Below are 72089 nucleotides of genomic sequence, written 5' to 3'. Positions count from 1 at the left end.
CAGAAAGACTATATTGGTCGTTACATCACCTATCTTTTATCAAATTGTTTGTTACATAATTCGAATAAGAAAATAATTCATACAAGATATTTAATAATAGGATATGTTCTGTTTCATTAATACATTCTTTTAGATTGTCTTGTATTTCCTTGCATTACTTCCCTTATTACAACAGAAAAGGGAGAAAAAAATTATATCTCTTAGACAACAAACTTTTGTTGGAAAATATCAAAACTAATGATATCAAAGTGAAATCAATGCAAAACCCTGCAAAACTTTGGAATAAATTCGTAAATATTGTTTGGTACCTGGAAAGTTAAAAATAATTCATCTCTGCATTCAATAATCTTCCTTTTGTTATTTAGTTTATGGTCAATTGATAATTGGATGCCCCAAAAAACCTTCTGCGGACATGCTTATGAATTACAACATATAAATAGGAGAATAAAATACGTTCTCAAAATATAAACACAAAGTTTTGCATCTAATGCTTTCAGAAAAGAAAAAAAAAGAGTACTTTGCTAACCATAGTGAAAGAGTAGATGCAGAACACCAGAGGTACTCGAATTACATGAATATTAAGACAATTAACATTGATGATCTTATATATAATTACGTTACATATGTCAAATAAAGAAAGGATTCTATATAAGGTAAAATACAAATTTTACCTTCTACAAAAACTGCCATACGTGATATTTGGGGGGGGGGGGGGGGGGGGAGGGGGGGGGGATTAGGTTTACATTACAAAGAAGGAAAGATTTTACTAACCAAATTTTAGTTTGGTTAAAAGTCTAAATATTTAGAAAATAATTAAATAATTATTTTAAAATGTTAGCAAAATATTAAATGACTATTTTGTCTATTATAGAATCTTTTAATGAAGGGCGAAAAGTTCAATCAACATGTCAAAAGCCCTTCGTGCTTTTAATATAGTATAAATTAAAAGTAGTAACGAATGAAAATGAATCCTAATTAAACTTTTATTGCTTTCGTGGCTTGCATCTAAGTGTGTATTGATAAATACTGGACGAAAACTCAGTGGAGGGGATCCCATCCCATTAAAATCATATGAATACAAGTGAGGGAAACGGGTTATATGTATAGTACAACCCTAAAGTATCGGCTCCCTAATATCACGTTGTTCACTATGATCATTATCTGCATGTTCCGTACGTAACCCATGTTGATTTGTACCGCCATAGAGGATCACAGATACTCCGATGTCAGCTGGACTAGGGGACCTATACTTTCTAGGCATTGATGCCTAACCGAACACTTGACTTCGGATAAGGCTGTCTGATCATCCTTGTGCGATGAATTCGGGGTGAGATGACGGTGGATTCGGAGCAGGCTTCCTAGGTAATCCCTTTATTTTCGTCTGAAATAAACCTTGCTAACTTAAAGCTGACTGGACTAACACTGCCACGTGCCGGCTTCTGAGTTGTCCATGTATCATATCCTTAATTATGTCATGAATACATAAATAATTGCAAAGTCTTGCATTTCTTCCTTCCTAGGTTTTTGTATGACTTAACTTTTGTGCACCGACTGCGCAAAAAATATTTATATAATCAAATCATATATTAGGTAACTATAAATAAATTCTCATACCCATTAATTGGTTGTATGGTAAAGATATAACCAATTTATTATCATAAATTCTAATTTGATTATAATAGGGTGAAAATTTTTGCTTTAAAAATCAAACTCCCCTCTCAACTTTGAACAATAGTCATTCTCCCCCTTTTATCCGAATTAACTTTTTAAAATTCCTATTTTACCATTACATTATCAACTTGTCTTTTTTTTCTTTTTTTCATGATATTTTTTTATCTCCTTAATCTATGTAACAAATTTTCAATAAGAAAATAAATATTATTTTCAAGGCGGAAAAAGAAATACTAATTGAGTACGTAACTTAATATCGTTCTATAATGAAATAAATGAAAAGAATAAGAACTTTTTTTATAAATAATTATCAAAACTCCAATATATGTACTTATACAAGTAAAAATACAACGACAACATATCCGGTATAATCCCACAAGTGAGGTCTAGGGAGGGTAGAGTGTACACAGACCTTACCTCTACTTACCTTGAGAGGTAGAGAGGATGTTTCCGACGGACCCTCGGCTCAAGAAAAGCAACTCCAAATAAAAATAAATTTATAAATATATTTCAATGGATGTAAACAAAATAATGAATAAAAATAGAGGTATATTCTATAAGAAATTCCAAAAAGATTAGCTATTTATATTGCAAATAAATTTAAATTATTATTTAAAAATATTCAATTAATGACAACCAAACTCGTTTATATACTGACAATAGAGAATAGAGAGAAGTGAAATTATATGTATATATATATATATATATATATATATATATATATATATATATATATATATTTATGTGTGTGTGTACATGCATGTGCATACATAATATATACTCAATACATGTGAAATTAAAATATCAATCATAAAGTAACATTAGATTATGTGATAAATTTATAAAAGGATTATTTTACTTTTAATATGAACTTAAATAAAAATTTATAATTACATAGATTAAAAGAATAAATTTTATATAATATAAAAAGACATACATAGATGGAGGATTAAAAATGTCAAGGGTAAATCGATATTGCATAAGATAAAAGGGGGAGAATGTCTATTGTTCATAGTTGAGGGGGTGGGGGTGGGGTTGATTTTTAAAGTAAAGTTGGGGGTGAAAATAATTTTCACCCGATTATAATATAAAAAAAAATCTTTACATTATTAATGTAAATGTATATAGCTTAAAACCTTTCATTTAGTACAATACCCCTTCAAGTGGTGAACTAAGTAACCAGTGGTTTGTAAAAACTTTCTCATTTTATCCTTGTATTGAGTGTGAATATTACTAATGATTATGCTGATTAATCGTAAAATGAATCTACTAATAATATGGTGCATAAAATTAAACAAAGAATTTAGCTTCTATTCATTGGTAGTCTAGAAAATTCTTTTGTACGCTATTAATAATTTAAGAGATAATAAGTAATTGTTGATAGTAAATGAGATCGGTAATATGAAAAATAAGAGAAGTAGCTGCTGAAGTGCTTTTTGCTAAATAATAAAGTTAAACATTAAACTTCACTAAACTAGGATGGACCTGCAAAATACCAATTGGGCTCTGGTCCTGAAAACTCAGCAATTTTTTAAGTTTCAGATGAATATATGTCATTTTTTGTTAACAAAAAAGAATCTTACACTAGTTTTTGGCTGCATAGTAATTTACTCCAAAAAGAAAATTGTTCTTCTTCTTTTTCGGCAATGTGGCAAAGTGATATAGTAAATTATCTTCTAAGTATAAAAGCAAGTCATGACCAAAAGTCTTAGAATAACATTGATGTTTTTTAAGCAGTATGCCTTTTGCTAGTTGGTCTAAATGCTATAACTCATCCTAATAATTGAACTTTTATTAGGGGAAGGAAAAGAAATGACGAACAGCCTCGTAACCCGACTTATCTATGAGCAAGGTGGAACTATGGTCTTTTTTTCTTCTTCTTTTTTTTATTTTTTATGATGGGGTTTGACAAGACCCCTACCAGTATATATATTTACCCAAAAATATACACGGAAGAGGACATAAACCTTTGCCTCCAAGGATACATGTAAATTGAGGGTCCTTACACTATTAAAATTCTGTCAAAAGAGTAATTCATGATAGAAGAGGACTCCTCTTTTGTTATAAAAATCTGAGAGCAGTTAACTATGTAGAAAAGTATAAACCAACCAAGCATCAAGTCGAAAGTCATTGACAAAACTGAATTGGCCCGTCTTGATCTTGGTTCTGAAATGGATGTAACCTCTTTGATCATTCTTCAAAGACGTTTTAGCCTTCATAGGAAGAGTTATAGCTTGTGTGAAGAATCTATCAAATTTTTTCTCACCGATATTAGCCATTGCGTCTGCCACACAATTACCTTCCCTGAAGAAATGATACACCTGACTTTGGCTTTGAGTCACCAGGATTCTAATCTCCTCAATATATTCCTTGAGGTACGATGAAAGATGATCTAAGTTATAGGTGGAACCATGGTCGACGAAAGATGATCTATTGGAACCCCTTTAAGTCAAATATTACATTTTACAATGTTAGATGACTTTAATTTTTAATATTTGTACTCTTCCTGTGCACTTTAATTTTGAAAATAGAACTTTCTGACGGCAAATTCAGATTAATTGAACTTAAGTGGATGGAAATTTGGAACACACACAAAAGACAACCTTTCCCTCTAAATCCATTTCTTCCCCTTTTATAAAATATACTAGGGAAACAGGTCAAATATACTCCTCTATTTTAGTTTATTGGTTAATTCTGTCCTCCGTTAGCCAAAATAGTTAAATATACCCCTCTATTAGCCAAAGTTAACAGATACACTCCTGAATGGATGAAAAATTCCAAATCAGTCAAAATCACCCATACCCCATCACTTATCCCCGACCCGACTCACAAAATTATTCCCCCCCCCCACACATAAGTAATTGCATATCTATCCTAACTTTTGTTCAGTTTTTAGGTCGGCTTTTGGTTCATGTTGTAGTAACAGGTATGGGACAGTTTTGGTTCAGTCTTTGTTTAGGTTTTGATTCATATGTTAAACTGTTTTTTATTCAGGTTACAATATAGCAAAAAACAAAGCTTAATGGAAGCAAATTGTCCATATAGACTTACACCAACTGGTTTAGATTATGCTTAGTTGTTGTATACTTATGTTTACAAGAGTCTAAGATACTGGGGTTCTTGTTTGTTTAAGGCTGAGACATGAAAATCTGAACTCTTTGACATTAATTTATAAGGGGAGCGGCCAAGCCCTCTCTATGTCATTCATGCCTCACCAGTGAACTGCAACCTAGCAACAGTAATTGCACTCATCTCCTTGCTACCACCAGATAGAGACAAGAAAACGAGAAAGCTTTTTGGGACAAATAAGCAATTACTGACGGGAGGGGGGTGCGCGAATAATTTTGTGTGTCGGATCGGGTATCTGTGTACTTTGGCTAAAAGAGGGTATATTTAACTGCTTTGGCTAACGGAGGACAAAAATAGCCAATAAATTAAAGTAGAGGGGTATATTTGAACCTTTTCCCAATATACTATGCTTTAAATTGCTGACGTGATAGTCTGGCGACGAAAATTCTACGAGCCTCATGGGACAAAGACATGCTAACCATTTTTCAAATTTCTAATTTAACCATAAAAATATTGTTAAAAGGAATAATAAAGCACAGGAAGACTTCGACGGAATTAGTTTTCCATTTGCCTTTTAAAAGGGATAATAGTACTTTTTTTGCAGGGTCAGTAGTTGTTATTTAGCACGTCCATGGGAACATGTTAATAAAACACCAAATAAAAGGCAACTGGTACAGTTGGTTTTTTTTTTTTTTTTGGTAACTAATACTCCCTCCATCCCAAAAAAATTGTCTTAGTTTAACTTAGCATAAAGTTTAAGAAATAAAGGAAGACTTTTGAAATGTGTGGTCCAAAACAAGCCTTAGATATTTGTGTGGTTGTATATCAGCTCATAAGTTAAACTGTTTCTAAATATAGAAAGGTGCCAACTTTTTGGGACAGAATAAAAAGAAAAGGAAGACAATCATTTTGGGTCGGAGGGAGTAGCTTGTATTCATAACCAAGGGAATAATTACAAAACAGTCAAGCTTAAACACAGCTTGCTAAGTCTCACAGGGATCACCCCTAACTATTTACTCACTAGAAATTAGAAACTAACTACTACAAACTTCAACTAACCAGGACTGTAGTATTCAGTAACGAGCTCTGGAACCTCTTAGCAGTATAAGCCATCAGAATCTGCAGTGCATCAGCCTATGTTTCACTGTTGGAGGAGCTCTAACATTGCAGATACAGGCAATTTCTTTGACCACCTACTCTCCTTGCTTATCTGTTTTCTCAAAGATTCTTGTATTTCTTTCCCAACCAAATAGCAGCTATAAACTCAAGATAAACCATTTTGAACAATTAAGCCTGCATAGTCTTTCCTTTAGTGATCCGTAGAATAGTTTGATATTGAAGTAGCCAAGTTGACACCACTGGCCACTGGATTTGCAACCACTGCATGAGTCTCTTCCACACTAGTTGAGCATATGTACATTCAAAAGACAAATGATCTCTAATATCATTGGCATTGTGACATAATTGACAGATAAGGTCTAGTTGGATTTTCCATTTTCTCAATCTGTCTGAAGTAAGCAGCCTGTTTTGAATTTGAAACCACATGAGGAAAATGGTCTTAGGCGTAGCTGCATTTTGAAATAGTAAATTTCTCCATGGAACTCTGGGATGATCTCCAATCAGTTGAAGATACAAGTGTTTGGTCAAGACTCTTATAGTGTTACAGTTTGCTGGACAGCTTGCAAATACTATCTAGTTCCTAATATCTTTCTCACCATCCAACTAGCTTGTTGAGGAATGCTAATATCCTCCTTTCAAATTGAAAATGAAAATAAAAGAATATTAACAATATTTACAATCACTATTTAATAATATTAGTATTAGAATTGGTATTAGATTTATCATTTTTTTCAATACTCACAATCCTTATTAGTTAATAATCCTAGTGATTGGATTTCTATGCTTAGTCTGATAGGAAATAAGATATTCAAATAGTCTTTTCCCTCTGAAATAATAAACATGAATCCATTTTATCCAGAGCTTATCCTGCTTATGTGCCAAGTCCCAGTAGTTTTTTGTGACAGCAACCTTGTTCCATGCTTTCAAATTAATCAAGCTCATCCCCTCAGCTGCCTTTGGAAGGCACATCCTGTCCCATGACACTAAGGCTCTTTTGGTAATTTTGTTAGCTCCAAACTAGATGAAGCTTCGACAATAAGCATCGATAGCCTTCATTACTTGGCAGGTAAAACAAACAGTTGGGCCCAATAGGACTGGACACCAAATATAACTGATTTCACCAATTGGATCCATCCTGCATAGGATAATTGTTTAGCTATCCATGATGAGATTCTTGCGACCACATTCTCAATTAATGGTTGCCATTGTAAGATACTCAGCTTCTTGTTTGTGAGTGGTACTCCCTGATACTTGAAAGGTAAATCTCCAAGTCCATATCCTAGATAGTTGCTGATTCTTTAAGATTCACCTCAGTCCAAACCTCCTATGTAAACTGAGCTTTTAGACAAGTTAGGTTGCAATCCAGATGCCCTTGAAAACCTAAGAAACTTGTCTTGTAATTTGGTAATGGTTATGAGATCAGCCTTTACAAATAATAACAAATCATCTGCAAAACATAGGTGAGTGATACCTAGTTTTTCATGTCTTGGGTGAAAATTGAAAGATTTGTCCTCTTTTAGTTTAGTCAAGCTCCTATGAGGTATTCCATTGCAATAGCAAAGAGATAAGGAGAGATAGGATCTCCTTGTCTCAGTCCTTTGGCAGCCTCAAAGAGTGGATATGGTTCTCCATTAATGAGAATAGAGTAGTTGACTTCCATTAATGAGAATAGAGTAGTTGACAGTAGTGACGCAACTAAGATTCCAATCTAGAAACCTCTTGGGAAATCCTAAACCCTTCATGACTTGTTGCAGGTATGACCACTCAACAGAGTCATAGGCCTTTTTTAGATCAACCTTCATCATACATCTAGGTGAGATGTGTTTCCTAGAGAATGACTTTACCAGCTCATGGTATAGTATAACACTATCAACTATCTTCCTGCCAGGAATGAACCCAGATTGAATATGAGAGATAATAGCAGGCATCACTTTTTGCAATATGTTAGCCAAAGCCTTTGCTATCAATTTATATAGAACAGTGCAATATGCAATGGGTCTGTACTCTTTAACAGTAGCTGGATTTGGTACATTAGGTAGCAAAATTATGGTTGTACATTTTACAGCTTTTAACAGTTTCCCTGTGCTAATAAACTCTAATACAACTTCATTCACCTCTTTGCTGATCACAAGCCATGCTTTTTAAATAAAAATAAAAAATATTGAACCCATCCACCCCAGGTGCTTTGTCATCCCCAATATCATATAGTGCAACATATATTTCCTGAGTGGTGACTTCTGAGCACAAGTTTATTTGTTGGTGATGATTAAGGCTAGGCGCTTTTCTCATCGTAAGAAGGTTCACAGCTTCTAAGTGATGGGCAGCAATACCCATAAGAGACTTGTAGAAGGATGTGATCTCATGTTGGATATTAGATGGTTCATGCAAAGTAGGACCTGCAAGGCTAGTTAGAACAGTTATTTGCTTTTTCTATTTCATTTCCTTAATCACAACTGAAAAATATTTGTTATTGGCATCCCCCAGCTTTATCTAGGTGGCCTTGGATTTCTGTTGAAGAACCTTTTCTTCAATGAGGAACCATTTTTCCAGTTGTTGTAAGGTGTCATGCTCTAAGTCTGCTAGTTGATCATTATATCTTTGTGCCATTCTAACCTGAACACTCTTCAGTTCTGCTCTAGTAGTATTGATTTTTTCTGTGATCCCTTTGTATTCTTCATTGTTCAGTTTCTTGAAAGCTGGTCTTAGCTCTTTCAGCCTTTGCCAAACCATTCTCATTTTGTCATTGTTGTTTTTGGTTCCTCCATCCCTCAACAATTATGGTTAAGAAACTTGAGTGTTCTGCCTATATATTGAAGAACTTTGTCACGACCCTAATTACCGATCGTGTGGGCACCTATCTTATTATTACTACTAGGCGAACCCTTACCCGTTAGCCCATTAATTACTATCCAATTTTAACTTCTTTAATCATTTATACTTAAACAATCAATGAACATGTGAATGAATAAATAGTCTATCAAGTCATAAATAATAAATAATATAAGTGCAGAAGTCTTAACTATTACACCCCCAAAATCTGAAAGTCATTGTACAAGGACTCTAACCAACAAAGTCAAAAGAATGAAGTATATCTCAAATACAATAACAAATAATGTATGGAATGTAAGTAGACATCTGGAAAGATAGATCTTTAGGTGGCATGGCATGGGTAGAAGCTCACCCTCGGATCTGATCGAGCAAACTAGCTTCAAGCTAGAGATGTAGTCTGGATGAAATCTTTAGAACACAATCTGCACTCAAAAAGGGTGCAGCAAGGTAGTATCAGTACAAACACTATGTACCGGTAAGCATCATAGGCCGACTAAGATTAGTTCACATATATAAGCATCATAGGCCGACTAAGATTAGTTCACATATATAAGCATAAAATCAACAAGATAAACAGATAGGCACTTAATACTCAAGTCTAAGTCACCGAATATCCCATAACAGAGTCACAACCTAAGATGAAGCTTCTAAAATCACAAGCCTGTCAAGTCTCAATAATCTCGCCTGATAATCACAAGTCCAAGTTCCGACCCTAGGTAGAGTCACTAATCCACAATTTAACTCAGTTAATGGTCGTATCTATATCATAATAGCCATTCAACAAACCATACCAAAATCAGAACTAAACGAACATATAACAATGCAGAATAAGTTGTAATGATATGCAATGCAAAATATGATGAAGTGCATGCAATGCACTGGCCAATCACCCGAACTGTACATACATGCTAACTGGTGTCATTGCCCAGTAGTCGTGACCTGCAGGGGACCCATAGTGTCTATGTACCACTCGTTTTGGAATCACTCCTCGAACTCGAGCCACACTCAAGGCCACATCCTCATCGCCGGTCAAATGTGCCTTTTCATATATATGTATATATCATGTACCACTTGTTCCGGAACGAACCTCGGACCACGAGCTCACAACTAGGCCATATCCTCACCCCCGATCAAATGTGCTTTTCGTATATATATACTTACTTTCAATGATCAATTATCAAGTACCATGTATCAAATAGTATCACAAGTTCAATAAGAAGATTATATTTACTTCTTCAGCGATTTCACATCACAATATATGTCTCAACGTATTCCAGTTCATTAGTAATACGGATATGAGCAATTAGCAATATCAATGTCAAACACAAGGCATCATGCTACAAGTCTTTCATGAAATGTTTTCGAACCATTTCCATCATGTATGAGTGTATAAATGCATAAATAAGTGTAAACATGGTAAATTAATGAAAACTAATAAAGCAACAGTGAAGGTACAAGTCACAAAGCCACAAGTCATATTAAGACTTAGATCAACGCAACCATGAAATAAATCATACCAACTGTCTCAACCAACATAAGAGTCTATGTCCCTCATTACTTCCACATGTAGCAAGTGCGCCTCATAACTAAGTCCTGTATCACCAAGATGCTCCACTTTTCTATATATTATCATCAACAGTAAATCATACATCAAGTTTTCATCTGAGTACTATCATAAGGATATATCCCAATCTAAGTCTAAACTCATTAACCTTCCTTTATCCGAAGATGTGTTTCACAATAAGAGCAAACTGAGTGCAACACGTATTACAACACAACAATTTAGATGACAAGTCTAATCACAATAACAGGGCACAATCCACCATCAACAACAATCAACCTAATAGAAATCCATTCTGAATCACTACAGTATGAATATAACTACACCTTCACAATGCTTAAATAATGGCGACAAGCCCACATAATCAGAAGTCATACCAACCTAGCTAATATCCAACCAAAACACCATGTCCGAAGACCTAATCATTCTTTCTCCCGTCAATTCTACACAATACATACATTTCGCTAATCAAAGTCTAACTAAAGTAAGCTCTAACCTACCTAGAATGCATAACAGTAGCCACGAACTACTCCACACGAGTCTTCTATTTCTGAAGCGTCTCAGAACAGTCAAGGTCTAACAATATGATGCTAAGTAAGCACCAAACCATGTATTTAAGCAAGAACAACAATTTGGGGAAAAAGACCCATTTAGTTATACCCTTTCCAATGGATGAAACTATCTTTTAATGGTGAATTTATCATAACTTCTATCTCTACAATCATTAACCTTCAATTCATGGGTTTCTAATCAATTTTACCTCTTTTAAATAGATTTTAGGACAAAGCCTCCACTTTATTAGAACCCTAAGTCTCAACATGCAATTTTAACTATGAGTAGTCAAATTCCCTTCCTAGAAAGTGATAATCTATACTCCTAGATGATTAATCAACAACCCATCAATTATTTAAGAGTTTACTAATTATAGGGTTCTAGAATTTTCACCCACCATTGATGGACCTTAAACTAATCATGGAAATTGAAGAAGAAAGGAAAAAGGAACAAATGAAGGTGGAGACTTACCCTCCAAGATGCTTTCACCAATGAATGGAATGAAGTTTGCCTCTTTCTCTCTTAAAAACTGACTTTGGGGTCTTGTGGTTAATGGTTCGGAGTTAAAATATAAAAATAGGTTATTCTGCCCCCGTCGGTCACTGCAGCAGTCCCACTATAGCAGCCCTGAGTCCGTTACAGCAGACTTGTTGGAATAGTCCACACAAAAATGGTCATAACTTCCTCATATGGAGGCGAAATGTGACGATTTTTTTTTTTTTTTCTATAGCTTCTAATTATGATATGGATCTAATGGTTCAATCCTCACACAAAACAAAGATCGTTTGATCGATATGGAGCCCTTTCTAACCAAGGACCTACAGTAAAAACATCAAACACAAGCGCGACAAAACCCAAACCCATCTGAAACTCTTCGGAACCTCACCAAAACTTGTGAACAAGTTCAAAATCATCATATTAACTTGTTGGAACTTCCAAAACATTGAAACGGGGTCATCCTAACCCAACATTTACCGTGGCTACTCTAACTCATTAACTTAAGTAGCTTCTCCATCAATGACACAATTTACACTCGAACCTTACGGGAACCAACTCAATGACGTCATTAAGTCATAGATCATACTAACGGGACTCGGGGAAAGGTCAACAAGGTTAAATGGGTAAAAAAACTATAATGACCAGGCGGGTCGTTACAAACTTGAAGGGGACTTTGATGTTCAGATTATCTAACTTCATGGACAATATCATAGGGTATGAACTGAGATATGGGGTTGTTTAAACTCCATAACAAGATGCCAAAATTGAGTAATCCAATCTGCATTCCCCATAACTCTATCAATTCTACAGTTAATTCTATCAATTCCCTTCTGCTTATTTGTCTATGCGTAATACTCTCTTTTCTAAGACACCTTTGTCAAAGTAAGCTTTTGTAAACATTCCTGGAAGTCATGCACCTCAGCAATAGAGATAGGTGCACCATATTGCCTATCTTGAGAGAAAAGAACTGCATTAAAATCTCCCCACAATAACCAAGGGGTGGTCATTTGTTAAGAAATTACATTCAGCTATACCGATAATCCTTTCCTTTGCTCTATAGTATTGAAAGCATAGACAACAGTCATACAACAAGTAAAACCTGTATGTCTATAAAGCAGTTTGACATGAATAAGTAGAGTTGTTCTTTCCACTAGGGTGACCTGATAATAAGTGTCATCCCAGATTAACCATACCCTGACATTACTAGCATGATCAAAATTTGTAATATTATTCCTTGTGGGAGCCACTTTCCTAAAAAAAAACTACTTTACTTTCCTTTACTCTTGTATCCACTATGCCTGCTAGTTTGGTTCTCTGTTCTTTCAGGTAAAGTCTCAATTCCTTCTGCTTATAGACTTTGTTAAGCCCCCTGATGTTCCACACTAGCCAACTCATTCGAATATTTGAAATCCTCCCTCTTCTCTTGAGGGAAGAAGACTAGCAGTCACTTGTTCACTCACAATATTCTGTTTCCCAGTAGCACTGACAAGCTTAAGAGACTTTGAAATAAAACGTCATTTATATTTAAAGGTTTTAATATAATGTTACCATTAACGTGCAAAATTAATAATAATGTCACTCTGTTTGAAATCTTCTACTCTACATGCACAAGAATAAATAACCTTAGTGATAAATAGATAAGTTTGTAACTGTAATCAAAACTTTTTCTTTTGTCTAAGTTGAAATCAAAATTATGTTTACCTGCTAAACATGAATTTGTGAAAGCTTATTGATCCAGTAGCTTTCCGTTAGATAGGAATAGATTTGATAAATACTGATAACTCTCGGAGAGAGTATTAGAACGTAAAGATCCATTATATAATGAATTATTGGTTCTAAGCCATCTCTGACGACTAATCAACAATTCAAAGTGTTTTTCTTGTGTATTCTTAATAAATCAACGTTTATATATAGATGTAGGAGGGCCTATTTAGGAAGTAAGAAGCCCTTTTGACATCTCTTCATCTGTAAATAATTCTCGATGTGAAAACACAGAGCAGGGTATAACGACCCGTTTTGTCGTTACAGTGATTATTCTATTTTTGCCTTCGTTGACCTATTCCCGAGTCTCGTTAGAACTATTTTGACCTGAAGAGATAGTTGGCATGACTTCCTAGGCATCGTTGTAGGCCTTAGAATGTTTTCTAGAAAAATTGGGCTTTAAGCGAAAATGAGTTGACTCAAAGTTGACTTTTGAGTAAACGGACCTTTTTCGGGAATCCGTCAATTCCAAGAGGTCCGGAGGCGAGTCGGAGGGTTTTCAAGTGATTTCTTCCTCAAGGTAACATTCCTACCTTATTATGATTCCATTAACCTCTCATGATCATCTAACATAATCTAGAATTCATAGAATCTAATGGGTCTTCAATAGGTTCTTGAGTTAAGCTCTAAATCATTTTTGGTTCCAAGAATCTTCCTGAATAGTAAGATTAATGTTGAATATGCTTGAGTATGTTAGGAACAAACTATCTAGATTCATATTTTTTCCATAAAAAGCTAAGATAAAAAGAGGGGGTTTTATGGGTTTTCTTTGTAATGAGTTCTTGGCTTTTGAATCTTATATTATTGTTTGGGTTAGCTTCATTAAGCATGAAAGTGATGATTATAAACTATATAAACATGTTTCCTTCCATTTTTAGAGGTAAAATTGTGGGATTAAAGTTAGGGTTCTTAGACCCAAATTTGGGGTTTTTTATATTAATGGTGATTTTGAGAATTTATTAAGTATTCCTATGACTAAAGTAATGGGTTTTGACCCTTTGGTATTGAATTTGGTATTTTGGTCATAAAATTCCCGTTTTTCTTTTGAGAGCCGTTTTCCCTAAATTAAAGGTTGGAATTTGACCCGAATAGAATATAACCAATATGGGTGTTGTTCTTCTCGTATTCTTACATAGAATATCTATTTTATTAGAGTTTGATTGTGTGGAGACTCACCGTCCGTGATTTGCTGTTCGGCGTTCTAGGTAGGTTACGGTTTAACCTTGTGGTGAGACTTTGACTAGCGAAGCGTATATGTAGATAATATTGTCGGAGATTTCATGTAAACCTTAGGGTATGAAGTTTGGGTTGGATGTTGCCTTAGGGTTTGGTATTGCTTGTGACTTGTTTGATCGGGCTTGTGGCCTGTAGACTCTATAGGACCTTATTTGGTATGTTGTGTATAAATTGGTGGATTGTTTGTGAATTGGGAGTCAAACGGAAGGACGAAATTACTTGATATTGATACTAGTACTTAGTGTACGCCTTGTTATTGGTATAGCAATTTTGGGATATTTGGCCCTTATTGTCATGGAAATTGGATATTCATTGTGATTACTGTGTGGATCATTACTGATTATATTGGTGCACTTTGTGTGGCACGGATGTGTATCATTTGTGATATTGGTGCGCTAAGTTTGGCACGGCTTGAAACTTAAGATCATTCACGATTTATAGTTGCATTGTCCCACATTCATACTCATATTCATGGCATATTGATTATTGAGTCACCCTAGGCTTTGTGATATGGAATGATCGAGATGGAAATAATGATACTATATTGCTAGGCTTTGTGATTGGTACTGATTTTAGAAATGAGAACGAAACATTGATGAATGTGATATTGGGAGACTTGAATATTAGTAAAATTGAGAGTCGTGACTCCTTGTGGTTTATCTAGTTGCCTTGATGATGATATTACTTGTGCTGTTACACCTCGAAAAATTTCCCGTTGATACAGTGAATAGACTAATGAAGAGCATGAGCATACGGTATTTCAATAAGTAAGGAATGACATTTGATGACCCTAATTAAGATTTCAAAGACGTTCGAGATAGGGGAAGAAAGTTTTCCAAGAGAAGGCAAGGCATACCATAGGTATCAAAAAGGAATTACGAGTAACAAGTTAACGATAATTTAATGATGTTTTGGAGAAGAGTTATAACATCCCTTAGATTGTTAATGAGGTGTTAAACAAGTATCAATAAGGTTCCATAAGGATTGGAGATCACACCAAGTGACAAGAACAGGATCAGAGAGAAGATAGGTTCCACGATCAATTATACGGTCCGTATAATGTTATACTGTCTGTATAATGGTCCGCAGAATTGTCACAGTGAAGTCCCTCACTGGTGAGATTATACGATCACTTATACGGATCGTATAAAGTTATACGGCCCGTATAATGTGTCTTATTATGGTCACAGAGGCGAGATGTTGAAGAGATGATTTTACGATCACTTATACGGACCGTATAAAATTACACGGCCCGTATAATGCACCATATAATGGGCACAGAATCGAGTGGTTAAAGGGGTGATTTCAAGGTCACTTATACGGACCGTATAAGTGTCCGTATAATTTCCCGACAGATCAGATTTCCACGTTATTAAAAAAGGATCAAGTTATTATTTCATTTCATTTTTCATCCAAAACTTCAAGAACTCTCTAGAAACCCTCTCCACTCTTCATCCATAAGAACACAAGAGAAATTTATGATCAACTTCATCAAACTAAGAAAACCAAGTGCAAGAAACTCATTGGAGATCATCTAAGCCAAGAAATTTCATTGGAGATGAACTAGGATTTTGGCTCAAGTGAAGTATTTTCATCCAAAGCTTATTCATATAACATCTAAGGTAAGTTTTATGATCTTTCCATGTTATTTAACGTATTTGAAAGTTGAAACACTTGCATTGTATAAGGAGATAGAAAATGGGTCATGAATGTGGGAATAATGTCATTTTTTAGTAATAGCTTGGGTTGAGTAATGATTCTTGATATGTTATGAATATAATCATGTTATAAATGATATTGAGAATATGGGATAGACATTGTATATGAGCGAAGAAAATAGTGTGCTATGACCATGGGTATGGATGATTGGAAGTGAATTAAGAAGTGAGGATAATGTATGTGAATAAAGAGTATTGTTATGATATTGTGAATGTTTTTATTGATGTTTGGGAGTTGATGTATGATATGGAGGAAGTCGTATAAATAAAGGAGATGTTGTCCAATTTTCTCTAGCTTTAGTCATGTATGCTAAGTTACTGATTTTCTAATGATAGTATAACTCTAATGAAGGTAGAAACGTGAGCATTGAAGGAGAACGTGCAAGTGATAAAATAGTTGAACGGAAAGGTATGTAAGGCTAGCCCTTTTTTCGTAAGGCATGGTTCTTTGGCCAAATATCTAATCTTTTATAAGCCTATGATATCCTCCAAATGATGCTATCTTCAAAAGCTACTAAGCTCATGATTCTCGATATGTTACGGTTGTACTAAATTCCTCATATGACGAGTAATCTTATAAGGATAGATGTAATGAATGACGATAATAGTGATAACGATAATGATGACGACGATAATGGTGATGATGATAATGATGACGATGATAATAGTGATGACGCTAAAAATGTTTATGGGCTTTTATGTAGATGTGCCTAAGTATAGCTATTATGGAACCCCGAGATTATATGGCTGGGTAGAATATACATATATATATATATATATATATATATATATATATATATATATATATATAATGCGTGTGCACCACTGCAGTTGGGTATGGATAACCCTGACCCTTGGTAGGGCGGGGTATATATAACAGCGAGCATAGCCATGGTCGGGCACCGAACTTTCGTGGTCGGGTATGTTATGTAAATGATATGAATATGAATATGAATATGGATACGATATGTAAATGAGTACAATTATGAATACGAATACGAATATGGATGTATGTACAAAATTACGCATTAGAAAGGGAAAGTCCCTATGAGAAGAAAGTAAGTGCTTATGACGATGATACTACCATCTCTCATCCTAGTCTATTTCTATGTTGTCTATTATGCTTTCATAATGATATTGATCATGCTTTACATACTCAGTACATTATTCGTACTGACGTCCTTTTGTTTGTGGACGCTACGTCATGCCCGCAAGTGGCCAGGGAGACAGACTTGATCCATAGCCTTATTAATCAGATACTACACAGCGGAGCTCATTTCCCTCGGAGCTAAAGCTTTTGGTACTTATTCTTTTGTGTATATATTTATGGGCATAGCGGGGTCCTGTTCCGCCTATATGATATGACATACTCTCGTTAGAGGCTCATAGACATGTGTATATGGTTAGATGTATCTGGCCTAGTCGGCCTATATTTTGGATATCATTTTGTTAGCCTCGTTGGCTTATGTACATTAGTATGGGTATAGTTGCTAATAATGATATAAAAGTATTGTTGTCCAATGGGATTAGCATGATTGATGGATAGAAAGTATGATTTAGCTACGTGGCTCACCTAGATGTAAATGTGAAAGTATGATAAGAGGTGCTCGGGAGGGATAGCACTGGGCGCTGATGTGCCGTGAAATTACGGGATATTCGATGCTAATTCCTTAAGCTTTTGTGACTCTTCAAGCACTTTTGTTGTTACTTTTCGTTTATTTATGTCGTTTTGTAGGATAAGATGTCCGAAGAGCATAACGGAGCAAAAAGGAGCAAAACTGGCTGAAATGTGGCATATGCTAGCAGTACATGCTAGTAGCATGTTGTGCATGCAAGCAGCATTTGCTGCAGCATGTGTTGATAGAGATATTTTCACAACGTGCAACAGTTTGGTGCAACATGCGACACAAGATGCAAGTAGCATGTTGTGCACGCAGGGTATTTTTGTCCAGATTTTGTTCCCATTTTGGCACTTCTATAAATAGAATGCTAGAGTTTGTAAAACTCATCTTTGGCTATTTCATACAATTTTTGGAGACTAGATTCCTACACCACACTTTGGGGTTAAAAATTTGAAGATTTGGTTGAGCATTTCTTAAACCTTTAATTCATTTATTCAATTTCTTGCTTTGTATTGTATATCTAAGTGTGTAGTATTTATTTTCTTCACTTGAATCTTGTTTATGGAAATATTCTATGATTAAAGTGTTGGATGAAACTCTTGTTTTGCTTATGTATTGAATGAACTTTATTGTTATTGAAGTGGGTCTTTGTTGATTTAATTAATCTTGTTCTTTAATGTTTCTTAAGGGATGAGATAACCCCAAGACTCGCCCATTTACTTTGATTGAGCTCGGAAGAGGAAATCTAAGTTGGGAAAGATTAATTAACAAGAATTTGGGTCATTAAACCCATCTAATAACTTGAGCTCGGAAGAGGATAGTTATTTGAGGTTAAATTGATTGTGTCTAATATCACACTCTAAGGCTTGAAAAAGCTTAGAGTGAAATTCATTGATTTGGTTGGAAGACTTTCAATGAGATTTTAGAAATCATTATCTATCAACACAAACCGGCTCTTAGTTGTAAAATCATAAACTACATTGGATCGTTACTTAAGAGTTTCTTGTATCCATGCTTGTGGTCATTGATCATTTTACTTACTTTCTATGTTAGTTTAAATTTCCGCATTAGTTATAATTTTCTCAAAAACTAAAAAATTTATCTATCGTTTGGCTTAGCTTGGTAAGTAAAAGTTCCTTACTTTCTTAATCACCTAGTATATTGTTCCCTATGGGATCGACCCCCACTCATAGTTGGATAAATTATATTGCATACGACCGTGTACACTTTCTCTTTGAGGAGTGGATTTGGACGTTATCAATTTTAGCGCCGTTGCCGGGGAACAATTTGGCGTATTTGGGTTAGTTTGGGATTTTAGCTTACTTGCTTTTGGTCTAAACTTGTGAATATTTGTGAAAATGTGTTTGTGATTTATTTTTTTGTGTTTTGTGTTTAGTATTTATTTTATTTTTACTTTTGTCTCTATGGCATCTTGGAATGAAAATGGGTTTGATGTTTGCAATCTATATTTTGATGACCCGTGTCCATATTGTGGAGGACCCCACTTTTGGCAAAATTGTGAAAATGCTCCCGGGAGAGAGATGTGTACACCGTCTCAATCCTATGATGGGAATATTTGTAATAGATATGGTGGTCAAGGTGGACATTGGGGTGATTGTCCCAATTATTTTGCTTCCCCGCCCCCAAGTTGTTCTAACGAAAATGCTAGTTGTGCTTTTGAGTTTGACAGGGACAATGACATGGCAAGTGAAGGACAAAGTGCTGGATTTGAAGGCATCATAGCAATGCTCCAAACATACTTAGATTGAGAAGCTAAAATGGAGGAAGAATGAAAGCCCGTCCAACAATCCATTTTAGAAAATGGAGAAGCTATGAAAATAATGAATGATTCATTTGAGGATGTCAATTCCTCAATTGTCATGGAAGTGTCTACTCCTAAAAATGAATTGGTTGAAGAAGAGATTTCAAATTTGAAAGATGAGCCCGACAATTCTTGTGACCACAACGAAAGTTGTGAAAATGAGAAGGTGGTTCAACTTAAAGAAGAGCAAAATATTGATGAAGAAATCTCCAATTCTCAAAAAGAAGAAGTTGAGGAAATTTTGAAAAGCATAATGGGAAGAAATAAAAACTATGGGCAAGTCTTGACCAAATTATGGGAAGAAGTTCAACATGGAGATGATGAAACTATCCAAAAGGTATATCTCACCATGGATGGATTTTTACAAGAGTTGGACGACTCTCACAATGAAGAAAAGCTTGACAAGATCGAAATTTTGAGCCAAGATTGGCTAATGAATCAAGTTCAACAACTTGAAGCCTATGGGAATCACCGTGAAGGCATTTCACGGATGATGGAAGAATTTCTAAAAATGCATGTTGAGCAAAGTCAAGAAGTGGAGCTACTTGAAATTGCTATCCAAAAATTGGAGGCCGAATTGAATGCAAAGATTGAGGCATGTGATGCTCAATATCAAAGGGCCATGGATTGTAGTTTTGAGTTGATTTCCAATGAAGAAGAGGTCAAGATTGATTTTCATGAGCTAATGGTAAATTGCGAGCCTTCCAACCCAAAAACAGCGAATGATGCCGAAGTTGAAGAAATGATACTAGAGTTGCATAAAAAAGTTAATAAAATAATTTTTGAAGACTCTAGTTCATTTTTGGGTAAGGATGTCAAAATTCGTGCAAATTTGGAATTTAAGCGCGTTGGACCTCATTCTAGCCATTTTTCAGCATTGTGCTTGGTGGATGATATGGAAGTTGAACCAACCAAGCCTATGGAGAATTTTGGAGATGAAGATCAAAGCGTTTGCATTTTGAAGTTTGCTATGCCAAGAAGACAAAATGGCATGCCTCACTTACGGGTCAAGAGGTGCAAAATGCGACACCCAAAAGTTGGCCTCTTTGCTTTCCTACAACCGCCTCACGAGCATCATCGGAATCTTGATTCAAAGTTAGGGCGCAAATTCATATCCTCCAAATAGAGAGAAAAGTGATAACAGTAACCGTCGTACCGCGACGATAACTTAAACGCTTGGTGGGAGGCAACCCATCGTTTTAAAAATTTTAAATCGTCTTTGAAATTTTATTTTTAGAATATTTTATTTTATCGTTTTTGACTAACCTGCAAAGTTTCATAATTTTTGGAATTGTTTTGAGCAGGTCGGGGTTTCAAAGCAGCCACAAACCAATAGTTGCTGTTGAAATAGATCCCAACAGCCACACCAAGTTTTTAGGTGACATCACCTGCGATTCCCAGGTCATTCCTGCATTTCACAGGTGATGACAGTAAAAAAACAAAAATCAGGTGACATCACCTGCGAACCGCAGGTCAAGACTGCGAGTCGCAGGTGCTGACAAAAAAAAATAGTTGCCCTCAAACTATTTTATGTTTTGTTTTGATTATGTGCAGTGAGGATACTGCAATGTTTGTAGTTGGGGGTGGCATGTGGTAGCACATTATATTTCGGTTATGCATAAATTGTGCCCTTGCCGGGATTTTGTCTTATATACGGATATTGTGTGCCCTTGCCGAGTTTGTTTTGTGACTGTTGGTGTGGTTGTGAATAGACGTTGTTACAAATGGAACTTGCTCAAATTTTTGAAGATTTTGTTTTGTTGGCATGTTGTGGATTAGTCACTTTTATTATTTTATTTTCTTTCTTAGCTTCTTTAATTAGTCTTGTAGTTTAGGTGTTGGTGACCCTTTGAGGAAAAATTGTGAAAACTCTTGGCTTGTTTGGTACTAATAGAGTTAGTCTCTTGCATGTGAAGCGTTTAATTGAGCATACCCCTCCAAATGGGATTTTAAGTGAAAAGAGAAGCAAGACGCATAGAAGGAATGATTTTTGTGACAACTTTTTGGCTCATTTTGTGACTCTTTACCTACTAGATGAGTTTTACTTGGGATGATGAGATATTGCTCTATTTGTTCTTGCTTAGGAAGTAAAATTGATCCATCTTGACTAGTTCATATGCCATGTGTGGTGAGTGTTTGTTGAATAATTTTTGTGTTTACTTTTATCATCTAAAACTTGCCCGGTTAGTCTTTCAATGCTAATTTTGATTATGTTGGTTGGAGAGATGACCTTGGGCTATATTTGTGATTTTTGAAAAAGCCTCTTTAGTCTTTCCAGCCTACCGTTGCATAAATAATATCACTAGTAACCCCATTTGAGCCTATTACCTTTTCTTTGATTGCCACATTACAAGTCTTTACCCTTTTTGATGAAAAGTCTCTCTTTTGAACCTTTCCCTCCTTGAACATGAAACTGTGAATTTGAGGCCAAAAGCCTAAGTTGAGGGTGTTAGTGTTGCTTGAGAAGTGGTGAAGGTTGGTGATGTGGAAAAGTCAAAAGAAAGGAAGAAAATTTGAAAAATACAAAAAGGTTGCAAACTTTTTGTGCCCAAAAAAAAATTAGAAATCAAGAAAATGGTTGCACAAAAAGAAGTTGGAATAATTGGGGAAACTAGTATGCAAAGGAATGAGTGATGTTTTGAAATGAAGAAGAAAGTGGACAAAAGGTATTGTGTAGTGTTCAAGGAGGGCGTAGTCACTTGTATCCCAAATACTTATCTTACCCTTCCCTAAGCCTACATTACAAGCTTAAAAAGTCCCTATGTAATCTCCAACCAAATGTTCTTGAGTTAGTGATGATTGAAAATAAGGGCAAGCTTATGGTATGATATTTGTTAGGACTAGAATTTCTTTGTTGAGTGTGAGTGACTTTGTGTATATGTCCCTTGTGTTGTTGCTGTTGTGAATATAGTGATTTTGGGACTTTCTTTCTTGTGAGGGCATATGGATTACGATAGATTGGTGATGTTCAAAAATTCTAAGTTGAGCAAATGAGCATATCTAGTAAGCTAGTGGTTTTGAGTCACTTATTGAGGCTTGAGTGTTGTCGCTTGATTGTTTTGAAACTCCATTGCATTCTTGAAATTATATTTTGAAATAAGGGAGTTATTTGGTTGAAGTTTCACATGCTTGTAGCCTAATTATTTGTGCCAATCAAAGTCATGTTTTGTGCTTAAAGTGGATCCTCATTGAGATTTTGGCTTTGATTTGCTTGAGGACAAGCAAAGATTTTAAGTTGGGGGTGTTGATGCACCATGAAATTACGGGATATTCGATGCTAATTCCTTAAGCTTTTGTGACTCTTCAAGCATTTTTGTTGTTACTTTTCGTTTATTTATGTCGTTTTGTAGGATAAGATGTCCGAAGAGCATAACGGAGCAAAAAGGAGCAAAACTGGCTGAAATGTGGCATATGCTAGCAGTACATGCTAGTAGCATGTTTTGCATGCGAGCAGCATTTGCTGCAGCATGTGTTGATAGAGATATTTGCACAACGTGCTACAGTTTGGTGCAACATGCGACACAAGATGCGAGTAGCATGTTGTGCACGCAGGGTATTTTTGTCCAGATTTTGTTCCCATTTTGGCACTTCTATAAATAGAATGCTAGGGTTTGTAAAACTCATTTTTGGCCATTTCATACAAGTTTTAGAGACTAGGTTCCTACACCACACTTTGGGGTTAAAAATTTGAAGATTTGGTTGAGCATTTCTTAAACCTTTAATTCATTTCTTCAATTCCTTTCTTTGTATTGTATATCTAAGTGTGTAGTATTTATTTTCTTCACTTGAATCTTGTTTATGGAAATATTCTATGATTAAAGTGTTGGATGAAACTCTTGTTTTGCTTATGTATTGAATGAACTTTATTGTTATTGAAGTGGGTCTTTGTTGATTTAATTAATCTTGTTCTTTAATGTTTCTTAAGGGGTGAGATAACCCCAAGACTCGCCCATTTACTTTAATTGAGCTCGGAAGAGGAAATCTAAGTTGGGAAAGATTAATTAACAAGAATTTGGGTCATTAAACCCATCTAATAACTTGAGCTCGGAAGAGGATAGTTACTTGAGGTTAAATTGATTGTGCCTAATATCACACTCTAAGGCTTGAAAAAGCTTAGAGTGAAATTCATTGATTTGGTTGGAAGACTTTCAATGAGATTTTAGAAATTATTATCTATCAACACAAACCGGCTCTTAGGTGTAAAATCATAAAATACATTGGATCGTTACTTGAGAATTTCTTGTATCCATGCTTGTGGCCATTGATCATTTTACTTGCTTTCTAGGTTAGTTTACATTTCCGCATTAGTTATAATTTTCTCAAAAAACCAAAATATTATCTATCATTTGGCTTAGCTTGGTAAGTGAAAGTTCCTTACTTTCTTAATCACCTAGTATATTGTTCCCTGTGGGATCGACCCCGACTCATAGTTGGCTAAATTATATTGCATACGATCGTAAACCCTTTCTCTTTGAGGAGTGGATTTGGACGTTATCAGGCGCCCATCGCGGCTCTCCGATTGGGTCGTGACAAAAGTGGTATCAGAGCAGTTCTGTCCTAGGGTGGCCGGGTAGAATACAAGTATATATATATATATATATATATATATATAATGCGTGCACCACTGCAGTTGGGTATGGATAACCCTAAGCCTTGGTAGGGCCAAGTATGTGTAACCCTGAGCCTTGATAGGGCCGGGTATATATGATCACCGAACCTAGCCATGGTCGGGTATGCGAAACACCGAACCTTCGTGGTCAGGTATGCTATGTAAATGATATGTCTATGAATATGAATATGACTATGGATATGATATGTAAATGAGTATGATTATTAATACGGATACGGATACGAATGCATGTACACAATTACGCATTAGAAAGGAAAAGTCCCTATGAGAAGCAATTAAGTGCTTATGACGATGATACTACCATCTCTCATCCTATGCTATTTCTATCTTATCTATTATGCTTTCATAATGATATTGATCGTGCTTTACATACTCAGTACATTCTTCGTACTGACGTCCTTTTGTTTGTGGACGCTGCGTCATGCCCGCAGGTGGCCAGGGAGACAGACTTAATCCATAGCCTTATTAATCAGAGACTACATAGCAGAGCTCCATTTCCCTCGGAGCTAAAGCTTTTGGTACTTATTCTTTTATATATATATTTATGGGCATAATGGGGTCCTGTCCCACCTATATGATATGACATACTCTCCTTAGAGGCTCGTAGATATGTGTATATGGTTAGATGTGTCTGGCCTAGTCGACCTATATTTTGGATATCATTTTGTTAGCCTCGTCGGCTTATGTACATTAATATGGGCATGGTTGCTAATGATAATATAAATGTATTGTTGTCCAATGGGATTAGCATGATTGATGGATAGAAAGTATCATTTAGCTATGTGTCTCACCTAGATGTAAATGTGAAAGTATGATAAGAGGTGCCCGGGTGGGATAGCACCGGGCGCCCGTTGCGGCCCTCCGATTTGGTCGTGACATGTGTGCCCCTTCATGGCACGATTGGTTGATATGATTCATTGATATTGTAGTTGCATCATATTCATACATTATTGCATTGGATACTGAGTCATCTCTGGGTTGTGTGCGGAGTGACCGATATTCTTCGGGGACATATTTGATATTGAGTCATCGCTAGGCTCTGTGCGGAGTGACTGATTTGGAACACTGATATTATAAGACTTCCGGATATTTGGTCATCTAAGCTGTGTGGGGAGAGACGGTGCTTGGACTTTGTGGGTCCCCCATGGGTTGTGCTGTCGAGGCGTGGATTTATTCCGCCATCGGAGTACAACGGTACAGGCATTGCATTGCATCACATTGCATACATACCTCATATTGCATTGCTTTGATTATGCTTCCTGGTTGATTATGACGTCTTTATGGTGTTGGTTATACTTCTTGGTTGTTGGTGAATTAGACTACGTTGGTTGGATCGTACTAGTAGACTTGTTTGATATATGGGAAAGGTTGGAACAATTGAGATTAGTTGCTATAATAGAAGGTTGGATATGAACGGTGATTACATGGAAAAGCATGACTTGTATTCTGTTGTTTACTTGTTTTCTTTCACCCTATTGTCTTTATACATGTCAACTAGACTTAGTCGGCCTATGATACCTACCAGTACCATTGTTTTGTACTGACCTAAGCTTACTGTATTCTTTTATGGATGCAGAGTATTAGACAGGTTCACTCTTTTTCCTCGTGATTGATCGGCGAGGATGCTGTAGAGTCATTCTAGCGTGAGCACGACGACGGCCGCAACCCGGATGTTCTCTTCCTTACTTACTTGTCTTACTCTTATTTCGAGACAATTGTATTATGAGACTTTTTCATCTTCAAACTTGTAGTATTTAGTTAGTGCTCTTGTATGACCAGACTAGATACTGGGGTGGTTTATGATTACTCCCGCATTTATTGTATATTCAAATAACAATCTTCATTGCTTTATTTTGCTTCCGCTATATATACACGGAGTTTGTGAACGTCAAATTAAGGGTTCGCATACCGAGGTGGGATAGTAGGTGCTCGCGCGACATTGTGAAATTAGGTCGTGACACAGGGTGGCATTCCCCGAACCATGGCCTGGGCGAAAAACGGCACTCAGTGCCTTACTGCATGTGACCAAGCGAACCACGTGGCTTGTTGAATCATTATGACATAACATGTGCGGTATTATAACGTGAAAATATGATGAGCCTTTGTAAATCATAATAATTCATAAATATTTAATAAAAATACTTGTGAAAACATGGATGCTGAAAATACCATACTGAGCCAAAATAGCTATCCGACTCTGAATGTCTGACATAACATGACTGACTAGCTAATCTATGAGACCCCTATCATGAGTCTGAACTGGAAGACATACTTCCTGGGACAAGGCCCCCAGCACACCTTTAATGCATAACTAAGTAGAAGATAAATGACTGACTAAACCCCGAAGGAGATGGGGCTCACCGATAAGCAGATACGAGTGAATCGTACAAAGCAGGCTCGTCGTTCTGTAAATTTGAATTTGCATCATGAAATGGAGGCCCCCGAGCACTAAAAAGGGGATGTCAGCACATTGAATGTACAGGTATGCAAAGAAACTAAATGAAACAACATAAGACACGGAATAGCATGATAAGAAGTGAAACTGAAAGCCTGGACATGAACATGAGCATGAATATATATATATATATATATATATATATATATATGTGTGTGTGTGTGTGTGTGTGTGTGTGTGTGTGTGTGTGTGTGTGTCTGTGTGTGTGTATGTATAACGTGAGTAAAAATATCTGTGGGAGAGCATTAGTATAACCGACATGTAACCACCACGTTCGCACATGGCGGCTAATCTCTCCCCGATCTGCTAAGCCATCTTGTACCTTGCCGGGGTACAAGACATGAACATGACATGAATGGATCCAAATCCCTCAATGGGAAAAACATGAAGAAATTGTCCTAACTGGGCGGAGTAATCCTTATCCTACGGTGGCAAACGTAGTTTCAGGCTTTCTGAGCCTTCTCGGTAATTTGTGCAACTCCCAAAAAGCAAGACAGTAATTATATAATATAATTGCATGAAAATTTATAAAACATGTAGTATATTTCTTGAAAATATCATACAACAATAATAACATACCCAGCGAAATCCCATAATGTGGGGTCTGGAGAGGGTAAAGTATACGCAGACCTTACCCCTATCTCGGAAGATAGGGAGGTTGTTTGCAAAAGACCCTCAGCTCAAGAAAAAACACAACGAGAAAGGTTAGATAAGCACAAGCACTTCAAAGCAAAATGCAAATGAAACTAAAGAAAAAGAATAAATCAAAATAGAGCAGTAGCTACCACAGACAAATAAGATAATCGAAGTCCAAGAAACAGCATATAGTAGCAAGAAACAAAGGACAATAGACTATAGATCGAAACAGTGACTACCTACTAGACTTCTACCCTAATCTAAGTCCTCCAAAACTTTCTATCTAAGGTCATGTCCTTTGTAAGCTGAACCTGCGCCATGTCCAGTCTCAGCACCTCTTCCCAATACTTTTTCGGCCTACCCCTACCTCTTTTGAAACCATCCATAGCTAACCTCTCACACCTCCGCACTAGGGCATCCGTGCCTCTCCTCCTCACATGTTCAAACTATCTCAGCCTCGCTTCCCTCATCTTGTCCTCCACTGATACTACTCCAACCTTATCCCGGATATCTTCATTCCTAATTCTATTTTGCTTGGTGTGCCCACAAATCCATCGCAACATTCTCATTTCCGCAACTTTCATCTTTTGGATGTGAGAGCTCTTGATTGCCTAACACTCTGCCCCGTACAACAAGGTCGGTCTCACAACCACTTTGTAGAACCTGCCTTTAAGTTTTGGTGGAACCTTCTTATCACGCAGCACTCCTGAAGCAAGCCTCCATTTCATCCATCCTGCGCCAATACGATGTGAGACATCATCATCAAAATCCCCATTTTCTTATATAATAGACCCAAGATATTTAAAACTTCTTTTCTTTGGGATGGCCTGGGTACCAAGCCTCACTTCCACGCCAGGCTCATGTGTCACGTCACTGAACTTGCACTCCATGTACTCTATCTTGGTCCTAGTCAACTTAACCCTTTAGACTTAGAGTTTTTCTCTAAACCTCTAGCTTAGCGTTCACTCCGCTGTGTGTCTCGTCGATCAGGACTATGTCATCCACAAATAACATACACCATGGTACCTCACCTTGAATTCGCCGCGTTAGACAATCCATCACTAAAGTAAATAAAAATGGGCTAAGAGCTGATCCCTGGTGCAACCCCATCTCCACTGGGAGGTGCTCCGAGTCTCCTCCCACTGTCCTTACCCTAGTCTTGGCTCCCTCATACATGTTCTTGATCGCCTAATGTACACTACAGATAAACCACTGGCCTCCAAGCGTCTCTATAAAACCTCTCTTAGCACTTTATCGTAAGCCTTTTCTAGGTCGATGAAAACCATGTACAGGTCCTTCTTCCTCTCCCTATATTTCTCCACCAGCCTCCTCACAAGATGGATGGCTTCTGTAGTCGAGCGCCCCGACATGAATCCGAACTGGTTCTCTGAAATGGACACCCTTTCCCACACTTTTATAGTCTGGCTTAGCAGCTTGATCCCTCTATAGTTGTTGCAACTTTGAATATCACCCTTGTTCTTATACAAAGGAAACATCATACTCAACTTCCATTCCTCAGGCATCTTCGCCGTCCTAAAAATAACATTAAACAATCCAGTCAACCACTCCAAACCTGCCTTGCCCGCACTCTTCCAAAACTCCCCAGGGATCTCCTCAGGATCAGTAGCTCTTCCCCTGCATATCCTGTGAACAGCACCCTTAACCTCCTCTACCTTTATACTCCTACAATACCCAAAGTCGCGACGCCTCTCAAAGTACTCCAAATCTCCCAACACAATGTCTCCATCCCTTTCTTTTCTTGAAAATATCACAATAGTCATAATTTGCATGTAAGAACCCATAGGATGCAAAGCATAGGTTTTTCATAGATTAGGATAGATCCCATAAGGAATTATCAAGAACTTCAATGAAGAATTACTAACAATTTCATACATATTATAAATCATGGGACATGGGCCTAGGGTTATCATGATCATGGTTAAAAATTCTAGTTTTCGTAAAGCTTTATACTTTATGAAAGAAGAAGCGTGGGGAAGAACAATGATGTTCCCACACGTATACAGAAACCCTACATACCTTAGTCGCTCCAAAACTTGAATTAAAGACTTGAACTTTGAAGAAGAACTCCAAAAGATAGAATTTTGATCTTTATATGGGTTTTCTTCAAAACCCTAGGTTAGGAATCATGAATTCTTGATTAGTAATCATGGGTACATGTTAGAATTAACTTGGAATGGCTTACCTTAGAGTATCTTGAGTTTGGGAGAGAAGAATTTTGTCCTTAGGGTTTGGGAGAATGAAAGATGGGAACAAAATAAGACCATACCCATTTTAAACGAGTTTTCTGCCAAAAGGGGGAAATGTACGTCCTAGGATTTGCGAATCATACTTGGAAGTACGTCCAACACTCCTTGGGTGTACATTGGGTGAAATTTCCAGTGAAGATTCAGCTCTGCCAGCCTTCAGTAAAATGGTCATAACTCTTTGTACGGATGTCTATTTGACCTCCATAATATACTGTTGGAAAGGTATTTCAAATATCTACAAATTCCAAGGAGGAAGTTTTCTCAAATTCCTAATGTATATTTACGAAATCGAGCTGGAAGTCAGACCTACCATAAACTTAGCTGATTCTATCGAATCTTGAGCACCTCTCTACTAGCGAATTTACAACAATCATATCTCCTTGATCCGAACTCCAATTGGACTGATCCTTATATGCATGGAAAGGTATTTCTATATACTACAACATTCATTAAGGAACCTTTTCAAAATTCTCAACGAATCAAGGGGTTATGGGTTCCCGAAGTAGGCTTGTTAACCACTTTCACAACACGCACAAACTTTCAAATTTTCCGCTAGAACTCTAACAATACAAGTCTAACCTTTGTTGTAAGATACGGGATGTTACAATATCTCCCCCTTGGGATCATTCGTCCTCGAATGATGGGCCGTGGCTAAGAATGTGGTTAGACTTGGCTTGAATACTTAAACATAAGGGGACATGACATGAAATATGGGGGCTGGAATACCATGACATGGTTTTGTGGAAACATGAACTCTGGGACATGAGACACAAGTACCGAATACATGAACATGAATTATGAGACATGGATCATTTGTTCTCGAATAGTGATCATGGCTAGAACGGGGACTAACTCTAGAACTCTATAGAAATTTTGGCAGAGTTTCTTTTGTAATTAGGAATATCCCAACATTTCTCCAACACCTGTCAGCTAACCAACATGCAACACAAGCCTCACAAGGCATCATAATACATATGACATGCATGATATAGCAGGGTAACTGAAACAGGATCTTGACTAACATGAACACCTAATTGGCATGAATACGTGAATACTAACCATCATCAATGCTTGTCTGATATGGACACATGGATATTGAACTTAATGAATACGTGAATAATATACATGGAATTTGGAGAGGAATTTGTAAGCACGAAAGACATTAGTACTGGAACATGAGCATGAACTTGGCATGATTACCGGAACGTGAGGAGTATGATATGGAACATGATTACTGTATTGACATAAATATATAGATACTGACTGACATGAATACATGAGTGTCGAACTGTCATGAGATCTGAATGCAAGAAAATATGGGTTTCATAACATGAAATCTGAGTGTTGTAAACACGAATTTTGAAATAGGAGATTTGTATGCTGAGCAGAGATGGGGTCTGAACACTTAGAGATTCGATCATAGATGTTCACATATCACCATGTTATACATATAAGATAAAGGTAGGACTTAGGAGTACGTCTTGGGCTTTGAATACAAGTGCAACTCGATGTGAATGAGACGGACATGATTCAAACAACATGAATATGATCCTAACACAATGCTCTAGTATAGGCATGACAAGAATACGTCGAATATGAGTAGAATACTTCTGAAATAATTACCACAGGGTACATGAAAAGATAACTATTTGAATATAGGAACGCACCTTACTTCGGATTATCTTGTTAGCTATTAATCATAATTACGAATACCATGGCTCATCTTGATCATCCTTGTGAGTGAATTATAGAGGATTGAGAGAAAAGGAATTATAGGTACTAATCACATGATATACTTTGCTTTAGAGCACAGACATGACATGGTGCATTGGACATGGAGGACTTAACGTGGAACATGCATACATGGGAACGTGATTCATATAGCATGAAACGTGAATAGCATGACATGGGGCATGGGACCATGAGCAACCTAACATTTACATGAGTACATCATAGATGCATATCGTGGCGTCTGGACCTGATTTCATGAGTATTGAGCTAATAATAAGGCATAAGTGTGTGACTTTCGTGGAGTACAATTGTAGGTTCAATCTTGGGTACTCAGAAACGTAAGGCATGGATAAAGTATTACCTTTAGAACTTAGATATACTAAAATGATGGGACATGGTTCAACATAGTTTGCTCTTATCAATGTGGGTCGACACCCTCGTTAAAATGAGAATCATGAAGGAAGGGATCATAAGCATGAATACTTCACTCATCAAACACCTACGACATGAGTAGAAAGTCACTTTGAACATAAATATGTCATAGGTACTTCGGAAAAGATAAGGGCATCTTTTGTGCCAAGCTACGAGATGGTTTAAAACATTAGCCTAAGAAACATAAGCACGAATTACATAGAATCATGGGTAGGACATCCATCTTGATTCACCTTCAGTATTATCTAACAACATCATTGTTATGATACCGCTATAAGTAGGACGCATAAAGAAATGGATTGCGGCACGAGTACGTGGTAACATGGATAACATAATCATAGGGGTCAAGATCATCATCAGATTCGACAAGCACTTAGATGCTAGAACATGGACATGAGTATAAAAGCATAATAGATATGTGAGACATGGATACGGTTTTAGCTCTTAGGCATGAGCACAACCCGATGTGCAAAACATGAAAGAGCATTTTTTTTGCATGGATTACTATCATTATGGAGTCTTGGTTCTTGAATCATAAGCATGGAGTGTAAAATGATAACTTGGGTATGAAATAGTACGTAGGCATATGTAGAGTACGCCTAAGCATAAATACCACATGGTACAAGAATTATTTCAGAATTGGAAACGTAACGTTACTCCAAACTTTTCTTTCTCAACACTTATAGATATAAGGAACACATGATATACCTTGGTACCTTATCTTGACATCTCCTCTTAGTTCAAAAGATGACGTTTAAAGCCTGCAGATCTCTTAAGTTAGTGATAAGTGGTCATCAAATCATTCCGCTGATTTTCTCTAAATTTTATTCTATCTCTAAGATTATCCCATAAACTTGTCTTTTTATCTCTTACCTACCTCCTCTATTACCCATCAAAATAATATTCTTGTGGCAACTTACTAACACCATGCCCTCTAATTCGGCCTAAGCCACGTAAACAAGTTAGAACGGTTTCGAGAGACTCGACATTATCTGATCATTTCTTTCAATCGAAAGCTACCTTCTTTTAGCTACGTAAACAATCATACTAAAGTTGGTCTACATCCTCGAAGGAAAAATATTTAAATACCCTACCCTAAACTTACTTAATATTCTCCATTAAACACCTATTAGCACCATATTCTCTGATTTTGTCCTGAACAATAAAGTGAAACGTAGATTATTTCTAACTTCCCTCATCATCTGACCCTATTCTGTAGTCGTATACTATCTCTTCTGTCCTATAGACATGGATCACACTTGGGGAACTTTCGTTAGTCTTAAATGATATATTGGAATACTTAACCCCGAACTTTCTATACACTTTAAAATCATATCACACTAGACACATTTGGGGGTAAACACTTAATCACCTAACCTTAGAAGGAACTGTCACATCTTATCATCTTGTAGTAGTACCTACTCCTTGTAGAAACTTACTAATGTCATACTCCCTATGTCTGATCTGAATAAGCTTAAATAATTTAAACTATCCCCAGAAATTCAATATCGTCTACTTGCGGTTAACTTTGTAATATGTTACCTTGTAGGGTCTTAAATTTGAACTATCATCCTTATACTATAGCTCCATGGTCAAAGAATCCAAATAAACTTATTCTATAAGGTATATAACCTACGTGTACTACTATATCGAAACTTGTTTTTAAAAGGGTACTATTACCTGAAAAACACACCATGCACCAATTGGTAAGTCTTGGGTCTCGAATTTTCCTTCTCACTGCTTACGCATTCGATACGTTCAAAATTCGATGGAAAGAGAATTGTTACTTACTGCTCTAAACTTCATGGCACGAGTTAGAATTATTCCTGCTGACTCCATCTGAAAGGAAAACATCAATAATGATTAGCTTTACATTTTCCTCGTCCATTGAGACGAGGCGTATTCGGTAGAATGGGAAACAACACATGAGTTCAAGTGATTTCTGAGAACACAGTTCTATTATACGATCTAGAGTTGAAAGAAATGACACAATTCTAGATGTCTTGGTGGCCAACTGTTTAAATGTGTGGCGCGCACACACATATAAAAGTGACCCTACTGGACACGGTTTCATAGACCCCCTAAGACACTTGAACCTAGATCTAATACCAAGCTTTGTCATGCCCCGAATCATGGCCTGGGCGAAACACGGCCTTCGGTGTCTTACTGCATATGATCGAGCAAACCACAAGACTTGCTGAATCATTATGACAGAACACATGCGGAATTATAACGCGAAAACGTGATGCGCCTTTATAAATCATAATAAGTCATAAATATTTAATAAAAATACTCGTGAAAACATGGATGCTAAAAATACCATATTGAGCTCAAATGGCTATCCGACTCTGAATGTGTCACATAACATGACTGACCAATTATCTATGAAACCCCTATCATGAGTCTGAACTGGAAGACATACTTGTTGGAACAAGGCCCCCAGCATACCTTCAATTCATAACTAAGTAGAAGATAAATGACTGACTAAACTCCGAAGGAAATGGGGCTCACCGATAAGCAGATACGAGTGCATCGTACTAAGTAGATGCGTCTTCTTGTAAATTTGAACCTGCATTGTGAAATGCAGGCCCCCGAGCAATAAAAAGAGGACGTCAGCACATTGAATGTACTGGTATGTAAAGGAACTGAATGAAATAACATGGGATATGGAATAACATGATAAAAAGTGAAACTGAAAGCCTGGACATGAACATGAGCATGTATGTATATATATATATATATATATATAACGTGAGTAAAAATATCTGTGGCAGAGAATTAGTGTAACCGACATGTAGCCACCCCGTTCGCACGTGGCGTTTGATCTCTGCCTAATCAGCTAATCCATCTTGTACCTTGTCGGGGTACAAGACATGAACATGACATGAATGGATCTAAATCCCTCAATGGGGAAAACATAAAGGACTCTTCCTAACTGGGCGGAGCGATCCTTATCCTACGGTGGCAAATGTAGTTTCAGGTTGTCTGAGCCTTCTTGGTAATCTATACAACTCCCAAGAACATGAACATGATATAGTTGGCTAAGAAGCCCTTGATTTTCGTGGCGTAACTTGTAAGCATGATTTCGTGAAAGCATGACTTGTATTTAGCATGCATGTATCTTGTATCATGGCATGAGAGTAATTATATAATATAATTGCATGAAAACTTTTAAAACATGTAGTATATTTCTTGAAAATATCATAATAGTCATAATTTGCATGTAAGAACCCATAGGATTCAAAGCATGGGTTTTTCATAGATTAGGACAGATTCTCAATAACCATAAGGAATTATCAAGAACTTTAATGAAGAATTACTAACAATTTCATACATATTATAAATCATGGGACATGGGCCTAGGGTTATCGTGATCATGGTTAAAAATTCTAGTTTTCATAAAGCTTCATACTTTATGGAAGAAGAAGCGTGGGGAAGAACAATGATGTTTCCACACGTAGACAGAAACCCTACATACCTTAGTCGCTCCAAAACTTGAATTAAAGACTTGGACTTTGAAGAAGAACTCCAAAAGATAGAATCTTGATCTTTATATGGGTTTTCTTGAAAACCCTAGGTTAGGAATGATGAATTCTTGATTAGTAATCATGGGTATATGTTATAATTAACTTGGAATGGCTTACCTTAGAGTATCTTGAGTTTGGGAGAGAAGAATTTTGTCCTTAGGGTTTGGGAGAATGAAAAATGGGAACGAAATAAGACCATACCCATTTAAAACGAGTTTTCTGCCAAAAATGGGAAATGTACGTCCTAGGATTTACGGCTCATACTTGGAAGTACGTCCAACACTCCTTGGGCGTACATTGGGTGAAATTTCCAGTGAAGATTCAACTCTGCTACCCTTCGGTAAAATGGTCATAACTCTTTATATGTATGTCCGTTTGACCTCCATAATATACCTTTGGAAAGATATTTAAAATATCTACAAATTCCAAAAAGGAAGTTTTCTCAAATTCTTAATAGATATTTACGAAATCGAGCTGGAAGTGAGCCCTACCGTAAACTTAGCCGATTCTATCGAATCTTGAGCACCTCTCTACTAGTGATTTTAGAACGATCATATATCCTTGCTCCAAACTCATTGGACTGATCCTTATATGGATGGAAAGGTATTTCTACGTACTACAACTTTCATTAGGAACCTTTTTTCATTAGGAACCTTTTCCAAATTCTCAATGAATCAAGGGGTTATGGGTACCTGAAGTAGGGTTGCCAACCACTTTCACAACACACAAAAACTTTCAAATTTTCCGCTAGAACTCTAACGATACAAGTCTAACCGTTATTGTAAGATAAGACATGTTACACAGGGGGATGTTCTTTGAATTGGAAAAATAGTGGATCTGCAGGGTCCCAAATGAATTGGCTTATTCGAAAAAGGCCTTGTTCTTTGGAAGATCTATCTCGTGTCTGGTACTACATGGTTCCACTCTGCAAGAACCCCGAATATTTCTCTTTAAGGCATCTTATACATCATAAATGATCCGCTTGCCGCGAAATAACCTGGACCAATAGGGAAATCCCAATTCATTAGGCCTTTCGATACAATTAAATAGAAAGCCCTAAGGGCTCCATATTCTAAGAGCTCAAACTATGTGATTGAATAAATCCTCCTGCGGGTGGGCTCTTTCTCCCTCCCCTTTTTCAAACTCCGATTCATATGTTTTATAGAGAAATCTCTGATCAAGGATAGAACAAGAGCCCTTTTGCATCATATCTAAGGGATTCCTTGGTTCGGGCTGAAGAAGCAATGTCACTCGATCATTATCAAACTGACTGCAATCTTTTTCTGTCCGTGAAGATCCCACCCGAGCGCCTTATACTTCTAATAGGCCATGAACTAGATCAGAATCATTCTCAATGAGTCCATAAGAAGTGATCCCATTTTTTTATCGATTCGGATAAAGGCCAAAGATCTTGAGCGACCGATCTAGCATAACAACTCAAAAGATAAAGAATTATGTTAATCTCTTTATACTCGTTCCAAGCTTGAAGTACCATTTGTAAAAATAAGAATCCCTTTCATTACATGATTTCTTCTTCATATAGATAGATATAGGATCTATGAGGCAATTACTTAGAAGTACATTTTGTGCTACAACCCTTCCTATCTGATAGAAAAGGATCCCATGTTTCTGAACCGACCTTACCTGGGATCACAAAACCCAAGTTTGTCTATGAAGAGCGGAACTAATTGTATTAGTATCTACAATTGATTCCTTCTATGTAATACTACTCGATAGGACCTCATTGGTAAGTGCTACAAGATCTCGTGCATTGGAACCCATGGTTATGGACTTGAATCCGTTAGTATGGAGCATTTTATTTTCCAAGTGAAATCCCCTAGTATATGAACGAGTGAAAAAGTGTTTCGTTGTTGTGGAATAAGAAGCCTTCGTATCTTAATGCACCTATTTAATTTATTCGGAGCTATTAGAGCGGGATCCACTTTTTGGGGAATATGAGTCGAAGAAATGACCAGAATATTTCTAGTAAAACATCTTTCACCATCCCTGGAGAGATGGTTCACTAGTAGACCGAAGGATAAGTCATTCAACTCATTCACATCTAGATCGTGAATGTTTGGAATCCATATTATGCAAGAAGACATTGCTTTTGCTAATTCGAATTGAAAGGTGACATAAAATCAATCTATTTCTGGTATCATATCGATAGTTAGCCCATTCATCCTAGTTAGCAGTTCCAGCTCCGTATCAAGGTCACGATCGATATCGTCACTAGCATCAAGATTGTCACTATCATCAATATCTTCACTATCATCAATATTGATCTCATCAAGAAGAAAACCTTTAGGCTCGTTATCCAGGAACATGTTCAGAAATACCGTAATAAAAGGAACGTAGGAGTTTGTCGCTAGGTATTTGACCAAATAGGATCGTCCAGTTCCTAAAGAGCCTATCACTAAAATACCCCTAGAGGGGGATACAGCTAAGCTGAGAGAAAAGGGTTTTCCATGAGATAGGAAATGAAAACGATTTTCCCCACACGAAGTTTGTGAATAAGTGATTGTCTGATAATGAGCAAGGAATATCCGTCTTTCTGCTAAATAGGATGGATTGAACTCATAATTCATTAGATGCTTTTTATGAATGTCAACTAAGTATCATAAGTAAATCACTCCCGGTTGTTCAATCATTTGATAACCAGAGCCATTCTTTGATAAATGATCACTATGAGTTAGACTCAACAGAATTTGATCAATCCTATTTTATGTCCTTAAGGTGAAGAACTGAACCAAGAATTCTCTTTCTTCATCAGCAATCGAATCACTGTTCGCAACCCAGGATTCTATTTTATCATCAATACAATTCCCGTTCACGTCTTTTATTTTTCTTATCAATGAATAGATCTCTTTACTTGTATGACTTAGATGTCTCGTATTTCTTGAAAAAATGATTCGATTGATGGGATTTGGTATGAGATCGACGATCTTGATGAGATTGATATTCCAATCTTTCTTCTTAGAACGTATTGATTTGACCCCATAAGCGGGACCAAGCATTTTGCTGCCAGAAGCAGAACCCCGTATTTCTTCTAGAGAATCTCTTAATTGTTCCAAAGCAACTAGAAAGAGATTTTTTAACCAGAAAGAATTCGGTTCAGATGTAGGATACCTATCCAGAAGTTTTCGCAACTCAATCATAGATGATGGAATCATCAAAGATTTGACCTTTTCGAACTCTGTCTATAACTCACTAGAGGCTCGAGAAACAAAGAAAAGATTGTACAAATGAGATATCCATCAACAAGAAGGAAAATGATTGAATAGAGGAACTCCCGAGCATTTGGCGATCTCAGATGTATTGATATCAATGGTGACTCATTATTTCGATGAATCATTTCTTCGGACAGAAGAAGATAATGTAAACACTTACTCGAGATCTCACTTATCAGATTCCATTGTGGAAGACACAAGACACAATTTTTTCTGAAGAATTCGCCATGATATACTTGATACATGTATAATATTAGGAAAAATGGATACAACTTTTTTACTGCTACTTAGTATTGGAAATAGGTCTAAAAAAGTATCTAAAAATATCAAATTTATATATTTATACCCTGTCGAAGTAATGAACCATGGCATATATGTTTGAAATAGATTCTATTTTGAGAGAGTTGAAAAAGGACTATCTCATTAAAAGGTTCTATACATCTGCCTTTTCTCAATGCATTTCTTTAGACAAAGACTCGGTTTTTTCCTCTTTTTGGATGATAAATCTTTCTCAGAACATGGAGTGTGAATCAAATCCATGTTTGAATTGAAATTTAGATACTGATGCAAGTTCTTCCCTTCTGAATCAAATAGATTCATATCTGAAAGAGGTTGATAATAAGTTCTTTTCAAAATTCACCATTTGCCCCTCTGTTAGAGGTGTTCCAGAAATGTTGCGATCGAGTAAATAGCTCTACAAATGAATGGATCATATTGACTTGGAAATCGAAAGATTTTAACAAGTTATACGTTTGGTCACCACTTTGTGGAAAATAGTTAGGTATGAATATGTTAGAAACCTGTGACTCGATTGGAGAAATAGTATTTCTCCCCCAAAAAGCATTAGCACAAATAAAATATTTTGTTGCAAATGAACAAGATATTGAAGAATTGTCCATACGTAAAATCATAATTATTGATACGGGCCTTTTTCCATATAAAAGGGGAATCTTGTGTTACAATAGAAGCAGAAGTGATGTGGATTATTCAAGAATCGAAGTCGATTTGCTTTATAAAAAGAAGATATCAATAAACTTCTATGAAATGGTTTCGCGGGATTCAACCAATTGTCTTGATTGGAATATCATTGAGAAATAGGAATTCGGGTTATCAAAGGATTTTCTGCAATTATTTCCAGTATGGAATGAGTCAATCATCCACTTTGGTATCTTATTGAAAAAAAATGGTGATATTGTTCCTCCATTAATCAAGAATTTCAATTTTTGGGAAGTATCATGATCGTCCAATAAGAAGGGTTTCAATTTTTTCAAATGAACATTTTGAAGACCTATTGATTCTGACAACATATTGCAGAGTTGATCATTCGAACCTTTCAATTCATCGATATAAACCTCGGACCTATGAATGGGGATATTTCTGAAACTCACATAGAAAAAAAGAAGTGAGTTAGACAAAAAAAAAATGACTTGGACAAAAAGAAACGAAGTGGCTTAGACAAAAAGAGACGAAGTGACTTAGACAAATCTTTTTTGTCAATAAACTCAGAACAATCAATCAAAGATTGAATAATATATAATCGATCGAATACTACTTGAAAATGGATCTTTTGCTCCGAAACAGACTGTTCCAAATGGTACTGGAAATTCTTGCTCCCATTGGACCATTTGTATCTATATGCATCAGGATCCCGATTCATGGATCTCTCAGTTTGAGAAATCAAAATAAGAGGCTCAAACCATTTCTTCTGACTCTTTTTCAAATTCGATAAATATTGGTTCGTATATTTCATTATAGTTCTATGATTTAGAGTATCCTTTCCTATTTGATCCCTTCGAATTCCATATTCGAAGTTGCGATCAGATCTATTCATTAAAAAGAATTGATTCAATACATTTCTTATGTACCCATAGGTACTATATTGGATTTGAATCAGATTTCGGATCAATCTATATTGAGTGACTGCCTCCATTATGTTGTTGCTAGCAAATACCACTATTTTTGGTTTTGGATCTTCAAAATCATTCCCGTAGGAGACCCGGACCCATTTTTAACTGATCCTTCGAGAAAAAGATTCATTCTCTTCATAAAAAATAGGAGGTAGAACCAATAAAGATTTCTTTTTCGATTCATCCCTGGCCTCATTCAAGAATTGTTTTTGATCCAAAATTATGTGTACCTGCTAAACATGAATTTGTGAAAACTTATTGGTAAACTAAAGAAGTTACACAAAACTAAACTCTGTAAAGAGGGAGTAAAATTAGATCCTTGGTCTAGTTAGCATACATGCAATATTAGGGCTATTCAAAGTCGAACCGTAGCCGATAATTCAACCGCAAAATTGGCTTATTGGTTTATTGGTATTGGATTATCGGATTAGCAGTTGGTCATGAATGGATTAAAATATTACTGTTAACGGTTTATCAGTGCGGAGACAGATTACTCAATTTTCTTATCGAGTAAACTGTTAACCCCTTAAGAATTATCATATTTACATATTTGTCCCTATGTATATAAATAGCTGGAAATTTTGTATTCATGAATAGCTCAAATTCTAAAAAGGGAAAAAAAAAACATTTTAAGTCTAATACGTAGGCTGAGAAGAGAAATCGACTGCAATTGAATCTCCATTGAATTTGTTGCCATTTTCAATTCCCAATTTCTACCTCCATCATCCAGTTTACTGTGAAGCATATTTTGGTTAAAAATTCATAGTGAAAATGCTTTTCTTTTCTCTGTTGCTCAAACAACTTATATCCCTATTTTGAAGTTGTGCAAAAGAAGTCGACAGTTAGCACTAGCAGTTGTGCATTGGTAAATCATAGATTGTTATCTCTTAGCTGATACTCAATTTGCATAAATGATAAGACTAAATGTGATGCTCTTCTAAGATCTTGAATATGAGGGTATGATTTGTATATGGTGTGTGAAATTAATTTCTAACTAAGACATTTTCATGGTCACTGCATTTAATTTTCATGGTCTCTTAGATCTATCCCGATACACCGTCCGATAACCGCCCGATACTTGTTAACGCGATATCTTATCGGTAGGCTAATGGATTAACACATTTAAAAGCCGATAACCGATAAGTCGAACCGTCAAGCGTAATTATCCGTCCAATCTGCCCGATAAGCACCCCTAACAGGCATGTTGTTTTCTATTCATAAAAATGTTTATATCCTTTTATAATAATTTTTCATAAAGAATCTTTTGTTAAAGGTTGGGGTTGGGGGGGGGGGGGGGGGGGGTGATTGGAGAAGAGGAGGTTATGCGTACGGAAGGGCTTTAATGAAAGACAAATGGTTGACACTAATCGTCGAGAAATTTTATTTTGTGAATCACATAACCAACATTATTTATGTGAGAATACTTACTACTTGACAAGTGGATACTTGCTTGTTTTAAGCATAAACAAGAAAGGCAATGTTAATTTTTCCCTTAATTAAAATGCTTAGCTTGAAAAAAGAAAGAGAAAACTTAAAATATCTTCAAAATCAACGATTAGAGAATGATAACAATATATATTGATCATCTTATATTATTTTTTCTTATTTTATAATATGAAATAATCAAGTTCTCTTATACTAATGAAGGAATGAACTTTTGCAAATAAATTAGGGTTAAAATTCCAAAACCTGGTCTTATATGCTATTAGTCTTTTTTTTTTTTTTTTGAAAGAGTTATAATTAAGAACACATGATCATGAATCAGGTGCACTTGTGTATAAACATATACATAGAAATAACTATGCAATGATTTTTAATATTTATAATTGAATATTTGACAATAATAATATCTATAGAAAAAAATTATTTTAAATCTTCAATAACAAAAATTATATTACTAAAGGTTTTAGAACATTGCAACTAAAAATTTCCCTAACGCCAATTTTGTTAGTATCATTCTCGATTAGCAGATTTTGAAGATATTTTCAATTTTTTTCTAGCTAGGTAATTTAATGTGGATTTTAACATTGCCTTTCTATTTTTATGCTCAAAAATGGCAAGTGTTCACTTGTCAAGTACTAAAGTAGTCTCACATAAGTAGTGTTGATTATGTGACTCATAAAATAAAATTTCTCATTATAAATATATTATGTGTCTGCTGGCAACTTTTTAGTTAGGAGGACGGCTATTAAGTTAATTTCCCTAAATATTTCACACATACTCACAAGTTCCTCTCTGACGTAACAAACAAAACTTTTGTAGTGCAAAATTAGGGCACAACGAGATAGAAGAAATCTCAGCGCAATGGTTCCGGAATTAAAATTCTTTATTCCATAGTAATAAATCCATTCCAGTAAAGGTTAAACATGGGTTAAATAGCAATTTTGAGAACATCAAGTACTTAGATGATGCTGTCAATCTGTTCTATCAAATGATCAGAAAGCAGACTCAAAATTATTTAAGACTATGCTAAATATGAATCATTACTCAGCTGTCGTTTCTCTTTTTGGAGGGGAAATTGGGCATCCCAATTAATGATCATATTTAGCATAGTCTTAATTAATTGATGGAGTCATCTTGAATAGTTTCATTAACAGTTATCGCCTGCATCGTACTAATTTTGGATTTTCGGTGTTACCCCAACATATATAACTACGACATTGTTATGGATGCCCTTCGCAAAGATAGAAACATAGAAGAAGCGGAAAGGCATTCCTGTAGATACATATACTGACATATAGTTCATTGATTGATGGTGTGTGTAAGTTTAGTCAGTGGGAAAAAGTTAAAGACTTTGTTCTCTGAGATGGTAAATCTTAATATTTATCCAAATATGCACATCTCCAACATAATCGGAAAAGGTGTAGAGTCTGATATAATCAACTACAATGCGATAATTGATGGATATTGTTTGCGTGGTCAACTGGATAGAGCGAGGAAAGTTTTTGATTTCGTGGTAGATAAGAACAGTGAACTTGACATTATTAGCTATAACGTACTAATAAATGGATACTGTAAGAAAAAGAAATTGGCCGAGGCCATGGAATTGTTTCGTGAAATTTCTCAAAGTTGGAAGAATTGACTCTGCTAAAAGGTTCTTTGATGAGATGCTATCAACGGGTCCCTTACCTCATTTTACACTCATAAGACTCTACTAAATGGTTATTTTAAGTATGAACTCGTTGAAGAAGCTTTAAAGCAAAAGAAAAAAATACTGATATAGAATTTTACAATTTTGTCACTAATGGATTGTGCAAAAATGATAAACTCCACAAAGCTCGTGTTATTTTTGAGAAGCTTTCTCTAAGTGGATTGCTTCCGAATTCAAGAACATACAATTCAATGATAAATGGATTCTGTCTAGAAGGGTTGTTAGATGAAGCTAATGATATGCTAAGATAAATGGAACGGCTACAATGTCATTGTGCGAGGATTCCTCAAGTGCAGCAAAATTAGTGAAATGACAACATTTATGAAGGAAATGGCTGGAAGGGATTGCTCCTTTGATGTTACTACAACTGAGTTGCCGGTGAACGCTATTATGGAGAATCCTTCCATCCTTGACATGATACTAGAGTTTCACTCGATAAATAAGAAGTGAATATTTCTTATTTATATGGCTATGATACAATTTCCTTTTATCCCCGCATGAAAAATGGCATCCAATGCAATTGCAGAAGTTGAAAAATAGCAATGGTTTGAGCTTTCCATGCAGGCCTACGGAGGAGGTACATCACTTTTGATATTTTGATTGTTTTTCCACTCTTCTTTATGTTGGAAATCATATGTCCCTGCATTCTTAATATGAGTAATAATGTGATTTCCCTTATGTGTCTATGTTATAGGTCTTGGAATATGATTTTCTGTGTTATTAGTATCTTCATGTACTATCATTTTGAGAATCAACAACAACTGAGCTGTAACTTAGAACAACTGAGCTGTAACTTAGAAAACAATCTTACTGACAAGTTCAACCCATTGTTCTGTCCCTCGACCCATATAGTATGAATATTCGTGATCTTCCCGAAATTGAAATAGAACATGTTCAAAACTGATAGGATATACTCCCTCTGTCCCACTTTAAGTGTTTTAGTTTGATTAGACACGAAATTTACTAAAAAAAAGAGAAACTTTTGAATCTTATAGTCCTAAATAAAAAATGTGTATAATTTACTAATTGTCTTTTGAATCTTATGGTTATAAACTTGTCAGTATATTTGAATTGTCAATTTACTAAATATAAAAATAGACACTCTTTTTGGGACAAACCAAAAAGAAAAGTAAGACACTTAAATTGGAACGAAGGGAGTACTATTTGTGGACGGTCAACACAATATTAGAATTATTTTCGGGAATTGATAAGTCCCATAGTACTGGAAGCTTTATTGGGAATTGACATATTTCATATCAATGAAATTGTCAAAGCTAACTTCGTTGGTCCTTTGACTAATTGGGAATTATTTTAATGGATTTCTTTTGAAGACGTAGAAATCTCTTTGCAATTCTCTATTGTAATTGTTTGTTCTAATTTTAGATTATGAATTGTAACTTTTTACTGTAATCTCTATATGTTATTTCAAGATTTTGCGGGAAAACAGTTGTGTGTCTTTTTTTGATACTTCAACGCTGTGTTATACTGCTGCTAACTTTAGATAAAAGGGAAGCTTGCGCAATCTATACTCAGTGTAAGGTACGCAAATGATATTCAGAAGAAAAAAATGTATATCTTGTGAGTTGTGATATTGGGAAGTATTTTTATTTCTTCCCCTATTATTACAATGTAAGTTGAAGAAGACATACTTTACACTCTTAAAAGAATTATGATTTTTACTGTCTTTGCCGTCGACCTTAAATAACTTTTTTGATCTTCTCAATTGCACTTGTGCTAAGTATAAAATGACCTCAACTTGAAGTTGGATATAGTAGAACATTGCATAATCATAGATGGGAAGTGTGTGCTACGCTTTGTACTCATTTTCACTTGTGCTAAATTTAAGTGACCTCAACTTGAAGTTAAAGAGTGTTATATTACTGAGTTCGTGGATTCTACCTAACTTGTATTTATCTATTAGGATGCTTTGATTCCTATTCTCAACTTTATTTGCCAATGATGAGAAGGAATAAGTATCAGGTATGGTAAATTTATGTCGAACTGAATTATATGCAAATTTACTTGGATGATATCAAATAGGCAATTATGACATTGCGTTCTTCTATTTATTGGGAGTAATATTGAAATTGCGTTTTGGTACTATCTCCTGATAACTTTGACGAAATTGTGCTAGATGAGACGGGATATCTTGGTTGAATTTTATGCTTCATGGTAATTTAAAGTGTCTCACGCAAGTCATTGATTTTGGAATTGATCAGTAAGTTCTAATTAGCTGGTCCTGTTATAGAACCGAAGCTGTAATTTTTTATCCAAAAACAGAAAGTACTAAAGGTGCAATTCAGCGGAATAGAGTGTGGTCCAAACTAGATATTTGACTTAATATACTGCAGATGTGAATTGTCCAGGGCATCAGTAATACTACCAAAATAAATGTGTTCTTCTATTTCGAAGCTATATCCTTTTTAGTAACAGTTTTTAGTATATGTCTCAACAAGCAAGCATAAATTACAAGTTCTGCATCTCTCCTCGGCGTGTGGTAGTGTTTAGCAGGTATGTTTATTTATCAATGGATTATGACATATAATTTTCAGTTTTGGGTTATGTTTTTTGGGTGTTTTTTCAGGGTTCTATTGAACTGGTGTTGGGCTACAGATAGAGGATCAAAATTGAGTGGAAATTAAGTATTGTAAGACCCAACTGAGAGGAAAATCAAGTTAGAGGAAAGGGCGGAGTTGAAGATATCCAAAATTTTAGGGCAGATAAACAGATAGTAATGAAGTGGCAGATCAATTGAAGAGGTTATACATATAATGCCCGCAGTTAGCAATTTAATAACTTATGCACACACGTTGAAACCCTCATTTCTAATATAGAGAAACTGTAACGACCCTCCCGGTCGTTATAGAAAATCTAGGATCAGCCTACCAAATAGAACTCTTCCAAGGGTAGAACGAGCTAATAGAACTCAAATGTAGAAGTCTAAGAACTGAAAAATTGGCTTATTTGTGATTATTGTTTGGTTATGTTGAGTCCATTGGGGGTGACGTAGGAAATTAGACCTCCATTGGGGATTCCGAGGCCACGGGTGAGTCTGTATGATGTTTTTACATTAATGTGCATGTTTTGTTTGTGTTTGTGAGGCCTCGGATGAAGTGTTGGGTGGTAGAGTGAAAAACTGTTGAAATTAGCGAGCTTACTGGCTCAGTGGTACCGCTGCAGCGGAAGAAGTACCACTGCGGCGGGGCCGCTGTAGCGGCGAGCCTCTCGCCGCCGCGGTCACTTGGGAAACGGGGTGTCCGCTATGGCGGGCACTGGATCGCTGTAGCGCTTGCGCAATAGACGGACCAGGCTCGCCACAGCGGACAGAAGGTTTTAATAAGGTCTGCTACAGCGGGCACTTGCCCGCTATAGCGGGACCGCTGCAGTGACGGTTTGACTGCTGCAACGACGGTTTGACCGCCGCAGCGATCGATGAGGACAGAATCCCAATTTTTAAACACTTAGTTCCGAATTCTTTATTCATAAAACTCCAAAACAGTTCCCAAGAAGCACCTAGGGCGAAATTCTAAAGCTAAGGCAAGAATATTCTTGAGAGGTAAGTCTCAACCATTCCTTCCTTCATTACGCTTTCATCTTTAAGAGTATTATCTTCTTAATGGGTCTACAATGGTGAATTAGGAATAGTAACCCTAGAACTTAATAGACTTTCAATACTTGGTGGGTTATGAATGTTGTAGTGTGATTATTATCTAAAGGCTTGGGTTATCACCTTTTAATCAAGAATTGAACAATTAGAGGCATGAATTAAGTGAATTGAGACTTAGGGTTTCATAAAAATGGTAGCTTGACAATAGAAGCTGCTTGTAAGAGATAACTTGATTTAATAACCTTATGAATTGATAGTTTATGGCTACTAAGGCCAATGTTAGGATGATTTACGCCTAGTAATCATTCACCCATTAGAAAAGGGTTAAGGTGGAAGGGTGTTCATTGTATTAATATTGTTGACTATAGTGATTGTGAATTATTTAGCATCTTAATTGCTAGACTTTGAGCATTCCGAGGCATTACGAAAGGGAAAGGCTATAGCGGAGTAATTTGCATTGTTCCAGCTCTACAGTTGAGGTAGGTTACAGTCTACTTGAGTTAGGCTTTGATTAGTTGATTGTATGTGTTGTAAAATTGATAGAAGAAAACATGTCTAGTCTTTAGGCATAATGTGTGTGTTTAAATTCCTATATGCTATTGATTGAGTGATTATGTGGACTTAGTGCAACCATTCGATATGTTGTGACCTACAGGTTGATGATATTTGTGGTGAGAAGTTAATATGATCTTCTTAGTGAAATTGAGGTACAAATTGATAAATCGATTATTGAAGGCGATGAGACAATAAATATGTATAGATATGAAAAGGCACATTTGATCGGGGGTGGGGATGTGACCTATATGTATGAACAGGCACATTTGACCGAGGGTGAGGATGTGGCCTAGTTGTGAGCTCGTGGTTCGAGGTTCGTTCCGGAACGAGTGGTACATGGACACCATGGGTCCCCTGTAGGTCATGACTATTGGGCAATGACACCAATTAGCATGTATGTACACAAGTGATCAGTGACTGAGTAGTGAGAATGTTAACGGAGACTTATTTCCGTTGTTTGCTTTCGTTGACTTGATTTTTGATATCATTGGGTGACTTGATTGTTAATATCATTGGTTGACTTGTTGTTCGGCTATTTGATTATGTGTTGTTGACTGGTTTGTCTATTTTATTGATTTTATAGTTCATGCATGATACTAATCTTAGTCGGCCTATGATATCTACCGGTACATAGTGTTTGTACTGATACTACTTTGCTGCATTCTTTTGAGTGCAGATTGTGATCCAGAGACTGCTACCCGACCTCACGTTTAGCGTTGAGGCCATTTGTTGACAGATTGAGGGTAAGCTTTTATCCATGCCCGACCGCTTGAAGATCTTCCTTGTCTAATGTTTGTTTCCTTTCCGGGCATTGATGTTTATTTGTTTTAGATGGTACGAGCTCCTTAGACATGTTTGGATTAGAGTCCTTGCACGGTGACTTTCGGATTTTGAATTGTAATACTTAGGACTTCCGCATTTACGTTATTATTTTATGGCTTGACTATTTTGATTTATCTTGTGTTTAACTTGTTATGAATTGGTTAGTTAAAATGGATTTGAATGAGTAGGTGGTTAGACTTATTCGTTCGCCCACTAAGAGTTAGTGTGGGTGCCAGTCATGGCGGGTTGAGTCGTGACATATATATACATTATGTTACAGTCTAAAAAAAGTTAAACATAAATTTAAGTTCTAAATAAAACTAAAACATGTTACAAAAAATGAATAAATAAATCCAAAATAAACGTAGCCTATTATTTGCAGGCCCCGCCGCCACCCAAGTCCCGCTCAATTTGACATGAGATGAATTTAAACGAAAAATACACTCAAATTCAATTTAACTGGGATTGAAACATAGCTATTGTATTAGCTTAAGTTCTTCAAAGTTACATAATTTCTAATTTATTTGGATTGCAATTTGACTCATCTGGTCATACTATTTTGATTGGTTTTGACCGAATAGCTTGATGGATCATTTCGAATTCAATATTTTTAGGGTCATTTGCACAAATGCCCCTATTTCGGGGTGGTCTTTCATTTTTGCACTTCAACACTTTTCACGAAACATAATTTAAATTTAGTTCGGCATAGTTTATGTTTAATTTCGGCATATGTATCATAACATCCCGCAAGTTATTCCGGATACGACAAAAGTTCCAACGCTCCACATAATCTGGAAAGGGCATAATTTTAGATTTTGCTCGGCATAGTTTACATTTAGCTTCAGTACATGTATCATTACATCCACACAAGTTATACCGGAAGAGAAAAACTTTCAACACTCAACATCATATGAAGAATACTACATAACTTATGCCGGATAACTTAATTCCTATAGAACTTGTGCCGAGCGAGGCAAAAGTTCTGATTCTGAAGACAAAAAAGTGATAGAACTTATGTTGAGCGAAGCAAGTCTAGATATTTTCATTAAATAAGTAGCAAGGACAAAAATTCAAGACCACGAAGATGAGGGACAAAAGTTAAAGACCAGTGTGTTTGAACGGCAATCCATGCAAACTTATGATATGTTAAGGGTAGTCATTAAATATATCATAGCCTAACCCATTTAAACTTCGAAGATTGACCGTTCAAATTAAGTTGATTTTGTTACTTACTTGAGACTAATAGTAAATATCTTTTACCCATCACAACTTTAAAATTTTAAAATTTTCAATTTTCATGTGACGCATTAGAAGTGACAAAATAGTTTCTCACTTTAGATATTCATTGAAAATGTCTATCCAGGTTTTTTTTTTTTTTTTTTTTTTTTTTTTTTTGAGAAACTGGTACTGTTTATCCACATTGTTTAAGACCAAACTTTACTTGCAAACCATTTTTATGAATGGCCTGGGTACCATGCCTAATCGATGAAAAGACTTAATGGATTGAAAGATCTTTCGAAGAGGCAGAAGTAATTGAAAGTTATTAGCGAATATGCTGGGGAAAAATCACCAAGTCCAGATGGCTTCACCATGTCTTTTAATTAAAAAATGTTGAAAGTCATTAAGGATGACGTGTTGAAAGTTGTAGAGTATTTTCTCCAGAATGATCATTTCGTAAGGAATAATATACATGCAACATAAACTGCCTTAACTCCCAAGAAAAATGGAGCTAAGAATTGAAACATTTCAAATCCATTAGTTTGAGTATATATAAAATTAGACAAATTTATGGCAAACATTATCAGCAAAGTGGACAGAAATTAGTTGGCATTCACTAAAGATAGACAAATAATGGAAGCCGCATTAAGCCGTTAATAGCAAATGAGGCTTAGGATTTTTTTTTTTAAAAAAAAAAAGGACAAAAGAACACTTGGCTATTGATAAAGCTTGACATATAGAAGGTGTACGACCATGTAAATTGGGGATTTTGATGAATTCGATGGTAGATATGACTTTTGGAAACGAATGGAGAAATTGGATAAAGTTTTACAACCACTGTAAAATTCTCAATTTTGATAAATGGTACACCTGTAGGTTTTTTCCTCTGCCAATAGGCGTTTAAGGAAAGTTGACCCTCTTTCTTTTTTACTTTTTATTTTAGTTATGGAGGACCTCGATAGAATAACTAGCAAGGCAACACAGCTTGGCTGGATAAAATGCTTTCAAGTAGATACAAGAGGCCAGGATATGATGATATCACATCTCTTATATGTAGATGATACACTTATAATGTGTGAAGCAAATGAAGAGCAAGTATTGTACCTGAAGACAATCTAATTGTTGTTTGAAGTTGTATCAGGTTTACAAGTAAATTATAAAGAGTGACATTTTCCCGGTAAATAACACAAAGTTGGTAGAACTCCTGGATGCAATGTGGAACAATTACCAACCAAAGACTTGGGAATGCCACCAGGTGCCAATCTGGAAAAGTGTGAGAAGATGCTCTCAAATTGGAAGCAATATTTATACTTCGGGGAAGACCAGTCCTAACCAATAGTGTGTTGGACGCTCGGCCTTATCTATATTATATCTCTATTTCCAATGCCAAGGAAAGAGAATGGATGAATTAAGGAAAGATTTCTAGTGGCAAGGTAACAGAGATCAGTGAAGAAAGCCTTCAACCTAGTCAAATGGAAGATTGTGCCAACAGAGAAGAAGGAAGGCGAAATAGTAGTAAGAAGACATGTGGAAGCAACTGATCGCAGAAAAATATGGGATGGAAAAGTTCTGGATCAGAAACTTATGGGGCAATTCTCAGAGCACATTCACATTAAACTGAGAGATAGGTGGATAGGGAACAGACGATTTGAGGAGATTTTCCAAGTTCATTTCACGTGCAGCAATTGAAGTGAATTTTATTTTTTGTAACTGGACATCCTAAGCAACCCTTGGGTGCAACAAATAATAAAATTCTTTATTACTTATCAAAAGACTATGTCCATTACTTATATAAGGACACTTGGTGGATTCGACATTTAAATTAATGTTAAAATGTAGCAAAATATTTAAACTTATGATCTTTTGTTTGAAGCAAGTATACTAAAAAATGGCTAGAGGCTTGAGAAGTGAAGCAGAAAAAAGCACCTGTCATCAGTTAAATCGCTTTCAGAACTTTATTTTCTGGAGGACCCTAATGAACAAATTTGACATCATGTAATAAAATGTCCTGCAGTCTAACTACAGATCTAGCTACTAGGATAGCTTATGATAGGAAGCATATTTTGATACTGCACATTGCTTTTATATGAGAAGAGCCTTTAAATTCACCTCATCTGTCATGAAGTTCCTAACGTTCATCTTGCAAAACTTTTAAGCCTAGTACTCAGATGAATCTAGAGATGAAGTTAATTTTTTGATAGAACGTGATCACATTGAAAAACTAAAGAGAGAAGTAATAGTGTCCACAGGATTGAATATTTCATAAACAACAACAACAACTACGCATCAATCCCAAACTGGTTGAGGTTGAGCTCATCAATCCCTATATCAATACTCTACCTCCATTCGCTATATGTGTACATTCTGCCCTCCCCAGACCCCACTTTGTGGGATTTTAATTGGTATGTTGTTGTTGTTTATAGCTATGACGAAGCTACACATGCAGAAGTGGTTGATACCTCATTCTCACTAAGAGATATTGAATTTACTAATAGATGCATTTACCAGGGAAGCAACGGAGCACGGAAGAAGAAAACAAGTTGATAACTGGTCAATGTGTTGATTGATCACAGAAGAAATCTATTAAGCCCGGCCACCACCCTTCAGACATGTAGCAGGAAGTTCTTCCATCTTTTAAGTTCTTAGTTTGTCGAAATTTTCTTCTTTTTTTTTTCTCTCCTCCTTTTTAGAAGCCATGAGAAAACAAAAAGGCCAAAGGATCGCACTCTGTTCTCATAATTTTGTTTCAACAATCAAATAGTACAACAAGAATTACTACATGTCAATCCCCAATTAGTTGGCATCGACTATATGAATCCTTTGCACCTATTCCGCTCTATTAGTCCCATTTCATTCTTCAAGAATCAAACCTAGCTATAATCCTTGGGTAAATAGAAACCAAATAAAACAGTTCCAGAGTGTAATCACGTAATTAAGGAGTTCAATTTCAACAGCGAGAAGCCATTTCTTGAATTCCTATACACAAAAGAAAGCATTTTATACCCCACAACCATGAGTTGTGGAAAATTTCAGAGTATAATTTTTGGCTCCATATCCCATAAAAGCCATTACACTGAATAAGAATTCCCAGATTACACTGTCAAAGTATTCTATAACTACTGTTAGAGTATCTATCATTGTTAGAGTACCAGTTGGCAGCACAAAGTCACACATTATTACACACACTTGTAAAGTGATAAAACATTATTCCAACTCATCATATTGTACAACAATTTTTTCTGAACCACTGGAACTTCACAATACGTCATGTAACTGGAGGACATATGTGCCTGCCGCATTATAAGAGTTCATGAACATAATATTTTTTTTGTCTTTTGGAAGGTTAGTCAGAAACATGAATAGTTTGATGTTCCTGTTCCACAATATCATTGGAAGTACTAAGACAAAACGATAGAATATAAACCCTTTTGCGTCTGGAAGACCTGCAGTTTAATTTTATTCGAAAGCTATTCATACAACAGGAGCAGGAGAATCATGACTATGGCCTTGAATCTTGTTTATAGCTTTTGAAAAAACTTCCTCAAATAAAAATTCAATCAAATGTCTCACTGGCATGATATACATGTTAGTTTTCTGGAAAGACAATAACTGCAAAAATAAATAGAAGTTCTCTCAATTAACAGAAAATGCAAACTCTCAATTACTAGGGCAAACTCTTAAGGGACAAAATTGCTGCTGGTTGCGTTGGGAAAATCAAAGTTATTTTGCTTGCCTGTTAAGTCACGCTGCTTTGTTTCTCTAATTTTGGCAGATTCTTATTTTTTATTTTTGGCTTTCCCACTGCTTATTTGCTTTTCTGGATTTTTGATTAGTTTGCTTAATCGTGATAATCTATATCTATGTTATATTAAAAATACGAAGAGTCTTATAAATATTGTTTGAACTTTTTATCCTTTGTTAAAGACTTTGCAATAGACAGAATAATCATTTACTAATTTCTTACATATATTATTACTAAACACTCATAACTCATAATAATAATTCCTTTCAAAATAAATACTCCAATATAAACCTTCCTTATTTCTAGCAAAAGAAAATACTGTAATAATAGAGTTGGTTCCTAATACAAACCTGCCTTATTTTTAGCAAAAGAAAAACTGCGTCAAAAAGATTTCCTAGACGTTCAGTATATTTTATCCTTTTATAGAAGATTGCTTCCCCCATTTTTGAAGTTATCAATTAATCTGTATAGAGAATTAATTGTATTGTCTTTCTACTAATATTCATAACCAATTATTAGTAGAGAATTGGAAAAATTAAAAGAATACCCAAATATGGAGAGACTTATTGTATAGTACTACTTTTATACATGGTAATACAATTAATGTACTGCCAACTTCTTGAAAAAAATCTATTTTGACCTATTTGATCAAATCTTTTTCTCCACATGTCACCGAAGAGACATTTGACCAATTCCTTCTACTCTCCATGACTACATGTTTAGTCAAACAATATGTAAAACATGACTATTGAGCCTTGATCAACAATTCTCAGCTTTTTATAATTATTTGTTTCAGCTTTTTGTGATATTATTTTAGTTTAATTCTCGCACATCTAAAATCTTCTCTTCTTAATTTTACAATTAGAATGAGATGAAAATCTTCATCCTCAAGATTATTGACATTGAAGAAGAGAAGTTTTTTCCTCTCAAGGAGGACATCATCGTCCAAGGTTTGTTGTTTTTCTCTTTTCTATTAGTTTATAATATGTTCGGCGCCTTTGAAGCAGTCAAAAAATTGTTTGAAATCCCAATATCATTAATTACTTAGTCCATCATCTATTTTACATCAGAAACGCAATGTTCATTTTTGTTTGGTTAATAACATGACTGTTCAATCATTCTTTCTCAATATTTTTGTGAAGCAAGTATTTTGAATTTGGAAAATTTTCATAAGTTCACAACGTCAGTTATATTTTTCTTTATTATCCAAGTTTTAATATTGATTTAAAATCTTTGTTGCTTAAATTTTTTCTTATGTTCGTTGCAACATTAATCAGATATGTGATATTTATTAATAACCAATTATTTGTTGTGTAAATTGTTTTAGATCAAACTAAATAGAAACTCAAAAGAAGGAAATAAAAGGATTATTGAGACACGGGTTGGTTTCGTTCGCCTTTTTTTTACCTTTATATAATTTAATTATTTTTCTAATATGGTTGTACTTTTAAATCAATTAAATTTTTGAATTACTAAATCTTTCATAATCTAAATTATGTAAAAAATCCTAATTTTTAGGACTTTAAATCAACTAAGATTTTACCTCATATGAATAACTTTCTAATATATAGAAATAGTAATTTAATAAATTTCCTAATACTTAAGAACAGTCATTTAATTGTTTCCTTAATATTTAGGACTTAGGTCTAAAAACTCATATGATCTAATTGATTTCATTCAATTCTCTTCACTATCAACTCCATATAATTCATATGTATTCTTGTATTAATTGTTACCATTTTTTTAAGAAATAGAATTGTAGTTAAATACTATCACTGGATATATTGGTGGCAATCTCTATTTGTGGATTTTGGTGCTTGTCCTATTTGTAATTACGAAAAAAGAGATACAATTCCATTAGGATTAGAAAATCCCATCTTTTTCTAAAAGGATTCCTACAATAGAACTTTTGCTTTTTAGATTTTGCTCGATAGATTTTATTTTAAATAATTTACATTAGGTTAAAGTTGTATGGCTGATAGATATGCCACTAATTAATGCTCTGATTTTTTTAATTTTTTTTTTTAGAGATCTGGTTGATCAATCATGCCACAAATGCTATTTGCTAAATATTGCTTCGTATAACGAGATTAGTAAATTATGCCGATTAGTGCATTGCAACATAAATAGATGACTATTAGCAAAAGTCTGCAATCAAAAAAGTACAATATTACAAATCACATGTAAATACTTTCTATCGAACTGTAATTTTAAAGCTAATATTTGTCCTTTTTCATCTTATTGAAATCTTTATAATAGTGGATTTTCATGAATTATTTTCTTAATAATTTATCTTGGTTAAGGTATCAATAATTCATCTTATACTTAGTACAATGTTTTTGCTCTCTCCCCTATTCAACGTACTCATTCTATTTAACTGTTTTTTTTTTTTTGGGGATAATTTTGTTAAAATAGATCTTTTCATAAGTGTAAAGTCGCACTGAATAAATTCCAAGTCGACAAGTTTACATAATAAACTTCATATTTGATATATATGTGATTTTTTTTTTTATTTAGTTTGGTGCTCTTCAATTACGTTTTTCTATTTGCTAACAGAAGATAATTTTCTAACATGATTTGGTTTTGTTTTCTTTTTACTCCTTTATTTTGTAATGCTGAAAATATTTTAGTTTTATGTGATTTAACTTTATTTTTCAGTGAATTTAATTTTTTAGAAGTCTCTCGACTTTCTAAAGTTTAGATTATGTATGCTGTACATTTTTCCGGAATACGCAGAGCTTAAATATGATGAAAGTACATCTTTTAATTAGTTATATGGTTGGATGGAGTTCGAAAAAATGGTTCACAAAAATTGTTGTCTCACTTTATATTTTCCGTACATAAAAAATGATTTGTATGTTTTTCGTTAATTATGGTTGATAACATATTTTTCAATATCAAGATACATATTAAGGTTGAACCTAATAATTAGATTTTAAATATACCTAAGAATTTTTCTATTGAATTTTGGTAGATTAACACCGCCACAATATTATTTTGACCAATACACAATGGCTTTTTGTGAAGACTATTTGGAGTACGTTGTAAGGACCCCACCGCCTGGGTCGCCCAGGATCGGTGAGTAGACCCCTTGCGGGCCCCCTCCATGACATGTAGGGCTGGGCATAAAATACCGAAAATCGAATTACCGAACCGACTATTTCGGTATTTCGGTATTCGGGAATTCGAGAATTCGGTTCGGTATTCGGTACTGAACTATAAAATTTAGTATTTCGGGATCGGTATTCGGTATTTACAATTATACCGTTCGATAATTCGGTAAATACCGAATACCGAAATTAAGTCCAGTAGTGAGTAGTTCAGCCCAAATCCGAAATAAAGGCCCATTGTAAAAACATTTGAAGTGCAGTAGTCCAGCCCAAATCTCTCTTACAATGATCCACATGACCTTTTGTTCATCTTTAGGTTTCCTTCTTGTTCGTGTCTTCAAAGTTGTTGAGCCTGTTTCTTTATCTCGTAACGTCCACCTCACTTGTATACTCCCTATTGGTGCTCTTTATTCTGTTTCCCTTTGGCTTTCAAACTCTGCTTATATCTATCTTTTTGTTTCCTTTATTCAAATGTTGAAAGCCCTTATGAGTTATGCATGTTGTTGTTTATACTATTGGGATCTTGTTTAAAAGGGATAGTTTCAAGAACTCAACTATGGGGAATATGCTTGCTATTTCAGTTGGTGTTGTTATTGCTGCGTCTGGTGAAGCAAAGTATGATTCTTGGGGTGTTTTACTTCAGTTACTTGCTGTTTTGTTTGAGGCTACTAGGCTTGTTATGATCCAGATCTTGTTGACTTCGAAGGGTATTAGCTTAAATCCAATTACTTCTTTGTATTATGTTGCTCCTAGTTGCTTGGTTTTCTTGTTAATTCCTTGGATTTTTGTGAAGCTTCCAGTATTGAGAGAGAACTCGAGTTTTCAGTTTGATTTCGTTTTTGGGAAATTAAACGGGTTGAAAATGGGTTTAATTTACATTTTCATAATGTAGGAAAAACTAAGAGTCGCCGTTCTGGTTTCACAAGCTGCACTTAGCTTTATTCAAGGTACGTAATTGTGCATTTTAGTGAAACCAGCTTCCTTTCATCCTATAATCGATATGCATACTTATATAAGAGAGGAAAATCTTGAGTATTTATGAGCAAAAAAATAATATTACCAAATACCGTACCGAACCGAAATTTAATTTACCGATTCCCGAATTACCGAACCGAAGTTTGAAAGTTCGGTATTTGGTATATACTTTCAATTACCGAATACCGAATTACCGAACCCGAACTTTAAAAATACCGAACCGAATACCGAACGCCCAGCCCTAATGACATGCATGCATGTCATGGAGGGGGCCCGCAAGGGGTCTACTCACCGGTCCTGGGCGACCCAGGCGCTGGGGTCCTTACAAAAAAAGCGACTTGTGCTTGAGGATCCGCAGGTGTAACCCATGCATGCTGCGGGTTGCCCTCCATGACTTGCTCATGTACACTGCATTATTGTAGGCAGGAAATCACACCAGTTCGCTGCGTGCTGCAGCACTTCGAACCCGTGACCTCAAGCTCTTTGTCCCCCGAAGGAGCGCCTCTTACCAATTGAGCTGCATTTTGTAAGGACCCCACCGCCTGGGTCGCCCAGGACCGGTGAGTAGACCCCTTGCGAGCCCCCTCCATGACATGCATGCTTGATATACTCAGGTATTGTATGGACAGGAAATCACACCAGTTCGCTGCGCCCTGCAGAGCTTCGAACCCGTGACCTCAAGCCTTTTGTTCTCCCAAAGGAGACGACTCTCACCAATTGAGCTGCAGCTCAACTGGTAAAGGCGACTCCCTTCGGGGTAGTATAAAGGAGCCAGGGGACGCGGGATCGATACCCAGTGGGCGCTGCAGCGCTGGTTAAACACTGGAATATGTACGATCACTGAGAGACTTGGTAGAGACAATATCTGAGTAGGGAGGTAGTACCCTGTGGGGGCACCGTCGCCAAAAAGACGCCTTTTGTGACGACCACCCTCAGGGGACCCACTCCAGGTATTGTCCGTACTCAGTCGCTCAGTATTCGACCATTTATACCCTTGTTTAACCAGGTCATGCAGACCCCAAGGGAGGCTCGAACCCGCATCCCCAAGCACCTTTGTTCCCCCGAAGAGGACGTCTCTTACCAATTGAGCTGCAGCTCAATTGGTGAGAGTCGTCTCCTTTGGGAGAACAAAAGGCTTGAGGTCACGGGTTCGAAGCTCTGCAGGGCGCAGCGAACTGGTGTGATTTCCTGTCCATACAATACCTGAGTATGTCAAGCATGCATGTCATGGAGGGGGCCCGCAAGGGGTCTACTCACCGGTCCTGGGCGACCCAGGCGGTGGGGTCCTTACAAAAAAGGCGACTTTTTGTCGAGAATCCGAAGGTGTTACCCATACATGCAACGGGTTGCCCTCTCATAACATGACATGCCTTGCGCATGGACTACTTGGTAATTGTAGGCAGGAAATCACACCAGTTCGCTACGCGCTGTAGCGCTTCGAACCCGTGACCTCAAGCTCTTTGTCCCCCGAAGGAGCGCCTCTTACCAATTGAGCTGCAGCTCAACTGGTGAGAGTCGTCTCCTTTGGGAGAACAAAAGGGGGGAGGTCACGGGTTCGATACCAGCCGCTGCAGCGTATATCGAATTGTCTGTTGGCACCTGCCCATACAATACCTGAGTATGTCATGTCATGTCATGTATGCATGTATGTTCATGGGGCGCAAGGGCCTAGGGGTCATCACATCGCAAGGGGTGTGGGTCCTCACAAAAAAGGCGACTTGTGTTTGAGGATCCGCAGGTGTAACCCATGCATGCTGCCGGTTGCCCTCCATGACTTGCTCATGTACACTGCATTATTGTAGGCACGAAATCACACCAGTTCGCTGCGTGCTGCAGCACTTCGAACCCGTGACCTCAAGCTCTTTGTCCCTCGAAGGAGCGCCTCTTACCAGTTGAGCTGCAGCTCAATTGGTAAGAGGCGCTCCTTCGGGGGACAAAAGGCTTGAGGTCACGGGTTCGAGGCGCTGCAGCGTGCTATCTCGAATTGTCTGTGATTTCACTGCCACAATTACTCAGTAGTCCTCACAGTTGCATGTATGGGTAACACCTTCTGTGGGTCATGTATGTATGCATGTCATGTATGTATGAGAGGGCAACCCGTTGCATGTATGGGTAACACCTTCGGATCCTCGACAAAAAGTCGCCTTTTTTGTAAGGACCCCACCGCCTGGGTCGCCCAGGACCGGTGAGTAGACCCCTTGCGGGCCCCCTCCATGACATGCATGCTTGACATACTCAGGTATTGTATGGACAGGAAATCACACCAGTTCGCTGCGTGCTGCAGCACTTCGAACCCGTGACCTCAAGCTCTTTGTCCCCCGAAGGAGCGCCTCTTACCAATTGAGTTGCAGCTCAATTGGTGAGAGTCGTCTCCTTTGGGAGAACAAAAGGCTTGAGGTCACGGGTTCGAAGCTCTGCAGGGCGCAGCGAACTGGTGTGATTTCCTGTCCATACAATACCTGAGTATGTCAAACATGCATGTCATGGAGGGGGCCGACAAGGGGTCTACTCACCGGTCCTGGGCGACCCAGGCGGTGGGGTCCTTACATACGTGAATATGGATTTTTATAATTATTTAAGATGAGCTACTCAGCATATACAAAGCACGAAGAAACTTGCAAACATAAAGCTTGAAAAATTTATCCGTTCTTAGTTTGAAATTAAGAGTTGATCTTCTTATTCATTCACTGTAAGTAAATTATTATTCCTTCATTTTTTATTGTTAATTTTTACTTTGTATAATTGATAAGAGTACAATTAGAGGTCCACGTCGTTTATAAACCAACCCAATTTTAAATCCCAAATTAATAAAAAATCCGACCCATACACCCGACCCACCCTCAACCATAATCTAGTTGGAGGCCACGTGTAATATCTGGTATTTTAAAACCAGCATTAATGAAAAATGGCATGGATGAGCCATTTGGTAAAGGAGATGACATAAATGAACTAAACTATTGACGAATGGCATAAATGAACCATTTTCAATAGTTCGATGGCATATTTGATCCTAATAACGAGCCATAACTCAACCCACAATACATAATCCAAACTTCGATCCTTTTTTCCTTTTTGCTTTAAGAAAAATGGTGACTAAAATATTTTTCTTAAATTTTTAACTTACATTCTTCAAACATTTACATAATTTTCAATCTCCAAATTAATTATGTTTATTTGAGTTGAGTTGCATTTTGTTTCACGAGTACACTATTTTGACCTATTTGATCAAATCTTTTGACCAAATAGTTTAATGTATCATTTTGGATTCAACAAGTGAGTCATAACCTAATTCGTTTAAATTCGAGCTAATTACTGGGGGGGGGGAGAGTTAACTTTGCCGCCAATACATGAAACCAATAATAAATAATTTTGATTCATCATAGTTTTAAGATATCCGAAATTTGAAATGACTGATTGTTACACCTCGGATTTTTGCACGTTAAAGTCGCATCATGCATGAGTTAGTCGACGTAAGTTCAAAAGAAATTATGTCAGGGGCGGACCCACTAGCAAATTTTGGGTGCTCAGCACCCATTGAACTCAGTCACGGAGTGTATAGCTGTATAGAAAATATAAAGGAAACATATATAAATAGTTAATAGAGCACCCATGAAGTGATAATTTTACTTCTCTATTATTATCAAGCACCCCCGAACTCAAAATCCTGGGTCCACCACTGAATTATGTTGAGGATAAAAGGGATTGATTTTATTAATAAAAATGGTTACAAGAGTCTATAAATAATATTAGTAAGTGGTGGAAGATTTGGAGGGTGAATGAATCAAAAAAACATAAGTTTCGTCAAAAGTCGGCAAGTTGGGAATACGATAACTTGTACTTTTTGGTGAGATTAGGAGTGCTCCGTATGCTAAGAAAGTAATGATATGAAGTATTTGAATTGTATAATGGTCTCTTGTTAAGTTTGGAAGTCAAACGAGTTGTAATACGAAAGTCGACAAAAGGCGTCGCAAGTTAAGTTTGTAAATTTCACTGAAATTTGGGTCAGATGTCTCGGACCTTTTCTCTCAATATACTTGAAGTTACGGGTTGATCCACTTATCAAATCGAAGGTCTATGAGTCTAGTTTCCAGCGGATTTTACCGTTCATCAATACGACATCGGAGTAGAGAGATATTCGCATTTCCGTCCACGGATATAAACTGTCACGGGACAGAAAAGCCCAAGGTCGGTGGCAACATAACTTTACTTATATAAAAACACCCCAAATTAGATTGGAACCTCATTTCTCTTCAAAGAACAAACCCTAAACACTCCCTATACTCTCTCAAACATTTCTCCATCAATCATAAGCAAATTCAAAGGCTAATCAAGTAACTTTAACGTAAGGAATCACGTGATAATCGTAGAATCGTCGTTTCTTCGTTGTTTCGCTTTTCAAAAGAAATCTTCAACTTGAAGAAATCTCTGTTTTGGATTTATTCTGGGAATCTAAGGTATGTTTTATCCTCTTAATCATCTCCTTATGATTCTCAAAGTATTTAATCTAAGAAATTTGGAGGAAATCCCATGCATATGAACCATATGAACTAGTATGGATGAAATTGATTGGTTGAGCTGATTTATGTGGTTTAAATGTATTTTCTTGGAGCTGTGAAGGTATGGATGGATTGATAAGAAAGAGTAGGAGTAAAGGAGAAGAAAGATGGTAATCTTGAATGAAGAAATTGAACTACAAATGGCCCTACGAACTTACATCCGCAAGTTGTTCGACGAAATGGCTCATTGAGTATTTCTATAAGCTATGAACTTGGAATTGATCCCATATTGGTCGTATGATGTAGGAAATCATTCGTAAGACGTTCGAGGACTCGGGAAAATGTATATAACTCCATCGATGAGGTATGTAGGGCTTTCTATTCTCTTTGTGGCATAACTAGATTTCAAATGACCTTTCATTGAAAAGTTGTTCCGCTAACTTGGATCGATCGCGTTCCATGATAATTGAGCTAACACATACTCATCTATGACCTGTACCAAATTATGGTCCACATCTCCTTTTGGCTATTGATTAAAAGACTTTTCGTTCAACTTGTGTCGATTATGCCCAAAATGGTTAAGCTTACCCTTTTCTCATGAATAACTTGTATTGAAGTACCTTTCACATTTCGTATCCCTCTTGTTTATCGAATGAAGAATGATATTAGTTATGGTAATCTTCACATCAAAGTTGAGCTGATTGTACTTCCTTTAATTGAGTTAATCCTTATCTTCTTGTCTATTGCTCCAAGGTGACGAACCTCTCGTTAGCACACTCTTTCCGATAAAAGGTGTGTCGATCATATTTCATAAGAGTTTGGCTAACTTTGGCTTCGTGAATAATTCATAACAAAATGTTTTCTTGTACTTTTACTTCTTTGGCCTAATGATCAAATAATGATAAACGTAGCGACAATAATGATAGTCGGAGGATAACGACGATAGGTCACCCCGACTCTTTCCATGATATTTCTTCTGAGGTCAGTCTTTCATTGCACTTATATATACGTATTTATCTTCATTACCGAGCCGCGCTATAGTTGGCCGGGTAGGCACTTATATGTGCACCTAGATGTATTTCTTTCTTTACCGAGCCGTGTTGTAGGCACGTAGCTGTGCATTGCCACTGATATTTTGGGGCAGAGATGATGTTATGATGATGAGCTCACCCCACAGAGAGATTTATTATTGTTATATGATATGATATATGCCTCCACAGTGAGGAATGATTTTACGGGCATACATTTACATTTATGTCATGATTATGGTCGCCCTAGTGGCCTCGTTCAGAGTTTCAGGTCGTCTCTACATCTTTTCCCAAGTTATTTGTATCTCTTATGCTTATGTTTATGCTTACTCCCTTACATACTCAGTACATCTTTTGTACTGACGCATTTTGTGCGCTGTGATCATGCCCACAGGTACGGTAGACGGATTGTTGTACCTTTCTCAGTAAGATACCAAAGTTCAGAAGGGATGTTCACACTCCATTCTCCGGAGTTGCTGGTCAAAGTCATTAAATAGGATTCATGCATATATATATATATATATATATATATATATATATATATATATATATATATATATATATATATATATATATATATATATATATAGAGAGAGAGAGAGAGAGAGAGAGAGAGAGAGAGAGAGTATGGCTATGGGTACGTCAGGGCCACTGTCCCGGCCAGTTGATTGATGCATATTATTGCTCTTAGAGGCTTATAGACTATCAGCCAGTGTACAGGTATTTTGTTTGGCCTTGCCAGCCTTCTGACTAGTTGTCTTTCTTGGTTGTGGCATTGTTGGCCCTTGTAATGCATATATGTGTTGTTAAGCCTTTTCTGCTTACAGGTTGTTATGATATGCTTCTTACTATTGTTATTCAACGGCCTCGCCGGCCTATGATTCACGCTACAGAGTTTAAATATCACAGTTGGTTCGCTCGGCCCTTCGGGTGCCGAGTGCCGGCCACACCCCCAAGGTTGGGGTGTGACACTGATGTCTTAGTTGACCTTGATTCGACATCAGAAGTATATTAATATTTCCCTAATAACTGAATACTTTTGTCAATAAATATTACCCATTCATATGTCTTTCTCTTATCAAAAGAAAAGAAAACAGAAATAAGGATTTCCAAAGCAAGCCACCCTAAGAGAAATACATGAATTCCAACGACCTTTGGTAAATCCAAAGAGAATTTTTCTATACGTTCATCACAAATTATTTCTAGATCCCAAAGACTCAAAATGAATAAGAATGGAAATTTCAATTTAAGTTTTAAATTAGTTTATATTTTAACTTTTTATCGACTCCTCAATATCTCTCACAGCTGACCAGTCACTTTACCATGCATGAATAGTTGTCTATTGTTTTCTGCATTGTGCTTGCTGACACAGGAAACACCTTGAGCTTAACTGGAAGAATATGTTATTGTTAATCCCTTAAAACAAGATGAAACACTGTTTATTTTGTTTAAACAAACGACCATATTAAACAACTACTAGTTATAAACTCCAAAAACTGGAAAAGAAGTGCAGTAGATCCAAGCATGTCGATATTTACAAGATTAAAGGCATGAACCATTTGTCTTATCGTCATCATCTAATAACCTCCTTGTATGTTGGTATTTAAATAGTTCAGTTCATCCCAACGCTCACTTGCAACATCTCCAACATACACCATCCCTATCATACCGTTCTGGTCAATGGTATCTGGCAAGTGATACGGCATATCAGAATAATAGAAAGACAAAATTGAAAGAAAGCTTTGAAGCGTGAAATCGTTATCCTTAAATAAATAGTGGATGTGTACTATTTAGGAGAATACAAAAAATTTGTAAGGGATACGATAAAGCGAAAACATTTACTGCAAATCGATAAGCCACTTTCAATGAAGGTGTAATTTATAGAGGTTGAAAAAGGCTAGTCAGAAAAGATTATCTTATTTAAAATGAACAGGTATTTCAGTTATATTTGAAAACTAAAATCCAAATTTAAGTTTAAATGAAACTGAAAAATTTATTTGAAGGTTCGACTCAACTGGCCAATAACAAGTCTAAGTCATCACATGTATTTATTAAATGACCTGGACTTGGAGCGGAAGCCTCAGGATACATGAGGAAGAATTGATGTGGAAGCAACTGATCGGAGAAAAATATGGGACGGAAAACTTCTAGATCACAAAGGGTCCTAACAATTCTTATGGAGCAAATTCCCAGAGCACATTCACATTAGACAAGGATATGGTAAGAAAATCCTATTCGGGCAAGAAGGATGGATATGGAGCAGACAACTCACGGAGCTCCCAGGATTTTTAGCTTTACAACTAATCATCGTGCAACAGCAGAAGTGAATCAAAGCATACCATTTAAAAGAACGAAATGAGCTAATTTTTGCAATTGATAGAAGGATGTCAAGGGCTGCAAGTAGAACTAGACAAGTCCGAATGGAATGAACTGAGTTCCGGCATTTTCCCGGTAAAATCAGGTTACAAGTTGTTCTCCCAAAGTAGTTAGCAACATCATATATGGTCTAGGAAATTGATATAAAGAAACAAAACCCCTAACAAGGTTAAATGCTTCACATGGCTGGTGGGAAAAGAGACATGTTTGACTCAACACAGTTTATAAAGAAGAGGAATGATAATTTGCGACAGGTGTATCCTCTATAAAGATGGTTACAAAGTTTACAGCTCAGATTTGGCACACGTTTTTTAATTTAGTTTGAACTAAAATAGGGCATCTCGTGAACTCTGACAGAACTGTTGCTGAGTTGGAAAAGGGTTGGACATCAAATAACCGCAGAACACAATACCAGCAAAGTTGTGGATGGTCTGGAAGGAAAGGTAAAAATGAGAATATCTGTAATTTAAAATATAGATGTATATCGCTTTTTAGATTTGTGGTGTAATATTGAAAATGTACAGGAAGCTGAAAGGATGATAGACTACGTTGCGAAGTATTTTAGCTTATATTCTTATGTTTGAAGCAAATAGACTAAAAAAGTCTAAGAGGTTTGAGAAATGAAGCAAAAAATAGCACCTGTCATCAATTGCATCACTTTCAGTAATTAGTTTCTGGTGCGACCGTGATGAGCTTGCTCTGCAACCCACACAAACAAATTTGACATCATTGTAATAAAATGTCTCACAATCTAACTACAGAGCAAGCTACTACAATAACATTTCGATAATCTTTTATGAAGAGAAGAGCCTTTAAATTACCTCTTCTGTCATAATGTCCCCAACTTTTGTTCAAGAGAGTTAATGAGACAGAGCAGGAGAGAAGAGGGGGGGAAAGAAAGAGAAGAAGTGCGAATATCATTTGACAGTAAATTAGATATGTCTAACTATGACCAACTATTTGTGTCGGCATCTAGCAAATCTTCTTGCAAATACATAGAAAATACAACAACAACATACCTAGTGAAACCCCACAAAGTGGGTCTGGGGAGGGTAGAGTGTACGCAAACCGTACCTCTACCTTGGGAGGTAGAGAGGTTTTTCCGGCAGACCCTCCGCATAAGGACAATCAATTCAAATCAGTATGAAAAAGGATATAACGAAAAACGAATGGCAACATACTATAAAAGCATGATAGAGCAGTAACAATCACAAAGTAATACGATAGTCAAAGAACAAGAAACAACAAATAGTAGCAGAATAGGGCAAGAAACTACAAGAGACTAGCCGGTAGAAAATGGATATTCAAAACCTTGTGAATTGTCATAGCTCCCCCTTGCACCTGAGTTTGAGTCTGAACCTGTGGAGCCTTAAGGCTTTAATTCATGGTCCATATTGATGTTAATCTTGTATAATTTTTGAAAGGTATCGGCTTATTGTATATATGCATATTGTTCTTTCTAAAAAAATATTAGACACATGCATATTTAAAGATCTCTTTCTTGGAGCTCTGTCGAATTCTGCAAAAAAATTTGAGGTAGATACATCTCTGCTGCTATTAATATTTCCTATAAAAGACTCCGTCCATTCCGTTTGATATTGATTGAGTACTAAGTTTAAATATCAGTTTGACTTTATGTACAGAAGGGTACTGAAGTAGTAGTTGCAAAGATAGTTTGATAGTGAGAATATCAGTTAAAACTTTTAAGGGTGTGTTCAATACGGAGAAATTTTTCTATGTTTGGTTGGTCAACATTTCCTCTAAGAAAAACAATTTCCTTAAAAGTCAGAAAATTACTTCCCTTATAATATTAGAGAAAACAAGTTTCATAAACGGCCTTTCATGTTGATTATCTCCCCCCACCCCTAATCTCACCCCCATTTCCTCCTTGCCCTACCCCACTGCTACCCTACCCCCACCAATCCCACTTCCACCCTTGTAGTGTTTGCCTAAATTATTTAAATGCTCTTCAGACAACTTTTTCTGTTTACTCATCAAACACCAGAAAATGAGTAAGCAACCTACTTACTTTCGAGGAAAACATTTCCCTTCGTACCAAACACATCCTAAAATTTAAATATTTTCTCGACTTTTCTTGGAAGTTTTATAGAAATAGAATGGGGTCAAACATTTTGACACTTACCAAAACAAGACCAGTGTCATATTAATTCGGATGGAAAGTATAAACAATGATCGCACCATTTTACTCTTTCCATGCAAGATTTGGTATGTACTATCAAAGACCCCAGCTGAGAAGGCTGCTTGGGAATTCTGTAAACAAAACAATGTTGATCTCGTTACACTACTCCCCTCTTTCATCATTGGGCCAAGTTTGCCTCCAGATTTGTGTTCAACAGCAAATGATGTTCTTGGTTTTGCTTAAAGGACAGACAGATAAGTTTGAATTCCATGGAAGAATGGGTTATGTTAATATAGTTGATGTAGCACTCTCTCATATGTTAGGATTTGAATCCCAAATCCAACCTTTATAAGCAGGTTCCCAGGAAAGATTGGAGGGTCACAGCTGGACCACTTAAATACCAACCTCCTTAGACAGAACCTACTTACGCCGTGATGTAAGCGAAGAATAAATAGCACACACAGATTTATAGTGGTTCACCCTCAATGTGAGAGCTACGTCTACGTTGCTGCTGCAGATCTTATTAAAGAAGAAATATTACAAGTGTTTACAACACTCAACCTCACAACCCCAATCCCAATTACACTCAAGAATTTTACCACAGAAAATTCTCTCAAAGACCTTCTCTTACTTAGGCCTTTCACTAAGAGTATTTCTCTTAGATTTTTCTCTCTCTTTGGGATGTGTTGTCTTCTTCTATTTGGTGTGTTTTTCAAATGAACCATAAGCTACCTATTTATAGGAATGAATTTCCTATGATGAGGTAAGCGCTTACATCACGACTATCATGAGGTAAGCGCTTACATTACGACTATGTGAACAAAAGAATTGACTTGTTTGGCTAATTCCACACCCAACAAATCTCCCACTTGAAGACTAATTTTAATTTGTCTTCACACTTTGATCGATGCAGCAGCTCTTTCCTAGTTTCATACTTCGTGCAGGCCAACTGAAGTTGAGCATAGCTTCAGTTTGTCTATCGTCACTGCCTTTGTCAGCATGTCTGCTGGATTCTGACTCCCTGCGATCTTCTCAAGCACCAGCGCTCCATCTTCCAAAGCTGATCTAATGAAATGGTACCGGAGTTGTATGTGCTTCGTTCGAGCATGGTAAACCGGGTTCTTTGCCAAATGAATGGCACTTTGGCTATCACAATATAGCACACTTCCCTCGTGGTCCTGATCCAATTCCCGCAGAAAAGATTGTAGCCACATCATTTCCTTTGTGGCCTCCGTCACAGCAACGTACTCAGCCTCACAACTAGAGAGAGCTACTATCTTTTGCAACTTGGAAACCCAAGAGATTGCAGTACCTCCGAAGGTGTAAACATACCCGGATGTGCTCTTTCTGCTATCAATATCACCACCGTTGTCAGCATCAACATACCCTTGCAATCCTGTTTTTGATTTTCGAAAATACAGAGCTGAACTCGAGCTGCCTTTCAGATATCTGAATATCCACTTCACAGCCTCCCAGTGTTGCTTTCCCGGATTGCTCATAAATCGGCTGACAACTCCCACTGCATGTGCAATGTCTGGCCTTGTACATATCATTGCATACATAAGACTACCGATTGCAGATGCATAAGGTATCTTGTCCATCTGCTTCTTCTCATCCTCGGTTGTCGGCGACTGATGCTTTGACAACCGAAAGTGTCCAGCCAAGGGAGTGCTGACTGGCTTGGCATCATGCATGTTAAACCTTTTGATAACTTTCCTCACATATTCTTCTTGTGAGAGTTTGATGCCCTCCTTGCTTCGGTCGATTCTCATCCCAAGGATTTGCTTTGCAGCTCCCAAACTCTTCATTGCAAACTCTTCCGATAACCCTTTTTTCAACCGATCAATCTCCTGTAGGTTTGCTCCTACGATTAGCATGTCGTCGACATAGAGTAGCAGTATCATGTACGAGTCTTCAAAATTTTTGAAGTAACAGCAGTGATCTGCCTCGCACCTTGAAAAATCAGCTTTCTTCATAAAGCTGTCAAACTTTAAATACCACTGTCTTGGAGCCTGTTTTAGTCCGTACAGACTCTTTTGAAGTTTGCACACCAGATTCTCCTTTCCTTTGATTTTGAATCCCTCCGGCTGTCGCATGTAAATTTCCTCGTCTAGATCACCGTGAAGAAATGCAGTTTTCACGTCCATCTGTTGCAGATGTAGATTTTCCTTTGCTACCAGTCCAAGAACAGTTCTGATAGTCACCATCTTGACTACGGGAGAGAAGATCTCCGTATAGTCGATGCCTTCTTTCTGTTGAAATCCCTTTGCAACCAGCCTTGCTTTATAACGCTTGCTTCCATTGGGTTCTTCCTTTATTCGATAAACCCATTTGTTTTGCAATGCCTTCTTATCCTTTGGCAACTCGGCTAACTCCCATGTATGATTTGCCGATAGTGAATCCATCTCATCCTTCATTGCCAGTTCCCACTTAGTCGATTCATCGACTTGCATTGCTTCTTCATAACATTCCGGCTCCCCTCTGTCAGTGAGTAGAATGTAGTTGAGGGATGGAGAGTACCTGTGAAGCGGCTTCCTGATCCTGGATGATCTACGCAGTTCTGTGATTGGCGTCTGTTTATTTGTTTCAGAATCAGCATTTTCATCAGCACCTTCTCGGATTGTTTGTTCCTCTGCCTCGGTTGTACCTGGCTGCGGCTCAGGTGTCGGAAAGTCCCTCAAATCGACCATTTCCGATTCCTTGTCCTGACATTCTGAATTCTTTTGCAGCTTGTCTTTGTACAGTACCTCTTCGTTGAAGACAACATTCCTGCTTCGGATGATCTTCCGATTTTGTTCATCCCAAAATCGGTACCCAAGCTCGGTGTCACCATAGCCAATAAAGTAACACTTCTTTGATTTTGGATCAAGCTTGCTTCTAGCCGTATCATCATTATGAACATATGATAAGCAACCGAACACTTTCAGAAATGAAAGATTTACCTTCTTGCCACTCCAGACTTCTTCTGGAATTCTGAAATCCAAGGGAACTGACGGTCCTCGGTTAATTAAGAAGGCCGCGGTATTGACTGCATCTGCCCAGAATGTCTTGGGCAGTCCAGAGTGTATTCTCATACTCCGAGCACGCTCGTTCAACGTTCGGTTCATTCTTTCGGCTACTCCATTCTGTTGCGGCGTTCCAGGAATAGTCTTCATCATCTTGATCCCATTATCGGCACAGTACCGTTTGAAATCACCATCAGTGTATTCTCCGCCGTTGTCGGACCTCAAACACTTCAACTTGAGGTTTGTTTCATTCTCGACCATGGCTTTCCATCTTTTGAATACAGTAAACACATCGGATTTATTTTTCATAAAATAAACCCATACCTTCCTGGTTGAATCATCAATGAAGGTCACGTAGTAGTGTGATCCTCCAAGGGAGGGTACAGTGGTAGGTCCCCACACGTCTGTGTGCACCAATTCCAGCTTTTCGACCTTCAACTCTCTACCTGCACTTGAGAAGCTTACTCGCTTTTGTTTTCCGAGAATGCAGCTCTCACACGTATGAAGGTCCACCATTTTCAGCTCCGGAATTAAGCCATTTGTCACCAACAGCTTCATCCCCTTCTGGCTGATATGCCCAAGCCGACAATGCCACAAATCTGTCTTCTTTGTGTTGTCAACCATAGCAACAATATCACGACAGCTATCCGTCATGTAGAGTGTCAATCTTCTTTCCTCGGCCAACTACCATAGCACCTTTCGCCACCTTCCAAGACCCATTACCAAAGTTGAGATCATATCCCTCATCATCAAACTGACCTACTGAAATCAGGTTTCGCATCCGCTTTGGAACATGTCTAACTTTTGTAATCTTCCACGAGGATCCATTTGACATCTTCAAATTAATGTCTCTCGTGCCAACAACGTCTAGCGGCTCTCCATCGGCTAAATAAACTTTGCTGAGATTCCCAGCCACGTAGTTTGTCATTATATCATGATGTGGGGTGGTATGAAAGGACGCTCCTAAGTCAAGCACCCAAGAGTCTATCGGGCTGTCAACCGATAGCAACAACGCATCGCCAATGTCTTCCGTAGCAGCGTTGATTCCAGCCCCCTTGTTGTCCTCCTTCTTTGGCGCCCTGCAGATTTTCTTGAAGTGACCTGGTTTTCCACAGTTCCAACACTCAAATGTTCGTCCTGGTCTGGATTGACCCCTGCCATTTCTTGACTTCGATCTGCCCCTATTTCGGTTGTAGTTTCTGTCAAAATTTCTGCTTCTGTTTTCAACATTAAAAGCAGAACTCGTCGATGCCTCTCCAGAATCTGTCCTGCGCACCTCCTCAACAAGGATACGATCCCTAACATCGTTGAACTTTAGTTTGTCACTACCGACAGAATTACTAACCGCTGCTCTCATTGGCTCCCAGCTATTTGGTAGGGATGCCAACAAAATTAGAGCTTGCACTTCATCATCGAAATCAATTTTTACCGATGACAATTGATTTACAATGGTATTGAATTCATTTACGTGTGCAGCAACATGAGCATTTTCCATCATCTTTAGATGAAATAGTTTCTTCATGAGAAATACCTTATTATTTGCCGAAGGTATCTCATACATGTCAGACAATACCTTCATCATATCTGCGGT

General features: G+C 36.7%; 1 long non-coding RNA gene and 2 pseudogenes across 1 annotated transcript; 1 reads left to right on the top strand and 2 right to left on the bottom strand.

The window, feature by feature from the left end:
- Window positions 1-13025: 13025 nt before the first annotated feature.
- Window positions 13026-53811, bottom strand: LOC132607667 (protein Ycf2 A-like; annotated as a pseudogene).
- Window positions 53812-56379: 2568 nt separating this feature from the next.
- On the top strand, window positions 56380-57370 carry LOC132607666 (probable sugar phosphate/phosphate translocator At4g32390; annotated as a pseudogene).
- A 6987-nt stretch (window positions 57371-64357) lies between these two features.
- LOC132605896 (uncharacterized) lies at window positions 64358-67238 on the bottom strand. Its single transcript, XR_009569494.1, has 2 exons — window positions 65993-67238; window positions 64358-64664 (listed from the first exon to the last, which is right to left on the bottom strand). It is a non-coding gene; the product is annotated as an uncharacterized LOC132605896 (long non-coding RNA).
- Window positions 67239-72089: the final 4851 nt, after the last annotated feature.

The sequence above is a fragment of the Lycium barbarum genome, chromosome 8 (assembly GCF_019175385.1).
Source record: "Lycium barbarum isolate Lr01 chromosome 8, ASM1917538v2, whole genome shotgun sequence".
Classification (NCBI taxonomy): domain Eukaryota; kingdom Viridiplantae; phylum Streptophyta; class Magnoliopsida; order Solanales; family Solanaceae; genus Lycium; species Lycium barbarum.
The sequence above is the reverse complement of the archived record's forward strand: the minus strand, read 5'-3'. Positions and strand labels throughout refer to the sequence as shown.